The sequence below is a fragment of the Corylus avellana genome, chromosome ca7 (genome assembly GCF_901000735.1).
Source record: "Corylus avellana chromosome ca7, CavTom2PMs-1.0".
Lineage (NCBI taxonomy): Eukaryota > Viridiplantae > Streptophyta > Magnoliopsida > Fagales > Betulaceae > Corylus > Corylus avellana.
The window spans coordinates 24473943-24534463 of record NC_081547.1 but is presented as its reverse complement, the minus strand read 5'-3'; the positions used below and the strand labels follow the sequence as shown (position 1 = coordinate 24534463).

The window sequence follows — 60521 nt, the reverse complement described above, 5'->3', positions numbered from 1 at the left end:
TCTCTCTCCGGCCGGCGATTATTCCGCCGTTACTGTTCCTGTAATAGTGAGTCTCTCTCTGTCTCTGTTTCTCTTTGTCTCTGCTGTCCCTTTTAGTTGTTGATTTGGGATTGTAATAGTCAGATTTTTGATGTATTATGATTTTTAGGAGAATTAGGGATTTTAAATTCAGCAAAGTTTTCTCTGCTTTTAGGAATATTAGACGATTCTAAAGTTTTCTCTGTTTTGTTGGATTTCTGGGTTGTGTAATTGTGTTTAATTACCTGCTTGTTCTATGTTCTCGTTATTGTATTGAAAAGAGTTGGATTAGACGATTCTAAAGTGTTGGGTTGTTTTGTTGGATTACTGGTTTTCTGGGTTGTGTAATTGTGTTTAATTACCCGCTTGTTCTATGTTCTCGTTATTGTATTGAAAAGTGTTGGATCGAATCTACCCTATTTGCTGCTCCCTTCCACAAACTATCTCACTTAGCCTTTTCCTTGCCTTCAATCAAGAATTCATGATTGATCAGTAGGGGGAAAGAGAAGTCGGATTATATTAAGAAAATAAGTAGGTTGGTTGGAAAATAATTGTAACCCTTATCTACCATGCAGTAATTCTCCTTCAACTTTTCTATATATTTTCCTTCCAACTGACCGAAGATAGAAAGAATTCCCACATCGAAAGAGAGCTTTGTAGGATCAAGGAGAGATATGCATATATTAGAAAAACATTATCCAAAAAAGTTGTATTTTAATGTACGTAGAATATTTAATTGAAATTAGAAGTGAATATTTAATTTAATTAGAATATCTATCTTTCTTTTTCGTGAGATCCGGTCCGGTCCCTCTTATGTTATCCCGACTAAAAATCGAGTCTTTAATTTATTATACCTACACTAATCCTTTTTGCTGTAACCAAATAAGTGGCGAAGCAAGTAAGTTTCTGTTTTTGCATCATATTATTTCTTTTTATTGCATGATAGTTTTATTTTGTACCGTCTGATTTGTGGTTGCTGCTTGTCATATGAAGTTTCGACTGATTTGTGGTTTCTGCTTGTCATATGAAGTTTTGATTGATGGAGGAGAAAAGGGTTCGACGTACCGCTAATTGTTCAGAAAGAAAGGTGAACCCCATTCATCCTAATTTGTGTCAAAAAACATATGTGAATCCATCTTTTTCTTAAGACTAGTTTATTTTGTGCCAAAAAAGATGTCTTTTTGATGATGCTATAAATCCTAATTAAGTTAATGATTTCGTAATTCGGCTGACACTTAATTTTGTTGATCAAATTTGGGTTTTGAAGGATTGTATTAGTGAGCTGCCTGATGAAATACTCGTTTGTATACTCTCACGTCTGACGCTAAGGGAAGCCGTGGTTACTAGTGTCCTTTCAAGAAGATGGGAGTATTTGTGGGCATCTATTTATTCGCTCGACTTTGATCATACAAAAACATCAGGCAAGATAACACTAACCCGCTCAATAAAATTAAATAGTCCTGAGTTAACTGAAATTGAAAGGCCGAGATACGTCAACTGGGTGAATCGTGTTTTGGAACAGCATAGAGACCCAACTATAGATGAATTCCGGGTTTGGTCTAATTTGGATAAAGGTTATGCGCGAGATATTAATAGGTGGATTATGTTTGCAATGCAAAAGCGAGTTCAAAGGCTTGAGATTCACTTGTCAGGATTTTGATCATGTAATCCTTGGCCTTCATCATGTTATACTTTTCCATATCAACTACTTTTATATCCTCAATTATGTTTGGATATTCCTTGGCATACATTTGTTGGCTTCAAGTCCCTCAAAGATCTCACTTTGAAGGAGGTTAATATGTCCTGTGAAGTTCTGGAGTATTTTTTGGCCAATTGTCCCAATCTTGAACGATTAGTTGTGCATCAATCAGAACATTTGAAGAAATTAAGAGTTGTTGGCTCATCCCTCCCTTTGAAACACTTGCGGGTATCCTTCTGCATCAGCTTAAAATCCATCAAGATCTGTGACACAAACCTTGTTTCTTTTAAGTATGTGGGACCAACGACAAGGTTGCTTGTTAATAATGCTCCACTGCTTGTTGATGTATCTATTTCCCATGGAATGTATTCTAATTTTATGCTTCGCCAGCTTTCATCATGTTTTTCTCAGCTACAGGTTCTTACATTGAGCAAATGGCATTTGCAGGTTAGTGTGTACAATGATGATGTGTTTGTTCTTTCTTTCCATTTATTATGCTGTCATGCAATTTACCCTCGTTATGGTTTTTTTCAGGATAAAATAAAGCTTCGATTGTTTACTGGTTTAAAGAATCTTAAGAAATTAGTATTAGAAATCGGAGCAAAGGATGATGAAAGTCTCCTCCTTTTCACTTCCTTGATAGAGGCATGCCCTTGCTTGCAAATATTTGTGTTCAAGGTGCGTGTGTTTCTAGTAATAGCTAATTCATATATATATATATAGAGAGAGAGAGAGAGAGAACATGAGATGATTCACGATTAAGTTTGTCTTTTACAACTTATAGATGTACATATTATGTAATGGTAGATTTGAAGTGTTTACTGCAAAATTTGTTTCTTAATTGGAAATCAGAATGGGATGATATTTCAGTTGGTTTGTTATATACTTCATCTATTCCTCATTAAAATAGATTCAGTTAGGAAAAAAAGGTTGTCTTGATATTTGAATCATAATTCCGCATGATTTGTAACACATTGGAAATTGCCCTTCTAGTTGCTTGAGTAGTTGCCTTTCATAAATTCTTTCTTAATTTGCATTAAGCTATGTGGTTCAGGTGGATTTCTTTTTTAGAACGATGGATCAGCATCCTACAGTTGTGCCTATGAATTTGGTTGAACAATCTGTTACAACATTTACATACTAGTGCATTTTGAATTTGGGATTTGAATGAACGTTTTCATTTTAGGCTTGCTGGAAAGAGGGAAAAAAAAAACTTCATCTAATGGAGGAAACAGTGCTAATGTTGCACTTGCTAGCAGAAGTGATAGTAAGTGACGGGGTTTAGAAAACTAATATGGGAACAGAGGCTAATGATTTTGGGTATAATGCAATTCCAGTAGATGGTCCATTTTGTCAAAATTGACCTTGGAGGTTAAAGGGAAGAAAGGAGGAAAGGAAAACGAGATGAGTTGTTATTTGGTTGGTTAAAAAAGAGTTACTATTGGTTAGCTGACCTTGTAGGATCTTGATTGGCATTAGAGTGATGTTTAGGCAACTTTTTGAGTTGAGTTTCTCTTGTTGTCAATTAGTTTGTGGTGATGCTTTTTCCTCCAAAGGCTAAGGCTTTGTGGTGCATGTTCTTTAATATTCTTGTGTTTAGCAAACACAGGATAATCATCACCTTTTTCTTATTATTCTTTTTTAAATCTTTGCAGATAACGTGGACTAGCCCTCCAAACAAGAAGAGAAGAGTGATAAAAGCTGTAAAATGCCCACATTATCATCTCAAAGTGGTGGAAGTAGGTGGATATTATTGTGGTAGTAGTGATTTTGAACTTGCCATGTACTTCATTGATAATGCTACGATACTTGAAAAATCATAATTGATCCGCGATACCAATGTAAGTGGTATTCAATATCAAGGATTGAAACTAAGGAAGAGCAAGAGATGGAACAAACTAGAAGGCGTCGTGCCAGGTGGCAGCTCGAGTCAAAAGTACCTCCAAGAATCAAGTTGGAGATCCTTTAATCTTAATGCACATTGCAATTAAGACGCGAACTATGTATTGATTCTCCCCCTCCCCCTCCCCCTCTTTTGGCCATTATTATATGACGCTCAAAATTACTAAAGGATTATAGATATGACTATTGTATTGGTAATTTGAAATAATTAAAAATTCCAAGGTGTGCTTGCTGAGATTTCGAATGAGCTACTCTTATAATATAATGGAATGCAAATCTTATTTGCAGTGCTAAGTAAAACTTGTTCTACTTATGATTAACATAAATGGGAATTGGGCTATCATTATAATTTCTTATATGCTGTCCATATCTGTAAATCAGGGACGGAGCCAAGAAGTTTTATGGGAGGGGACCAAAGCAATTTTTTTTTTTTGCAGCGTGTAATGAGCTATTACTTTTTTTCTATTTTTTTTCTCCTTTTTCAAATGACTGGTACTTAAATACAATGAGGAATTGAGCTTAGAATTGTGTCATACTCCAATCAAATGTTTAAATTCCAACAAACAATATTCTCAATATTTAATAACTATAATATCCAAATTATAAGACCACTTAGATTAGGAATTGAGCTTAGAGTACTAACCTAAAAAAGTGCGACTTGTGTTGAGTTATTTTGCACCTCATTGATTAACATGATATTTTCATAAGTGACACACAATCCAGGATCAAACTCTAATAAACTTTGTGCATTTTTTCTTTTGAAATAGTCATGTATTGTATTTCACTTTCTCATCATCTACAAATAAATTTACATGATTATTTTGAGTCTTTAGAAAATAAAGAAAAAATATGTGCAGGTTAACAATGAGCAAACTCACATGAATAACATAATCATCACATAGACCCTAAGTTAAACATTACACTTTAACCCTATAATTATTATTCTCTTCCTATTCCATTGATCTAGCAACTTACCCCAAATTTATAATACTCATATTCACATACAATAATCAATATGATTATAATATGACATATTAGAACCTAAATCCCATGGGCATCAATTTCCATTGAACTCATAAAAGTCTTGAGTTAATTAACGCTTTAAATGTAATTAACACATCCAATTAGCAATCCTAGTCTTCACATACTAAAAGCCCTAATTTAATTCACACTATACAAATTAGAGTTTATGTCCATACTATAAACAATAGTGAAATTAAAGCTTTAAACCTATTAATCTAACGACCCGGATCTTAAATCATGCTTAGAAATTCACTACACACAAAAGCCCCTAGTTAATTTTAGGAATTTAGCTTCTTACTAAAATTCTTCCAAATTCAGACCTAATCAAAAATTTCCTAAATCATTATGATTTCAAACTTGAAATTCAATGGGTGGAACAAAAACTCAAAGAGAAACTAGAGATTTCTCAATAGCATTAGTTATAAAAACCCATCAAAATAAAACCCATCAAAAATTCTCATACCGCCATACCAAATCAAGAACCAGAAATCCTCACAGAGAAAAGATCCAAGATTTACATACATACATAAAGAAAATAACAACAACAAAAAACACATAAATTTCCAAGTAGCAACAGGAATTTCCAAGTTTTCAAGCCGACAGCCAATCTATGAAGGAAAAAAAAAAATCAACTTTTCATATTTTTAACCAAATTTTCAAGCCAAACAATAGAAAAATTGATGCAGCGTAGGATTGTGGTGAACAAGAAAACCAGCAAGTAGAAGGGATAAATATTCCTAAGATTGTGAGACTATCACAAGAATCTAAGAAATCTTCTTAAACAATAGAGACTATCTATGCTTTAAGGAAAAACACAAAGAAATTCAACTCTGAGTAATTCTTATTAAATAAACTCAATAATAATCATAAACTGCCCTGTTAAAGGCTATAAGCATATATTTATAGCCCAAGACTCCTAGTCCTAAGATAACAATGAAATAAAGTTAATTTAGAAGTCTACGAAAGACAACTAAACCAAATAAAAGACTAATAAAGAAACCTAATTCAAATAAAGACTGAAAGATAAGATAGAATAAACAACTAACAAAGAAACCTAATAAAATACTAAAAGATAAGATAAGATAAGCCTTGAATTCCAATCTACATCATCCTCCCGAGGTTGGAGAGAATTCGCCCTCGAATTCGGACTATCTTTTCCACGGTCCTTTGCATGCCCTGTCAACTCGTTCCATTCTCTGTTCCTAAAGATCAAGACAAGGCAACACCCCACAATAAGCATGACGCTCTTTATCTTCAAAATATCTTGATGGTTGTTGCGAAGGCCCCACACACCACTTGGCAATTCTTCGGATTTGCCATACTTCTCTCGTTCTTTCTCCCCTTCATGTGCCATGAAGATACTCAAGGAAGGGTCAACCGTTGTTTCCCTTGTGAACATATAATTCTCCTCATCCGCATAGAACTCATCACAATTGTTGTTAGGAGAATTTAAAATATTTTCAACACCAAGAAAATCAATATAACCCTCTTCATCATTATAATTAGGCAATGCACCTGGAAGGTCTTCTTCAACCTCTTCATAATCGGCGATGCCATCCTCTACATAATTGGTGATGACATACGTGGGCCCTTCCTCTTCCAATTGGCCATCTTCTTTTGGATAGAGACCGCCAAACATGGGAAAAACCTTATCTTTTTCGTGCTCCTCCGTGGGTCTTTCTTCTTCCCATGAGCCATCTTCTTCGGGCTCCTCATCATAGGTTGGTGGTGAGTCCCAATCTCCAAATCCTTGCGAAGGATCTTCAACATCTTCATGTTTGAATTCTACATCAATGAACTCGGATTCCTGAAACTCTTCATCCACAGATTCCCTATCCTCCTCCACAGAATATGGATTCGGTTTATGGATTTGTGGTTGGCAAGTAGGGATCCAATTGGCATGTCGTTGACTCTTCACCTCACTCCATGTTTCCCTAAATACTTCTTTTTTGTAGGAATTTTTTATTTTCTTTGTCACAGCCATAGACCATTGTCTCCAATTTTGTGACTTTTGACCCATGGTATAACTATGGGGCAAGAAAGCGATACGCATATATTTCAATAGTTTCTCCAACTATTGATCTTCAATTTGCCTTCCCGCTTCCTAGTTCTCTTCAGTTGTTGCCACCACGCACCAACTCTTCCCTGGAATGTATGTACCACCAAAGAGACTTGTTGTTCATCGGGCACCTCGTTGAATTTAAAAACCTCTTCAACAGCCAACACCCAATCCAGAAATTCGTCGGGTTCTAGATCCTCGTCGAATTTCGGAATTTTGAGTTCGAATCTACTTACCTGCCGATTGGCATGAGCTTGCGCAAGGTGCTGACGTCCGTGCGTTCGGTGCTCCGTAAACGGGCTTCTAGATCCGTTCCCATGTTGACCACACAAGTTGGATAATTGGGTAGTGAGGTCTTCAATTTGATCCCTCATAGCCCTGAATCGATCCTCCGTGTGTTGCCAAGGTTCAGCGATAGATTTGCCTTCCGCCTCCGCGAATCGCGGTCTTGGTTGGCGATGACAATTGTTCGGCCCACCACTCATGTGCCTCAAACGAATCGCTGGTTGCTCCTTACGTGCTGTCTCCGTGCGCACGTACACCTCGTTCATGTCTGCAAAGCAGTTGCTCTTCCCCATTCATGGAAAGTAATTGAGCTCTGATACCAACTGATGCAGCGTAGGATTGTGGTGAACAAGAAAACCAGCAAGTAGAAGGGATAAATATTCCTAAGATTGTGAGACTATCACAAGAATCTAAGAAATCTTCTTAAACAATAGAGACTATCTATGCTTTAAGGAAAAACACAAAGAAACTCAACTCTGAGTAATTCTTATTAAACAAACTCAATAATAATCATAAACTGCCATGTTAAAGGCTATAAGCATATATTTATAGCCTAAGACTCCTAGTCCTAAGATAACAATGAAATAAAGTTAATTTAGAAGTCTACGAAAGACAACTAAACCAAATAAAAGACTAACAAAGAAACCTAATTCAAATAAAGACTGAAAGATAAGATAGATAAATAAGAAACCTTGAATTCCAATCTACATAAAAAATTAACCAAAAGAAAACCTCAGGATTAACCTAAGAAGTAAGAACCAACCGGTGGAGGAGAGTTGGGGGGACTAGAATCTATCAATTTTTTTTTTTTTGGGGTGGGACCAGTATACATTTTTTTTTTAACTCCTTAAAATATCTTTTTTGAGGAAGTGGGGGGGAGGGGGGACCATGGCCCCAACTGGTCCCCCCTCCCTCCGTCTCTGTGTGTACGCAACGTCATTGCAAACGTGTATTAATTATAGAGACTTTTTGGAAGCTAGCTATAACAATTTGAATAATCGGTAATATCTTTTTTGAGGAAGTGGTGGGGGACCATGGCCCCAGCCGGTCCCCCCTCCCTTCGTCTCTGCTGTAAATATATCTCTCTGGTAGTATATATTATGTAATTCTCAGTTTTTCTTCCTTGGTTCTCAATTTGATTTCTGAAGTAAAGAACATTGTTTGCTTAGACTTCTAGTCACTAATTCTATACTCAGATCCACTAAATTCACATACTCTTCTTGCACTACTAACCATCTGTTTTGTATGTTATTCAACTTATGTTTCATATCGACTTTTTGTTCCTCTAATTTTTTGTATTACCGAACAAATTGCCTCCCTCTAATCAGTCAAACATCTCAATACAGGCATACAGCTGCCAAGCCATATTTTCTATTTATGTTAAACTATCCGAATGGGAGTAAGGCGTGGTACATAGGAGAGAGAATATGGGAGGTCTCACAAATTGGGCTTTCTTTTTTTTTTGTTGAATGTGGCACAAATGAAATTTTTTGCTTCACAATCACTAGACGGATTGAAAAGCCTGGGAATGTACAATTATAAGGCCCAATTTTCTACTTCTTTAGCAACAATTGTAACAGTCAAATCGTTAATTTTACCATCAACTTCTCACCTTTCGTGTAAAGCATATAACAATTTTGTTTGTATGGTTGATGATAATCATGAACCTGTAGCAGGATCATATGCATTCGATTACAGAGTCTTTTATGCGATCTTTATATATTTCCTCCTCCCAAGATTCACTGATTCTTTGCCTTGAAAATTTCCAAAAAAGAAAAAGATGCCTTGTTCTCTACGGATTAGGTGCTGTAGTTAAAAACTACAGCATTGTGCTGGTAAAACATCAAACGGCTGAGATTGAACAGAAAAAAAACAAAAACAAAAAAACCAACCGTTGAGATTTAATAAATAAAAATAAAAATAAATAATAAAATAATAATAAATTAACTACAGCATCATTTTTGAAACATGCTACCCAGTCTTAACAGCCTCATTATCACCGGATCTAAGCTTATCCTCTGCATCATCCTTAAGTTTATCACCGGAATTTTCCCCACAGGTGACAGCAAGAACAGATTGTTTTGAAGCTCCTTGTGGATGAAATATCATTTACAATGCAAGTTTTCTTCACCAGGGAGTAGAAAACCCCAATTCTCTTTTGCAACAAAGCCTCACAAGCTCCTCATAGAAGAGTTGAATCCGAAAATCATCACCACAACACATCCATAGCCACAAGCAAACAAAAAATCAAACCAGAAAACGTTCCAAATGTTGCCAGAATTCACCACCCAAACACCAGAAGACCCTAATCACAGAATCCAGGAAACAAAACAAACCAAACCCTATACCTTTACCACAGATATACGAGCAAATTCAATCAACTTCCCCTCAGTGATAGAATCAAAACGGTAGAAAGCCCTCAATTTCAATGTCCAAAGTTGCTGAAATTGAGAAAATAGGCAAGACCCAGAAGACCCAAAGCTGGTGTAGTTAATTTTTTTTTTTTGGGTTAAATCTGAACCGTTGTTTTTTGTTTTTTTATTCAATCTCAGCAGTTTAGTGTTTTAACTACAGCAACTAAGCCAGATAAATAAGTGAATTTCATTAACAAAAACAACGGTTAGAGAAGCTGTTAGGAAGCGTAGAAGCGCTGTGGATATGGATAGAGTTACTGTAATTTAGAGAGAGATTTTATTAGATACTGTTACATTGCCTTCCTTCGGGTTGTGGAAATAGAGGGAAGCAAAGGGGACAGCTGGCATTGCCATTCCGGGCACTTCCATGGGATGCTGAGATGCATGCTGTTTTGTTTGTTCATAGGGTGGCAAGATTGCCCAGGGGGTTGTATTTCTTGGTGAGAAATGAGAATCATTTCGATGAGCTTAAGAAGTCTATGAGTGCTGATTTTGCATGGGTGAAACCAGAGGGTTGCCCTGATAATCTCCCGCTTTATGAACTTAATAGATCTTCTTTTGACATGCTTGCAAAACAGGTCTCATGCCATCATGTATATATATATATATATATATATATATATATATAACTTCCTTTGTGTGAACATGTCCAAAAAAAAAAACGAATATAGAAGTAAGATTGTTATAACATTTCTCAACATTTATGCATAGTCGGATAAGAAAAGCCTAATTGACAATACTCACCAATGAGACGAAAGAAGAATAAGACATGTAAAGTTTTATTTAATTAACATAAACCGTTGTTTAAATTCGCAAATTTTTTTTTTTTGGTGTGTGTTTTTGTGTAAGATAAGATTACATTAACAAAAGAACAAACAAAACAATATAAACGTGACAAAATACACACACACACAAAAAAAAAAAAGAAAAAAAAAAAAGACAATAAAGATAGACCCTATAGATAGCACAAATCTAGCATGAATAGTACCGGTGAAACCCATGGAAATGGGCTAAAGGCCCAGTCTAATAAAACTCTTGACCCGAAGATCAAGACGCATCGGAACAAGCCGCACTGGAACTAACTGGACTTGGGCCATGAAAGGGGGAACCCACATCAATCCGAAGACAAAAATGCGATATTTGTAAAAACTTAAAAAGAGGCAGCAGAAAAAAAAGAAAAGGAAATTACCCTCTTTTTTTAAAAAAAAATGTCCACACAAGGAGGAGAAAAAATTTCACTTACATCTAGGGCTGTAAATAAACCAGTTCGTTCAACAACCCGCTCGATACCTGCTTGGTTTAATTTGACTTGAACTCGAGCTCAATACTGTATAAACCCGCTCGATTAGTAAATGATACATACTCGACTTTCTCGAGAAAACTCGATAGGGGCTCGCGAGCTCAGCTCGTTTAAAGCTCGATCGGTTCGTTTGCCCGACCATTAGCTCGTTCATATATCTTGTATATATATATATATATATATATATATATATATATATATATATATACAATTATATATTAATTTGGCTAATAAAAATTAGTTACATAAATTTAAGTAGGCTGTTAAAATTAAGTAATATATGTAATATAAATGACTCTCTAATATTTATACTATGATAAAATGTCTGTGGTGTCGTTTTAAAATTCGTGCTTAAATTTCGCTTTGATCATAGTTCATTAAATAATTCTTATAGCCTTTAGCTCGTCGGCTGAGCTCGACTCTTCCCTCATGGTGAATACTCTCAATGAACTCCTGAAGCTTGAGCCTCACCTTAAATTTTAAACGAGTCATCTTGAACACAATTCATAGTTTGTCTAATAGTATCTTCGTAAATGAGCTAATTCCTCAAACTCTAAATTGCTCTACTGACATAAAATTTCAAGTATAAGCAAAATGTCATGGACTCAGTCATGGGTTGGCCGTCATAAGAATTTCCATTTTATTATTATTATTATTATTATTTCTTTCTTTCTTTCTAAAAGAACAATTTCAGTTTGTTTTTGTTTTGTTTTGTTTTTTTTTTGTTTTTTTTTTTTTTAAGAAGGGTATTTTTGAGCAATTAAAAAAAAGGGTGAAATATAGCATAAAATCATTGTAAATTTTTTAACTTAAAGATTATATTGCAAAACCGCTTATATTTCGGTGGTGGAAATAAATTTGTGTGCGGATGGTGTGAGCTCAAATTGAATTCTAATAACTTTACTACTAATTGCTTGGGGTGGAAAAAAATGGTACAAAACCTCCAACTTATTTTATTAAGAATGATGTGTTATCTCTTACATATTTTTTTTAATATTCTTAACAATTATTTATTGTCATTCTATTAACCTAGAAACCCAAACATTAATTTTTGAAAAAACCCAAACATGTTAGATGACACTTAGTACTTATTAGAGTATGTTAAAAAAAAAATTAGTACGAACTAGTTTGAAATAAATTTGTGTCAAAAAAATGAGTGAACATACGTACTAATTGGTTTGAACAATCTTTTGTGTTTTGCAAAAGATGAGACACAATTTACCCTTCTGAGATGTGATTTGGCTTACATGCTGTTATTTTTTATTTTTTTATTTTTGACATATCCACACAAGGGAAGGGGGAGGGGGGATTCGAACTAGTGACCTCTGCTTCATGAAGCGTAATTCACAGCCGATTGAACTACCCATTGGGGACCTTACATGCTGTTATTAAAATAACAGTATGTATGTTGTAGTTTAATCAACGGTTAAGATTGAATTTCTTAAAATCTCTTTTTATTTTCTCATTCATATTAAAAGTTTGTAAAAGTAAGTCAATTTTAAGATTCAATCTTGATCGTTAATTAAAATAACAGCATATTTTAATAACAGTACGTAAGCCAGATCCTCTGAGATGTAATCAAATACTCTTCAACCCAACTCCACAAATGTAGAACAATAAAGACGTCTGGCACTTGTTAATATCTTCTACTTTCTCAGCTATTATCTTCAGCAATTTTAACACTTTAATCTATGCGGCCTTTAGTTTTTTTGTTTAACACAATGAATGCTCAATAAATGCAAGTACTCTAAGAAACACTTTCTACGTAGGAAATATGATAGTAACTAGTAAGTCAGTTTTTATTTTTATTTTTTACTAAAAAGTAACTACATAGAATTAATTCTAGATTTTGTTTTTTCACAAATGTTTATCAGATAACAGGATTTTTTTTGGTAAATCATTCTCTTTTTTCCTTTTGTTTTTTATTTTCAAAATGATAATTCTTGTGACTTCCGGTCAAGAATTTCGAATTTTATCATCCTTCGATTTCAAAAGACGGATTTGAAGGGACTTAAAAGCATTACAGCCTTAGTTTTTGAGAAAACTTGTTAGAGCATCTTCAACAGTGTAGCTAAAAGAGAGATATTAGCTACATTTAGCTGTTTTTATCATTTTTTTTGCTCCAACAGAATAGCTTCATATTAGCTATTATACCTTAACTGCTACAGTGAATATCTTCATATTGCTATTCACTGTAGCACACTAGATTGTTGAATATAATATTATTTTCACATTATTTTCTCTCTCCATCAACATTTCTTTCTCTTCTCTCTTCTCTCCATCCCTCAACATTTCTCTCTCTTCTCTGTTCATGAATTTATGATACAAATTTAAGTCGTTTGAATCACTAAAAACTCCTCCAAAAAATTGAATAGCATGCATATAATTGGCAAACTAAAAATGGAAAAAATAAATAAATAAATAACACACAGGTATGCTGCGTGAATCAATTCTATTGCAATTTACAAGATGATGCAAAAGCGGTCGTGGATCAAAAAAAAAAAAGATTAAAAAATAATATTTAATAAAATAAAGAATCTGTTGGAGTTGGTATTAAAAAATGAGTAGCTAAAATAGAAAATTGTGTTTTTTGACTAGGTAGAATAACTTTTACTGCTGGTAAGCTTATCTATTTTTATGGGTTTACATAAGAATCTGCCTTGATATTGTCCCACCTTGCAGGTGGGACATTGTTGTACCTCATCTCCTGCGTAATGGAGAAATAGGCAATAAGTTCATTGTGGTGTGTCTATGCTTTTAAGTTCACATTGGATTATTCCACGATTTGCCTGTTGTAATTGTTGCTAAAGAAGTGGAATATTGGGCATTATAATTGTACATTATAATTGTACATTACAATTGTAATCGTAGTAGATTTACAATTGATAACTATTCTCTAGACATTGAGCCCATTATGAGCTTGAGTTCTCGGAGGATTACGATTCCTATGAGCTTTAACAGGATCAACAAGGGTACGGTTGAGTGAGGAAAGTGACAAAGTTGCCATGGTGGCTGGTTGTGCTCTGGATTTGTAGGTAAGATGTTTGTCAAAATTACTGATCAGCATATAGTATTGTTTTAAAGATTCCATACTTATTTGCCTCTTTTGTTTCCTTGGATTTTCAATTCTCCTGTCTTATGGGCAATAAATGGTGTTATATTGATTCCTAAAGCAAAATTATTAGTGTAATGCTTTTTTTGCAAGAGAGTTTTACTTCGATGTGAGATGACATTGTTGAAATACCTCCGAGTTTCGATGTTTCTATTGATCCCACCCAGAGGCAATTATAATTAATGAGTAGGTCATGATATCTTAACTGGATCACCAATTTAGTTTTAGTAGTTATTTAAGAGCTGCCACTTTATATTTTTTTGCATTATATCTCATATGATAAATATGGAGAGACTACTAAAATTAAGGATTGGGCAGTCCACAAGCCCCGTCAACTATCTATTCAATCATGTTACTCAACATGCATAGATTGCCAACAATCAAGGAGACTAATTTTTAGCGTTAACCATTTATTACACAACCTATAAATCTGAGACGAATCCAATAATTTTTTTTTTAACACAACTTTTGTCTCTCAACAATAGATATCAATGCACACCGACAGCACTGTTTAAGCATTTAGTATTTTTAAATTATAAATTAGATCCCCAAATTAATTAAAGAATTCTCCATTCAAAAACTGTTGGTTGTTGCATCAACCATTCTCTTAAATAATAATAATAATAATAATAATAATAATGCATAAATAATATCTTATTCAATATCTTGAGAGCGAACCGGACAAATGGATAATGGGGAGAGAAGATTAACAAGATATTGATATGACAATACAAGGCTATTTATACAGCCTAAGCAGCCAATTGATATGACATTTTAAATTGCATGGAGTTATATTGATGTGATAAGAAACATATATTGTTTGATAATTCTTTTGCTCTTTAAAAACTCAAAACTGACACTACGGAGATTCGAACCCCTTCCTAGTACATGCGGTTGATTCTTTTGATCTTCCAAAAACCTAAACCAACGCTACAAAGATTCGAACCCCTTTACAGCCACTGCGTCCTCTCCTATATATATGTATATATTTTGGCGAAAATCCAAACAGACAGAAATCCAAACATCCAAACAGCCAAAATAGAATATGAAAGGGGAAGAAAAGGAAGCAACCAGAGGGAGAGGGAAAGGGAAAGGGGAAGGGAAAGAAAATGATGCAACAAGAGGGAGAGGGAGAGGGAGAGGGAAAGGGGAAGGGAAAGAAAGTAATGATGGAGTTGGAGGTACGAAGGATGAGTCAGAGAGCCAGGACGGCTCTCCGAGCGAATGAGAAACTTGATGAAATTGGAAAGGGCGCTGATCCTGAAGTTAACCAAGGGACATAGAGACTGAAGCAGTTCAGTTCTATCGTTTAATGTTTTCAAATCCGCTCAGGCGCGTATCGAAGAAGATTTGGCAAACAGTCGGATCTCCAAGTCTGAGAAGACGAGGAGGATGGCAAACGCTAGGCTACCGGTGATGGGTGCTGCCAAGAGACTCTCCGAATTTCAAACCATTGGTGTTGAATCAACCCTCGAGATGCAAGCCATGGCTGATCTATTGAAGTCCCGAAACGAGATCGGAGACGGTAGCGGTGAACCGAAGCTTGCTGTGGTTGTTTTGACTGAAGATGAGAAGCTGAGATCTCAAATATATGAGATGAGTATGAAGCACAAGATTCCTGTTACCTAATAATTTGAATTTGAGATTGTTATTAACACTCTGATAATTTCTAGCGTTTTATTATATATAGCGTTTTGTTAGGATTGTGTTTGTGTTTGTGTTATATTAATGTAAGCATGTTGAATTGCCTCAAATTAGTTCTTTCAATCACGATTTATCAAAAGGATGAGTGCAGTTTTTGATTGATCCTTTTTGTTCTTTATCGATTCCATATTGATCGACACATTTTAAATTGCTTGGGGTTATATTGATGTGATAAGAAACATATATTGTTTGAAAATTTTTTGCTCTTCAAAAACTCAAAACCGACACTACGGAGATTCGAACTCCTTCCCAGTACATGCGATTAATTCTTTTGCTCTTCCAAAAACCAAAACTGGAGCTATAGAGATTCGAACCCCTTCACAGCCATTGCGTCCTCTCCTATATATATGTATATATTTTGGCGGAAATCCAAACAGGCAGAAATCCAAACATCCAAACAGTCAAAACAGAATATGAAAGGGGAAGAAAAGGAAGAAACCAGAGGGAGAGGGAAAGGGAAATGGGAAGGGAAAGAAAATGATGCAACCAGAGGGAGAGGGAGAGGGAAAGGGGAAGGGAAAGAAAGTAATGATGGAGCCGGAGCCATGAAGGATGAGTCAGAGAGCCAGGACGGCTCTTCGACTGAATGAGAAACTTGCTGAAATTGGAAAGGGTACCGATGCTGAAGTTAACCAAGGGAGATACAGACTGAAGCAGTTCAGTCAAGCATTTAATGTTTTCAAATCCGCTCAGACGCGTATCGAAGAAGATTTGGCAAACAGTTGGATCTCCAAGTCTGAGAAGGCGAGGAGGATGGTGAATGCTAGGCGACCGGTAACAGGCGTTGCCAAGAGACTCTCCGAATTTCAAACCATCGATGTCGAATCAACCGTCGAGATGCAAGCCATTGCTGATCTATTGAAGTCCAGAAACGAGATTGGAGACGGTAGCGGCAAATCGAAGCTTGCTGTGGTAGTTTTGACTGAAGATGAGAAGCTGAGATCTCAGATATATGAGACGAGTATGAAGCACAAGATTCCCGTTACCTAATAATTTGAATTTGTTAGGATTGTGTTTGTGTTATATTAATGGAAGCATGTTGAATTGCCTCAAATTAGTTCTGTGGGAGTCCTGACCATGTAATTGCCTCAAATTAATTCTTTCAATCACGATTTATCAAAAGGATGAGTGCAGTTTTTGATTGATCCTTTTTGTTGCTTATCAATTCCATATTGATTGACACATTTTAAATTGCTTGGGGTTATATTGATGTGATAAGAAACATATATTGTTTGAAAATTTTTTGCTCTTCAAAAACTCAAAACCGACACTACGAAGATTCGAACTCCTTCCCAGTACATGCGGTTAATTCTTTTACTCTTCCAAAAACCAAAACCGGCACGACAGAGATTCGAACCCCTTCACAGCAATTGCGTCCTCTCCTATATATATGTATATATTTTGGCGGAAATCCAAATAGGTAGAAATCCAAACATCCAAACAGCCAAAACAGAATATGAAAGAGGAAGAAAAGGAAGCAACCAGGGGGAGAGGGAAAGGGAAAAGCGAAGGGAAAGAAAATGATGCAACCAGAGGGAGAGGGATAAGGAAAGGGGAAGGGAAAGAAAGTAATGATGGAGCCGGAGGTATGAAAGATGAGTCAAAGAGCCAGGATGGCTCTCTGAGTGAATGAAAAACTTGCTGAAATCGAAAAGGGCGCCGATCCTAAAGTTAACCAAGGGAGATACAAACTGAAGTAGTTCAGTCAAGCGTTTAATGTTTTCAAATCCGCTCGGGTGCGTATCGAAGAAGATTTGGCAAACAGTCAGATCTCTAAGTCTGAGAAGACGAGGAGGATGGCGAACGCTAGGCGACAGGTGACGGGCGCTGCCAAGAGACTCTCCGAATTTCAAACCATCGGTGTCGAATCAACCATTGAGATGCAAGCCGTGACCGATCTATTGAAGTCCCAGAACGAGATCGAAGACGGAAGTGGCAAACCGAAGCTTGCTGTGGTTGTTTTGACTAAAGATGAGAAGCTGAGATCTTAGATATATGAGATGAGTATGAAGCACAAGATTTCCGTTACCTGATAATTTGAACTTGAGATTGGTATTAACACTCTGATAATTTCTAGCGTTTTGTTATATATAGCGTTTTGTTAGGATTGTGTTTGTGTTTCTATTATATTAATGGAAGCATGTAGAATTGTATCAAATTAGTTCTGTGGGAGTCCTGACCATGTAATTGCCTCAAATTAGTTCTTTCAATCACGATTTATCAAAAGGATGAGTGCTGTTTTTGATTGATCCTTTTTATTGCTTATCGATTCCATATTGATCGACACATTTTAAATTACTTGGGGTTATATTGATATGATAAGAAACATACATTGTTTGGAAATTTTTTGCTCTTCAAAAATTCAAAACCGACACTATGGATATTCGAACTCCTTCCCAGTACATACAGTTAATTCTTTTGCTATTCCAAAAACCAAAACCAACGCTAAAGAGATTCAAACCCCTTCATAGCCACTGCTCACAGCCACTGCGTCCTCTCCTATATATATGGAAAAAATCCACTTTATCCCTCTGAAGTTTCAGGAGTTTTTTTAATTTGAACCCCAAAGTTTAAAAATTGGCAATGTACCCCCCTAATGTTCTAAAAATTTTCAATTTAAACCTTCTGTTACTAATTTTCGTCAAATTAGACGGAAATCTTTGAAATTACATAATTAACCTTAGGCTTTTTTTTTTTTAAAAAAAAAAAATTCCATCCAATTTAACGGAAATTAGTAACGAAAGGTTTAAATTTAAAATTTTTGAAACATTAGGGGGTACATTACCAATTTTAAACTTTAGGGTTCAAATTGAAAACTCCTGAAACTTGAGGGGGGTAAAATGGATTTTTCCCATATAATATATAACAGAATATGAAAGGGGAAGAAAAGGAAGCAACCAGAGGGAAAGGGAAAGGGGAAGGGAAAGAAAATGATGTAACCAGAGGGAGAGGGAGAGGGAAAGGGGAAGGGAAAGAAAATGATGCAACCAGAGGGAGAGGGAGAGGGAAAATGGAAGGGAAAGAAAGTAATGATGGAGCCGTAGGCACAAAGGATGAGTCAGAGAGCCAGGATGGCTCTTCGAGTGAATGAGAAATTTGCTAAAATCGGAAAGGGCGCCAATCCTAAAGTTAACCAAGGGAGATACAGACAGAAGCAGTTCAGTCAAGCGTTTAATGTTTCCAAATCCGCTCGGGCGCGTATCGAAGAAGATTTGGCAAAAATTCGGATCTCCAAGTTTGAGAAGATGAGGAGGATGGCGAATGCTAGGCGACCGGTGACGGGCGCTGCCAAGAGACTCTCCGAATTTCGAACCATCGGTGTCGAATTAACCCTCGAGATGCAAGTCGTGGCCGATCTACTGAAGTCCTGGAACGAGATTGGAGATGGTAGCGACAAACCGAAGCTTGCTGTGGTTGTTTTGACTGAAGATGAGAAGCTGAGATCTCAGATATATGAGATGAGTACGAAGCACAAGATTCCCGTTACCTGATATTTTGAATTTTAGATTGGTATTAATACTCTGATAATTTCTAGTGTTTTGTTATATATAGCGTTTTGTTAGGATTGTGTTTATGTTTCTGTTATATTAATGGAAGCATGTTGAATTGCCTCAAATTAGTTCTGTGGGAGTCCTGACCATGTAATTGCCTAAAATTAGTTCTTTCAATCACGATTTATCAAAAGGATGAGTGTTGTTTTTGATTGATCATTTTTGTTGCTTATTAATTCCATATTGATCGACACATTTTAAATTGCTTGGGGTTATATTGATGTGATCAGAAACATATATTGTTTGAAAATTTTTTGCTCTTTAGAAACTCAAAACCAACACTACGGAGATTCGAACTCCTTCCCAGTACATGCGGTTAATTCTTTTGCTCTTCCAAAAACCAAAACCGATGCTACAGAGATTCGAACCCCTTCACAGCCACTGCGTCCTCTCCTAGTTATATGTATATATTTTGGCGGAAATCTAAACATCCAAACAGCCAAAACAGAATATGAAAGGGGAAGAAAAGGAAGAAACCAGAGGGAGAGGGAGAGGGAAAGGGGAAGAGAAAGAAAATGATGCAACCAGAGGGAGAGGGAGAGTGACAGGGGAAGGGAAAGAAAGTAATGATGAAGTTGGAGGCACAAAGGATGAGTCAGAGAGCCATGACGGCTCTCCGAGTGAATTTGAAACTTGCTGAAATCGGCAAGGGCGCTGATCCTGAAGTTAACCAAGGGAGATACGGACTGAAGCAGTTCAGTCAAGCGTTTAATGTTTTCAAATCCGCTCGGGCATGTATCAAAGAAGATTTGGCAAACAATTGGATCTCCAAGTCTGAGAAGACAAGGAGGATGGCGAACGTTAGGCGACTAGTGATGGGCGCTGCCAAGAGACTTTCCGAATTTCAAACCATCGGTGTTGAATCAACCCTCGAGATACAAGCCGTGGCCGATCTACTGAAGTCCAGGAACGAGATCAGAGACGGTAGAGGCAAACCGAAGCTTGCTATGGTTGTTTTGATTGAAGATGAGAAGCTGAGATCTCAGATATATGAGATGAGTATGAAGCACAAGATTCCCGTTACCTGATAATTTGAATTTGAGATTAGTATTAACACTCTTGATAATATATAGCATTTTGTTAGGATTGTATTTGTGTTCATGTTATATTAATGCAAGCAAAAAAAATTGTTAATGATTTTAATTTTGGAAGGTTGACTCAGGGACTTATTATACATTTACCCCTTTTTATATATATATATTAACCAACTAGCTCTCTATATATATAACTAAACCAATTAATTAATTAGTTAACTTAGTTGAATAAACACAATACACTAGTTAACTATAAATAGTTATACACTATATACTACGTTATTAATATTTTAACTATATATATTTAGTATTTATGCTACATACAATATAAGCATAAATACTATTTATAATATATAAACTATTTAATAAGTTATATATATACGAGTCGTACTAATAAGCGAGTCGAGCCCCTATACGAGTATGTTCACAAACTTTAAATGAGTGAGCCGGGTTTTAATTATACGAGTATGTATCGTTTAATAATCGAGTATAGTTTCATGTTTATGAGTGACTCATTTAATAATCGAGTCGGACACAAGCCGAGCTTTATCAAGCCGATCCTAAGCGAGCTCACGGGTAACTTTGTTCGTTTACAACCCTAGGTAGGTGAAGCTTGGTGGTTGGGAAAAGCTGGTGATTTTTTTTTTTTTTTCTTTTTTAAAGCAGGTAGTCAAATTTACCCTCTATAAGATTTCTTTTTAAATTCTCATATATATTATTTCCTATTAGTTCATGAAATGACTTTAAATACTTATAAAAAAAAAAATGACTTTAAATATGTGGGAATATATAAGATAAGAATAGTAGAATATTGCCGGATCTCCTTTTTATCCCATCTAAATTACAATACTCATTACAGTTCAAGAGGAAGAATGTAAATCAAAAAGAATTCACCAGACAGAAAAAAGGAGACTGGGTTTCAATATGATATCTGCATCTTTCGACATATTCAACGTACATATATATTTTTTTGATAAGTAAATATTCAACGTACATATTTCTGGTTCTGGATTTAATTGCCAGCCTCACTTTAGTCTTCAGACCGACGTTTGAGAAGTTGCAATCTTTATGTTGTTTCATTGGGATCTAAAAAAATAACGCAGTGCAGAACTTAGGATATACATTCTGCCAAAAATGACTAGAATGAAGGGAAAATAGTCCTAGAAAAAAACTTACAGAGTATTTGATTGATTTTGCGTCACCCTCTCGAGCAAGCTCCTCTATAGTTGGTCCACCACTCCTTCTCAAATCAAGACCAAGCCATTTCGCTGTCTTGTCATATGCCACACCAATTGCATCATCTATTGTGGTCCCAAGTTGTATGTACTGGCCAAGATCTTGAGCAAGAATAAGTAGATTGTGTCCTCCTAAAAAACAAGGTGCACACAAAAATCATCATATTGCTCAAGGCCATTATAACCAAACGAGATAGAAAAATCAAACATGAATATAGTTCATGTGATGTAGCACAAACACTGTATGAACAGTGCCCTTGGAGAGTATGCATGAACAGTGCCATGAGTCTTTTCTGTTTGTGAATCTTATGAGGGCTGGGTGGTTTAGGTTTTGAAGATTAGGACTTTAGAGAGAAAAAAAAAAAAAAAAAAAAAAAAAAAAAAAAAAAAAAAAAAAAAAAAGATCTAAAAAATAACCTGAAATAAGCAGGGCCATGAAAGGAAATTGGAGCTTTTTTTCCATTAACCTAGAAAGGTGAAGACACATTCAGATCCTATAAAGCACTTACCTTACAATTTTGAGTGCACATATATAAAAGCACACGAACGTCATTTGTTTTCTTTAATTTTTTAAAAGCAAAACCATAGATACAGTTAAGTTGTATTTTAAATTGTGCCATGTGCATGCTACTGTATTTGGAGTGCAATCTATTCTGCGTTTTCTAGATGTTACTCTCCTACCTGGCCACTAGAGCATGAGCTTCCATGTGATGTACGCCAATTATTGGCAGATTAAATCTACCAGCAGTTTCCCGAGCTCTCAGCACACCAACTGCATTGCAATTGCATGAAGAAATAATTCTGAGCAACCAACAAAACTTCCACCCAAATGACTAGGGAAGGCAAAAATCCTCATTCAACTCAATTCCTGACGTAAAATCCACAATTCTGCAGTAATTTCTAAATGTCGTAAAACTCTGCAGAATTATCCCAAAGCACTTACTGTAAAATTCTGTCCAACACAATCGTTTACTTCAAACAGGGACCTACAACCTACCAAATGGTATAAGTCATTAGAAGTTTTTTTTTTTTTTTCTCTTATTATAAATTTTCACTTATCCCACATTGTCTAATTCATTCTACATACTAATCTTATAAATTGATCAAATAAGAAAGGGACAATCCAAACTTTTGTATTGGTCTGATACAGTATATTAGGTATTGAGAGTTTCTAATTGAACCCCAAATGTAGGGCAAGATCGAAGAGAGTTAGAGAAAAATAATTTCCAATACCTGTTACTCAACTTGAATCCCCTGGGAATCACTTTGACTGGACTTAACAGCCCAAGAGCAATCTTCTATACTTAATTTAAGATAGCTCAATAACAGGGACTGACATGTATTTGTTATATAGTTCTTCCCTTTCAATCAAATTCACATTTGTTACACAGACATTGTGCACCACACAACTGGAGGACAGGGCCAATACTCAACTTTTAGCGTAAAATAAGTAAGAGATAATTTTAGGGGGGCCAACACACACACAGAGATATCACTCAAATTACCACGAAGACAAAGGCTTAAACCGGGACCAATTGTAACAGCAACTGCTGATAAACCAGTCTCTCTTACATTAGCTTTATCAAGTGCTTCTTGCACAACCTGCAATTAATAAGCTCAAATTTAGACCCATGTCAGTATTAGACATTAATACTGCTGATAATACTAATAACCTAAGCTCGAAGAATCAGAATATTCTTTACAGCAATACGGTAAGCGTGAGTGACAAGAATGATAACACATTTAAGGTAGCTGACAGCACATGTAGTGCCCGACACAGTGAGTTTCCAAAATAAATATTATGTGTGACACGGACGGCAAGGTATTGGTATCTGGCATGTAAAGAGATGCATACTAGAAGGGAAGTTTGTTATGCAGATCAGACACCTGATCAATCACTTGTGAGTGTGCTTCTTCTGCCATTTTAGGGGCAACACCTCCATATCGAGCAAGAAGATCTGCCTTGATGTAACAAAGACTTAAAATTAGATAATGTGCAGGCACCATAAACAGAACATAAATTTGTCATGCGTGCAAACCAGAAAACATGATACAATTCATAGTGCAAGGAAGCAAATCATTTTAACATAAAACTGTTTCCTGCATGTAGTCTAATGTAAAGCAACACCAAAGAAGCTTTCTAGTTCAGCCTAATTTTTCATGTTAGGATGTTTTAGCAATGTACAGGCTATAAAGTAACTTCTAGACTGCAATGAGAAGGAATTTGGAGTTTTCTTTAACAAGAAAATTTAAAGAGAGATCACAAGGCCACAATAAATCAATCTCCCTTATTAAATTCATCCATCACCACCACTTCTAAATTTTGAAACACAGATCCTTAGGTCCATATTTCTCCAGACCGCTGTATTGACAGCCTTAACGTATGAATTACGAAGATTCCTTTGGTTCATGTACCACATTCCTAATTTTATAAGTAATTCATGGCCTTACTTACATGATATCCCTACTAGAACTGCGTCATTCAGCATACACCATCAGACCTATTGTAGCCTACTCGTCTTATCAATAAGCAATTTGGGCCATAACTCAAAACCAATAATTTGATGTTCCCCAGCAGGCAAAGAAAACAGAAGTAAAAGTGCAACGTTAGAGATAATTGAACATAACATATCTAACCTAGAGACAGAATTTGAGCCATTCTAAGAAGTAACGAAAAAGAAAACTCGACGATACTACTAGCACAGTACTATTTCTGCAAAAACAAAAATATAAAACCAATTCTCTACAACGAACAAAAACAACTCTCATGAACGAAATCCAATAAACATCAAATATTATACCTGAGAAGAGACAACTTGGCTAAGAATCTCACCACTGCTCCTCACCAAACCCCCCAAAAAAAACACCAAACATAAAAACCAACCAAAACCCATTAAGGACACCACAAAATCACAAACGATCAAATATCCATTACAAAGCCACAACAAAAGAATCGGAATTCGGCTGCGACTTACAACGGCGGCAGCAGTGTCGTCGCAGCTGGTTTCGATGCTTAGAAGAACGAAGTCGTTGTCGGGTGCTCCTGGAATTTGGGTGTTGGGTTCTGGGGAACTTTTGGGAGTGGAAAAATGGGCAGAGAAGGTGTTGGAGAAGGAAGTAAGAGGTGCACACATGGGTCGGAATTTTAGAGCTCTGGCGCACACAGAGGGTCTCCTTACAAAGGCCGAGAGCTTAAGGCCGTAAACGCTTGAGAGGCACTTTTTTTTTTAATTGAAAAATGCTAATTAGTAAATTGTTATAAGACCTCGAGCTCATGGTGGCATGTAAAATTTGATTTCGAAGAAAAACGATAGTGCATGGAGGTGAGTTCACTCATCCTAACCAAGTTTATCACGATGCTTGTAATTCTGTTGATGAATTCTGAAGGATCAACGCCAAAGATATGAATGAACGGAACACGGATAATGAAGAAACACCAATACGTTGGCGAACACGACGCTTAGGTTTGTGCAAAGTTAATTGGGATATATGTTGCCGTTGACAAAGATCATGAACGTATTGGAATTGGTATCATTGTACAAGATCATATAGAGAGATCTTTTGACAGCGTAGTACCACGCGAAATTGTTTTTTCGAACATGTTGTGGTAGCTATATACGATGAGGATCCATGCAGGGAGATAAGCTTCTTTTATATAATCTTAAAGGTCGACGCTCTACAAATTGTTACTGCGGTCAAATTGGTGAAAAAGAATTGGAGCAAGATTGGACATTTAATTGATGGGATCAAAGAAGGTTTGTGCCGGTTGAGGTTGTGGAGGATTGAAAATATTAGGAGGAATGTGAATTTTGTCGCCCGTAATCTAGCTAGAGAGGCTATTGTAAATGTCATAGATAAAGTTTAGGTGAAAAAAAGAAATTTCAAATTGTGTCTATGGTATTGTATATAGAGAGCGCTATGCTCCTACTTGATTGATAGTTTATCGACAAAGATTTCAATTTGTTAAAAAAATAAAATAAAATAACTTTTTAAATTAATAAATATATTTTTGGAATAACTTCATTTAGCATTCCTGAATTATTACATGTTTTGAAAAGATCCTCCAAATTTTAAAAATTCTCAATTTCACCCATTGAATTTTCAATTTGATACAATTGATCGCTCCGTCAATGTTTATCATTAAACCCTAATGGAAATTGCTAAAAAGATAAAATTTCCCTTTTTTCAATTTGAAATTAAGGACAAATTTGAAATTTTATAAAATTTTCATGGGGGTATAAAAGGTTATTTTACCACTTTAACGCCCAAAAATTAACAAAAGGATATGTTGCATCAAATTTAAAATTTAAGGGTGAAAGTGAGAGGTTTTGAAATTTGGGAGGATCTTTTCAAATTGCATAGTAGTTCACGAGTTCTTTGTGAAGTTTTTCTTATTTTTTAAAGAATTAGATCATTCTAATTGTATGATAACAGTATAAAAGTTTTTTTTTTTTTTTTTTTACACACACATATATAAAATGCTAAGCTTACAAACAAATTTTACAAAAAAAATTTTTACGACATGATGTATCACAATATAATTAAATTTTTCAAAAGTTAGATTTACCTTATTTCCAATTATATCGTGCCACGTTATCTTATAAAAGATTTTTTTATAAAATTCGTTTGTAAACCTCCTTGTTTTTTAATTAGCTCTTCAGACTTCAGTCCTCACTATTGGAGTCCAAGAGTCTCTCACATTCTTTTTAACCATCTCACTTCTAACGCCTAAAAGGCTACGATTTCTCGGTAGGTTTGTGGATTCTCGCGGTTTTGCTGAATAGCCAACCCAGATTTCACAGAGGTTCGTGTTTGTGTGTATGTTTGCTTCTTTTCTTTTCTTTTTACCTGGTTTTTCTTTACTGTGTCGATTATGGTACTATTGTATCGCCCTCTCTTTGGTTGGTAGGAAAAGAAAAAAAAGAAAAAAAAATCAGAAATTTGAATTGACTTTATTGTATTTGTGTGAAATCCTCGAGGATGAGTTTAACAAAAATGACTTCACCTTTATTTGAAGTTTTTATTACTTTTCTTCGCATGGGATCTCTCTGTCTCTGAATGTAGCTAACATGTTTGATTTGGATGCATTGCTTTTAACCATTATTCTAACACTTGTAATTTGGAAGCATTGCTTTGAAGTTTTTTTTAATTTGAATGTTGGGTATAATGGTTGTTTAGATTTAATGTTGAACAAGATTTGATTCTGCCTGGTATTGTCTTTTCCGATTGAATTCCTGACACAGAGAAAACAGAGCTCTGTAAATCTCTCTGAGTTGATCAGTGGAAACAAGCTACTCTACAGATTATATCTTTCTGTTATCTCCAGGCACCCACAAAATAGCAAGTTTAATGTTTGACAAAAGATGTAACATTGAATCCCAGCCCAATGAAGTAGATTTTCATCCAAGTGGAACAACATTTCTGCTAAAGAATAACTCTGCAAAGACAAAGTAATTACCTATACCTGTCTGATCCTGATAACTCCAATACTAACCCCAACTCTGTAAAACAAGTCATACATTTCTGCATAAGAATATAGTTTATTCATGGCACACTGCAAGCACCTCATAATCATTTGAATCCACAAATTAAATGATCCAAGCTTTTTGATTGCAGGGTGACATAATTGGGCGTTATTCAAATCATCTAATTTATAGAGTGATGGCTAGAGAATCAAATTTAGAGGTACGTGAACTTCTCCATAATAGCAATGAAATGTTACATATTTATAGTGAAAGAGTGGATGACTGGAAGAATATAGCTATAACACTTTCGGTCCTTAGTTAATTTAGTGCCTAGTGGAGAAAAAAAGTCCCTTCGTCCCATAGTTTCCATGATGTTCAAGGGCTGGTTCCCATGACATGAAGGGCTTCAAGTTTCTTCTCTTAGTAAATTCGGCAGTACTAGTATAGTCATTTTCAGTTGTTTCAAAGGTTGACAGCTAGCTTCTGGCACAAGAAGCCTGAGCATGTGTAAAACAAGGAGATCCTCTTCGCTGTGGTGGTTAAATGATAACAAGAACACAAGAGATCAAAGCTCACTGAATTGAGAACATTTCTAATGTAATCAAGTAGGTTTATAGAGGACAAATTGATGGTTTCAATCAAATACATCTTCATAACTTGTATTTATTTATATTTCTATAGCATACTTTCCCAACAAATATTTTGTACTGAATATTGAATGCACTGTTTTCATTGTAGATAGTGGATATTGGTGAAAGATGTGTATTGCACAATGAATCGAATGAACAAGAACCTATTCATGGAAGCCAAAGCAAATCAAACACTCTGAGTACACAGAACATGAGATTTAATGAAATACCAAAAATTGGTATGAAATTTGATTGTGATGATAATGCATATGAATTCTACAAAGCATATGCTCACCGAATAGGCTTTAGTGTAAGGAAACAGTTGGTGAAGCGAGCAAATTCAGGACTTGTGAAAAGGCGAACATTTTGTTGTTCGAAAGAGGGTAAACGAGTTGTTAACAAACGGCAAAAAAAAGTATGTTTTCAGCACGTGGGGGTGTTTAGCACGAATGAATTGTCAACTTAACAAGGATGGCATGTTAGAAGTTGTTTCCTTTCATGAACAGCATAATCATGAGTTTGCACCTTCTCCAATGAAACATATGTTAAGATCAACAAGACAAATTACACTTTCTCAGAAAGATGCAGAGGTTGGTGCTATCAAAGACTATCGTGGCATTGATATTAATGCTAATTCTCAAGAGTTAATCGAAAAGTGTTACTCTCATTTAAGTCAACTTTCATGAAATTTCCACACTTGCAGCAAAGAATGAAATGATGTACAAATATGTTGATAGATATTTTAAAAAATTATTGAAGGATTTGAAGGAAATGAGAAAAATGTGTTATTCTAGTGGTGTGGAGGGTCAACTAGAGGTCCACGGTGAAGCTATTAATAGGTATGAGTCCAATGAGGATGTAGCTTCACAAGTCATACATGAGATTAAAACAAAAACAACAATTGGACGTCCAAAAAGAAGGTTGAAAGGTGCACTAGAACAACAAAAAGATTTTAAATCTCAAACCAAAACAACACCGACTTCTAGTTGTATTAGCGACTTACAACAACATGCTCTTGGTGAAGGACAAGTTCAATCACTTGAATGTTCAAGTAAAGTAAGATATGTTACGTTGCTCTATAATACAAGAAATTATAAGTCCATTAATTTACTTTTGCTTATGTTAATAATTTTTTAATGTTATATACAGGATTCCTCTATTGACATCAATTCTCAGCGTGAGCATGGTAATGTCGGATAAGAATCCCAATTGTTAGATAACTTGACTAAGGTATTATTCTAGTAATTAACTATTTTTTTCTAATTTCTAGTTAATTACTACTATTATGTCAAAGTAAAATTTAAATTTGCTAAAATGTCATGTAGGAATCTTTCATGAGTAGAAATTTGGTTGGAGAATAATCAGAAGACTATATAGTTGGACCTAACTTGTAGGTGAGCAGCCTCCAACAGGGTGAGCATAGAGTGCAGTTGGAATCTTTCTCTGCACAATCTAATGCCTAATGGTCATCTTTGATTCAAAATCGTGGGAAAATGTAGTTAGAATGATCTTGACCTAAAAATTTATTGACGGAGCAATTTTCAGATTGACACAAAGAACATGGTTGTTTTTATATTGATTTAGCTTAATGTTATTAATATTGTTTGTATATTTGAAATATGGATTGTTTTTATATGGAACTGCAATCATCATTCATTCTTTTTCTTATATGTAACTACAGTCATCAGTCATTCATGGGGATTCATCTTATTTGATGCAATGGTATGTATATTTTTTAAAATATTATTTTCTATTTAGAAAAGGAAAAATATTCATTTATTGTTGCAAGGAGTATTGATGAATTGACTTAAAATATCATTTTTTTTTTTAATTCAAAGACTTAGGAGGGGACAACCAGACTAGCTACTCTATCTAAACATGATCATAGAAGTACATGCTTGCTAAGAACCAACAGAAGTACATGCTTGCTAAGAACCAATGACGAGAGAAGTCTAAACGATGGGAAACTACATGTGCTACCTCAAGTTCTATTGAGCCATAGTATAATCTAACCCTATCAAGACATTAGTGTTAACTAAAGTGACTAACACTAATTAAATGTGAGAATTCTCATTTGAACCCACACCCTTGTGCCATACCCACACTAAAATATCATGCAACTACTTGTATTCATGGGTGAATGTGTTGTAAAAAAGAAATATATCAATTCATGTTATGATGAGGCCCTCCAAAAAGGCTCAAGTATTATTAATAAAGAAACTTTTGGCAACTTCAGCCCATGGCTTTGGATTGGGTATTATTAACTGTCCTAGAAATCCAATACTGAATTCACATGCATCGAATAAGCTATACACAGTTCACCAATCTGTCATGTTCAATATAAGAAAAATATGTATAATCTAACATATACAACTCTCTGATGTATTTTAACAAGCACTTGATGTGCAAGAAAAAAAATATGGACTTCAATACCGCATTTAACAATCATCTTCATACAATCAAAATGTACAAGTGAGTTGTTATATTTGTTAACTCCGATTCTTTTCATATTTTCACTACATGATTTATCACTTTCCATATTATCATGGATTAGCCGAATTTTTCACCAAATATATATATATATATAATGGTATTTTGTCAAGCTTGATGCCATGTTTCATTGTCAAGTGTACTTATTACTTGAGACATAATTACATATGGTATTTTGTCAAGCTTGATGCCATGTTTCATTGTCAAGTGTACTTATTACTTGAGACATAATTTCATTTAGTGTACTATTTCAACTTTTATTATAAAGTTATTTATAGACTTACATGACAGTTCATGATTGATAAATAATTGAACAAAACTTTTCACTTAATTAATTAGTGCATTAGTTGTCAATATATACCCTTAATCATTTCACTAATTATAAAATATCACATTAATTTATAAGAAAATTGTAGTAAAAATATTAATACTAAGACATTTTTCCTTTTATCTATAAAACCACTCTTTCGTTAAAGTTGCTGCCTTTTCAAATTTATACTTAAAATGTTATTTTATCAATCCCGAGGCATTATCTATTTTAAATGTTATTTGATAAAGCAAGTAATCCAATATTATAGATTTCAACCCCTAGGCATTATTTATTGGGTTAAATACTAAATTAGTCCTTAGGGTTTCATAACTTTATTTTTTTCTCCCTGGGGTTTCATTTTTATCACAGGAGGTCCCTGTGGTTTTGATAAGTGACCAAATTAGTTCATCCGTTAGTTGACTGTACGGACTGACACGTGGACCAATCAGATGTCGACACGTGGCACATATATTAATTTTTTGTCTTTTCACTTTTTGATAGAATAAAAATACCCCTCAAATACAATTAACCGAATATTATCCAGAAAGAGGATCCTAATTCCTTATTCCTGCTCAAACCATAGGATCCTTATTCCTGCTCAAACCTCATGGTTGTGGAAAAGCAAGCCGCATGCACCAGCTGAACTGCCAATGTTTTACATATCAATATATCTAATAGCTCTAGGAAATTCGACGAGGAGGATCCCAACGAAAAACAATCTAAAACTTCATTGTATAATGTATAGCTATTTTATGTGGCAATAAATATCGAGAGCGGATTGCAGATACAAATTGACATATGTTCCTTAGCATATAAAATGCATATAATTTTTTTAATAGCTTAAAAGACATTACTTTTAAAGGGGGGTTTGTAAAAGTGTTTTTTTTTTTTTTTTTTTTTTTTTGCTTCACAATAACCAGACAGATTGAAAAGCCCGGAAAGACCCAATTTTCCACTTATTTATCAACAATTATAACAGGCTAATCGTTAATTCTACCACCAACTTCTCACCTTTCGTGAAATAATCCAATGTGAACTGTAAAGCATAGAGAAACAACAATGAACTTATTGCTTATTTCTCCTTTTTGCAGGAGATGAGGTACAACAATGTCCCACCTGCAAGGCAAGTTGTTACGTAAACCCAGAAAAATAGACAAGCTTAAAAAGTTTTCTCAGCAACTAAACTACAGTAGTAATGTTTTTAAGTCCCTTCAAATCCTTCTTTTGAAATCGAAGGATGATCTAATCTGCAGAGTGCTGGTGGCGCTGAAATTGCAGGTGCATCAAGGAATGATAATATTTGAAATTCTTGATCGGAAGTCACAGGAATTATCATTTTGATATCTTAGCAGACAGTTCTCTCACCAACTTGGCAGCTACCATTGCAGTCATACCATCAACAGTGTCACGCTGTGGGTTGAATTCAACCACATCCCCAGCAACAACATTACCTTGCAGATTGTGGATGATGTTGAGAGCATCACGGAAAGAGAGACCCCCTGGCTCAATGTGAGACACTCCAGGAGCAAATGCAGGATCAAGACTATCCAAATCTATAGAGATGTATACACCCTTGACACCATCTCCTAGTTTCTGTCAAAGGACATATTAGAGAATTAAAATGAAGAATATATTCCATTTTGTTTAAGACCAAAATTACTATCCTATATTCCAATAGTCAGTAAGTATCTCCAACAGAATCAAAACGGATCCATGTATAATACAATTCAAGGCTTTAACAGGATTCAAGTAACGGTTAAGATTTTGTTGAGTTAATAGGATTTAACTGAACCTCGAGGTATAGCTCAATCGGTTGGAAACCACACCTCATGAAGTAGAAGTTACTAATTCGAATTTCCCATTCTCCCTCTCCTTGGGGCCAATTACTAATCCAAAAACAAAAGGATTTAACTGGCTCACTTTGACCCACAATTAGCTATATATTAGTTATTGTCTCTGTTCGCACTCTTTATTCCATAAGTAACAGTAAATTTATTGGTCACATGCACTGCAAATGACACTTACTTTAGCATTAATCTATTATATACAACAAAGTTTCCTGATTTTCTGTAAAGCACATTTTACATTTTCACATCATAGATTTTTATGTATTTCACAAAATAACATATCTATATATCTATGCACAAGTATAGTGACTTGGATATACACAGTCAAGTGCAGAGACAAAAGGGAGAAAAAAAACAGAGAGAGAGAGATACCAGGTTTTCCAGAAACTGTCGATCTCTTGAAAAGGTTCGCATTTCAAATTGTTCCACTCCAAATCTTTTGCCTTGCTCACGCCCTTCAGCATTTATCGATCTAATGCCGACCTGAGAAGTCAACATTCAAGTACATTACTTACAATGAGGACTCAGGTTCATTACTCACAATTAAAAACTTTTCATAGGGCACCAATCAAAAGATTTAAAGCATGTCTGGTTCAAAAGATTTACAATGAGGACTCAGGTTCATTATTCTAAATCTATAGCTAAGAACACTGAAATGATAATGTCAAAGTGCCAATAAAAAGGTATTAATGTTTCAGCAGATTGAAATAAAAATGTCGAAATGCCAACCCATCTTTAAAAAAATTCACAAGTCATATCTCTTTAGCTGATTATCAGATGCCAGTACTTGTGACTTAGCCAACAGCTAATCATTAGTATGTGCAGATAAGAAAATCAGGAAAGCCGTTTTGAGGTTTTCCTTGGGCCATTTGCATCATATAATTGCTTTTCATTTTTTACATAGCCACAAACTATCAATAAATATGGGGATGTCATTGCTTGGATTTCCATATGATGTCTTATTGATCAGATTTGATTTTTATCGTCAAGTGAGGTAAAGGGACTAGCTACACCAGTCTTATTGATCAGTTCTTGCTTTTGGTTTGAATAACCTCTACTTTCAGCTGTCAGATGCCAATACTTATGACTACGTCAATATCTGATCTATAGTATGCTCGAGCAGGACATTAGGCATCTCAGATATTTGTGATATTTGAGTTCATTGGCTGGTTTTGAAATAAGATTGTTATGAATTTTATGGCTTATCTATACACTTGACTTGATTGTTATGGTCTAAAGGAGGTACATGGGATAGTTTTGACAGTATGTATTCTTATTGATCATTTCTTGTGTTTGGATTAATCAACTTCAACTCTAACATACGTGGTTAAGGACTCAACTACAGGTACTTTCAGCATCTGGAACAAGCCAAAAAGATGAGTGACTACTATGGTGAAAAGCTAAATCAAGTATGCAAGACAGCTACTATACTGCCAAACTTTGTATAACAAAACCACAAATAGCTGTATCAATCAACCTAAAATTCTTACAGGGAAAAGTTTAGATGCCACAAGAGAACTGCAGACTTGGCTTAATTATATGCATTAAGGAACATATTTAAATTCATGCATCCATTTGTGTGGTGCAAGCAAGCTATGACCTTCGAAGGTAAGGATGTTGAATTAGCCACTTGAATGATTATTTGGGTCAATATAAATCAACAGAGAATACAAGGCTGCATCTATGTCATAATGAATGTAAGTGTTTACCTGCAAAAGCCGCCTAGCATAACCACCCTCCATAATTCGGGCAAAAGAAGAAGCATGTGAATACTTGTTTCCTTCAAAGGCATCATAGATATCTGGATGGGCATCGAGATGAAGAATATCTACAGGACCCCCGAGCTTCTCACAGACAGCTCTGATAACAGGAAAAGATATTGAGTGATCACCACCTAAAACTAATGGCCGTAGTGGATCCTGAAAGAGCATGGGCATCGTTAGGTTTCAAGCTCACCAATTCAAACCAAAAGGTAGCTGACAACATATAACTATTCGACAGTAAAATTTAGGCCAAATGCAAAATAGAACAACTTTGACCTCACCCTTTATGTGGGGATAAGATGCCATCTGGTCCAATACCATTGTAAAAGAAGCTAGAATTCTTGACACAACAATATCCTTACTATATCTAAGATATTTGACTGATACATTTTTGCTTTGACTTCAAGAAGTTTGATCTAACTAGCAATTGCTTAGGCTATAAAGGATTTTTTCTTTCTTTAAAAAAAAAAAAACAAAAAACAAAAACAAAAACAAAAACAAAAGGCAATCTAGACAGGAATAAAGTGAAGGACGAGTATTGTGCATAACATCAAGCAAGTAAATATATATAACCCTAAGGATGGCTTTTATTGTTTAAGAACATAAATTTGCAGATGGGTTTAAAACAAGAAAGAATATCCAATATAAAAAATATAAAAGCAAGAAGCAAAAAAGGAACAAAAGAGATTTAATCAAACATGACCAAAACATGTGTATGCTGCATGGTCTAATTTAAACATCTTATCAGAGGAAATCACTTGGGTGTTAGTCTAGAATTTATAGCAAATAGTGGCCATAATTCTTTGAAGTGGAAGCCTGCTTACCTCTTCCATAACTAGCTTGACAGACTCACTTACGACATTCATCAATCTGTCATCATCCACTCCACAATCTCGAATTTCTTGAACAGGGACATCACCAACATCAGTTAGCACACGTGGGTCATTCAAGTCTTTCCCTGCATTTCCCAGCATCAATGTCACAGTGAATACACGTACACTCAAGTGAAATTACAAAAGAAACAGGAAAACATTCAGAAACATTAACTTGCAAAGATTTCAACCAGATCTATGGCAATTAGAAAGAGTACATACACAGATCATGATTTTAGGGTCTGCTTTGGTTTTACTAATTGCATATGCAGCTAAATGTAACTGAATGAACAGATATAATTCAATCATATCTTGCAAGAAATGTTCAGAACTCAAATGTTATATGAGAAGTTAAGATCTCCATTCCATCCGGTGATGTAGAGATTCCATGAGATCATGAATGCAAGTCAAAACACTATAAAGAGCATCATTAACATCCATCAGTGTCAATTCATATATACACCATGCAGAAACAACTTATCTTAGGCTAGTTAAATGCTCAAGTAAGATTTCCATAGTCCAGAGTCAAACTACTGTAGATACCTTCTTCAGTTGTTGAGTTTGTGCTAACACACCAGATGGCCTCTCTTATGCGAGGAGGAGCAAATGCAGGCCCTTGAAGAAATGATGAGTTATGTCCTAGAGGTACTCCGAGAAGAGATGCTGATGCAACCGAACCTCCTAAAGCACGAACAAGCTCTCCCTAAGGAAAACCAATGTTAAGCTTAATAATGCTGTGCCTTTCTGAAAAGCCCATAGTCCGATCCTCTCATATGCAATTATTAGCATATAGAATTTCGAGAGAGACAAAATTAATAATGTCCGCAACAAAAAGATAAAAGTTTCCTTAACGAAAATCAACATATACCTTAAGCTTTGCCCTCTCACGAATAAGTGTAAGAGAAGCATCAATAACACGATTTTGGCCTTTCTCTAGCGAAGCAGCACTTAGTTTCTGCATGTAATGAATTCCTCTCCGCCCTAAGGTTGACATGTCTGTTGTAAAAAAAAAAAAAAAAAAAAAAAAAAATTTAGAAGAAAACACTTATTTAGCTACTACTGGCAATGGAGTTGTTAAACTGACAACAATTTGATTAACCTAAACATAGTGCGAAGATGGCACGGCATGTCAAATTATACCAACTTTCTTGATAAAGAAAAAGACTTGCACAACAAGCAAAACAACGTCAACCACGAATACAAAGAACAATCTAGGTGGGACAAAATTTCTTTCACAATTTGTCATGGTACTCTCTGACCTACCATTACTAAGATTTCAGCACCCCCAACACTTGCAAGTTATTTGGGTAGGAATACCGCATTCGAACGAAAAACAAATCATAGATAACAAAAGATGTAGTTCATTTCTATATATCTTTTTTCAGAGCCAGTAGCAAGCACATAGATGAGAACAATTGTATTCTGACAAAACAATTCTAACCATCATTGTAATCGTCACTATTATTAACAAGCACCATTTCACATAGTAGAACCCTAAAAATACATTATTTACAAGTCATGATGACAATTTACAAAGCATGCTAACTGGGTATCTTCCAACTAACTAGATTCAACACAAACCGGTAATGTCCCAAATTAATTGTAAACCTATAATTTATTTAAACCCCCACCTAAGCTGTTAATCTCCTAGTACATGTGTAGTCATTTTTCAACTCTACAGTGGGAAAACATGGTAAATCACAAAGCAAATGCCTCAAATTCACTTTTTTTTTTTCTTCCCAAAAATGGGTTACACAGTTCGCATAGAACACAAACTCCGTCCACATTAAATCGTGTAATCAAAAGAACTATTGCATTTTGAAATATCATCTATAACTCCAACTCCCAAACGGAATTCAAGAAAGTAGATTTCTCTGGGCATTTCTAAGCATCCAAACATAATTCTTAATCTACAAATAGATTATGAAGAGAAATCAAAAAAAAGTTGTACCTTGGGAGCTTGGGAGGTAGAGCGAGAGCGAGTCAGTGGCTTAGACGAAACGAAGATGAGTTGGGAAAGTGTTGAGGAGCATTTGGGTATTGGAGGTTGATTTAAAGAAGTAGCAGCAGCCATGCAGCAGATGATGGGCTCTGCGCTGGAGCCTGAAAAGACGAACGTGTCCCTACCCTAATGGAGAAAATCATGATTATCCACTCCTTTTGGTCCACCAAAAGAGAGAACTTTCTTAATGTGATAACTTTCTTAAAGAATTTATGAAATACCTATATTCATTAAAAATAAAAAAATATATGTTCTGATTTCGTACACATGGACATGGTTACTGATTTTATCAACGAAGAGCCATTGAATATATAAATGAGAAGCGTTAGGGTTTAGACAAATGAACTTAAAAAAAATTTTAAATTAACGTTGTAAGAATTTTAAATTTAAAAAAAAAAAAACATTAAAACTTTGGGGCGTTGGTTTTAAAATTAAGAAAAAAAAATGTAGGATTAATTTTTGTGATTATATTAAGTTGCAAATAGCTCCTTAAGATTAAAAAAGTGATCAAAAACTTTATATGGTAAGCAAAAAACACAAATAGAGTGGCTCGGCTTGGAAATCACCCCTGATGGCGATAGGGCGGTCAAGTCACTCCCTCCATTTTTTTTTTATGTGGCATAATATAATTTGTGCTTATTTTGCATAACAATATATATTGTATTTTTTGCTTACCACATAGAGTTTTCAAACGCTTTTTAAATTCCAAAGAAATATTTGTAACTCAATAAAATCACGTGAACTGATTTTACAATTTTTCTCTTAAAATTAAGGTCAAATTTTATAGTTGATTATACAATTAATTATAAGAATTAAACTATAGAAGAATTGAGCAATAGTGAGCAACCACATTTTCTAAGATGAAAATAAACCTTAAAAAAATTTACATTTTCAATTATTTTACTAAATTGAAAAAAAAAAAAAAAAAACCATAATTTAAATTTGATCTGTAAATATGTTGATGTCCGCATGCAATTTGCTACAATCTTCATCGTTTTAACCCAATCTTCATTGTTTTTACAGCGTTGGGTTAAAAAGAATGTTCATTGTTTTTAACCCAAGCTTCATTGTTTTAACGGCGTTGGGCTCGAAAGAATCTTCATTGTTTTAACCCAACCTTCATGATATTTTTAGTTTTTAGTTTCTGTATCAGTATGGGCTCTCTCTCTCTCTCTCTGTCTCTCTGTCTTGTTGTCCGTTTCTCTAGCATTATTACTCTTTTGTAATTAATTAACCTTAAGAGGGAGGGTAGTTCTGTCCATCTGACAACCTGGGAGGAAACCCGAGGAGAATGGTGGTAATGTCGATGTCCGCGTGCGATTTGCTGAGTCACTGAGCAAATCGCGACGAACCGACAACTCCCAAAAAAGTGTACGGAAACTCACGTGCTCACACCATTCAATGAAGGACTCTTTTGGGCCCTACATTTTATTTGGGCTTTACTTTTTTTTTTTTTTATAAAAAGTTTTTTGCTTGTCAATGGGTTTAGGACTTCGGCCTAAAATTGGGAAAAAATCTGTACTATAGAAGCCCAATGGGAATGAGGCCTTCGGGCTTTGAAAATTGAAATGGAGAACTTTAGGAAAACTCTTTCTAAATTTATTCTGTAACTTATCCTATCAATTTACCACACAATCTACGAGGTTTCCTTTTGTTAGAATGTTATTTCACGCAAATGAAAAAAATACTATGCAACTTTTTCTCCAAAATAAATTTTTACAAATTTTGTGATTACGTCATGTGTTCCGTATACTTTTTTTTTTACATGTTCATGTAATAGAAGGAAGATGATTCGAATTAATGTCCACTACTTTATGAGACATGATTTTCAGTCAATTAAGTTATTTCTTGAAGACGTGTGTTCCATAAACTTTCTATGATGGCATAAAGAAATTGCAAATTACATGGCAAGGGATAAGTGTAATTTACCATACTCTAACTTCACTTCATTGTGAGCTGCACTTCTGAGTCATGATGGTGGTGTTTAGTAAATGGGTTGGCCTAGACATTATAGTTGATGTAGATTGATGTGAAAAAAAAAAAAAAGTAAGAATGTTTAATATAAAAAAAAAATGAAAAAGTGGTATGGAAAAATAAAAAAATTTTGTTTTGTAGTAATTTTTTTATTTGAATAATAATAAAAAGTGAATGATTTAATATAAAAAAGTGAAAAAAGTTAGAATGCTTTGATGTTGATGTGATATAAAAAGTAAAAAAATTAAAATGTTTTGATGTTAACTTTTTTAGGAAATAATGATAAATAGTAATAATGGAACCTAACTCTTTTACCAAACAAAGCCATCGATATGACATAACATGTTTTTTAAGGATTCAACCTCCAAACATCGAAGTCTTAAATACGAGAAAGTGTTTATAAAATTTATCTTCTAATAAAAAGTGGGTTACCCGTAAAGAATAAGTTTTATATAAACTCTCTTATATTTGATGTTTAATTTGAATAAAATTTTCTAAATATTTATCTTCCTTTTTTTTTTTTTTTTTTTTTTCTCTTTTTTTTAACCTTTGGAACTTCATTTTGAAGCAAAATGGTGAGCCAATATCGTGTGGAATTTGTTGTTTGGAGTCTTCTGCGTTAAATAAAAATTCCCCCCAAGTTGTTGGAACCTGGAAGGCTGGAACACTTTTGCCATAGTCTTTAGAATCCCACAAAACCAACCTCCAACCGAACCACAGAAAAAGAACACAAACTTTATGAAGCATAACGCAAACTCTAGAATCTTCATAGGTTTAAAAAACCCCAGAACAAGAAAGGAAGTCAAAACATGCCACTGCTTCATTCTAGCGCCAGGCTCCCTGCTCCTCTTAGCCCCCACCGCCTTCATTTCCTTCCTTCAACCTCCATTCTCGTCAACCTCGCCACAACAAGCACAACTTTTATCACCACCATGGCCTTTTCCTCTTCTTCTTCTTCTTCTTCATCGAAAGCACTAGCAGACCAAGAGAACCTCTTGCAGGTCCTCAAATACCACCAGCAGACCAAGCACGCGTACGACAAGTACGCCCGAGGCCCCCACGGCCTCGACTGGGCCAACCAGCCGAACCCTTTTCGTCGCTACGTCTCCGCCCCTCTCCTCCCTCTTCTTCACTTCCCCACCAACACCGAAACCGAAAACCCATCTCCATCTGACGCCCCTCTCTACTCCTCTGTTTTCGTCTCACTCCCTCCTGCCAAACCCATTTCCCATTCCACCATTTCCCAGTTCTTCTACGACTCTCTCGCTCTCTCCGCTTGGAAATCCACTGGCTACTCCAAATGGTCTCTCCGTGTCAACCCCAGTAGCGGAAATTTGCACCCCACCGAGGCTTACATCATCGCCCCACCGATCGATTCCGTTTCTACTTCACCTTTCGTCGCGCATTACGCTCCCAAAGAGCATTCTTTCGAACTCAGAGCCGAAATCACATCTGGGTTCTTCCCAAAATTCTTTCCCCAGAACTCGTTTCTCGTCGGGCTCTCCTCCGTTTTCTGGCGCGAGGCCTGGAAGTACGGCGAGCGCGCCTTTCGGTACTGCAATCACGACATCGGCCACGCTATCGCCGCGGTGGCAATGGCCGCAGCGGGCCTTGGCTGGGATGTGAAGCTTCTGGATGGGCTTGGAAACGAGGAGCTGAAGAAGCTCATGGGGCTTCAATGTTTTCCAGAATTCAAATTCCCTTCTAGGCCCGTTAGAGGTAAGTTCCCCGATATTGAATTTGAGCACCCGGATTGCGTGCTTCTAGTTTTTCCTAGTGGAATTGGTCGATTTGACGTGAATTATAAGGAATTGAGTTCTGGGATTTCGGAGTTTTCTAAATTGGAGTGGAAGGGGAAGCCGAATTCGCTTAGTAAAGAGCATGTGTGTTGGGATATAATTTATCGAACCGCTGAGGCGGTGAAAAAGCCATTTACAGTGGGAGATAGGTTTGCTAGTGATCCATTTCAAAGTAGTGGAGTTTGTAGTGAAGGTTCTTATAAAGATTTTACGGTTAGGGAAGTTGTTAGGAAGCGTAGAAGCGCTGTGGATATGGATAGAGTTACTGTAATTCAGAGGGAGACATTTTATCAGATACTGTTACATTGCCTTCCTTCTGGTTGTGGAAATAGAGGGAAGCAAAGGGGACAGCTGGCATTGCCATTCCGGGCGCTTCCATGGGATGCCGAGGTGCATGCTGTTTTGTTTGTTCATAGGGTGGCAAGGTTGCCCAAGGGGTTGTATTTCTTGGTGAGGAATGAGGATCATTTCGATGAGCTTAAGAAGTCTATGAGTGCTGATTTTGCATGGGTGAAACCAGAGGGGTGCCCTGATAATCTCCCTCTTTATGAACTTGATAGATCTTCTTATGACATGCTTGCGAAACAGGTCTCATGCCATCAGGTATGTCACCTTGTAAATGTTTCATCATTTTGAATGTTTCATATATTGGTAGAGTTGTTCAGAGATTGGAGCATCTATGCATTAAAGGGATATAGATGTTTAATAATATATGCAGATGTTGAGTATGAAGTTTGAAAGAACAACTATGAACTGTGCATCTTAGAGATGGACGTGAAATTGGATGTGAATTTTTACTCTTTTTTTTTTGTTATTTTCCGTTAAGTGAATATGGAGGTAGATGATTTTGGATTGTGTATTTTTAATGTGCCGTACAAATGGGCAAGATTTAGAGTAGAAGTATGTTGAAATTTTTGACTGATTGTTTTCGAGGTATACCATGAATTATTGCTTAAATATTATCTGAATTTAATGGATCATGGGGGTAATATAATTTCTGAGTTTCTCCCTTAACTAACAATTATTTGGCATGTAAGCTTGTTTCTTAATGGAAGTTCTGTTGATGATGAGGTTTACCTTTTAGCATGTCCGCCAATAACGAAAAAATGTTGCACCTATGTGCAGGACATTGCTAGTGATGGCTGCTTTAGCCTTGGTATGGTGGCTCGTTTCAAGACTGCTTTGCACGAGAAGAATGCATGGATGTATCCTCGATTGTTTTGGGAAACTGGAGTTCTCGGGCAGGTATTATACCTTGAAGCACACGCGGTTGGCATCTCTGCAACTGGAATTGGTTGTTACTTTGATGATCCTGGTACAATTCTTTTTCCTTACTGTTATTTTGGCTGAGGATTCTCAATCTGCTTGCAACTGTTCATAGTAATCTAGAATTCACATTGAGAGTTCATGCAGAAAATAGATAAATGTTACACATCTAGACTGAGTTATACTTTTTTTTATAAGAAAAAAGAAAAGGAAAAAAGAAAAGAAAAGAAAAGAAGAAGTCTAAATTCTGTTGGGAACTGAGCCTGGTGCTTTTCCACCTTGATTGACAAGATGATGAGGAAACAGGTCTTTGTGTTAAACTTTTGCATGGAAGCCAATTTTAAGTGATTTGTAGAATATCTCTTTGTAGTATCTTAAAACCCAGAATCTGGTTTTGTGGTGAGGACTAATATTATAAATTGTAGAAAATTTTAAGACAATAAAAGATTGCGCCAGAAAATATCATAATTTTCTGGTTCCACTTAAAACCCACCCTAGGTGATGTCCATGAATAAAGATGCGATGTTCTAATTTCATATGATTGGTACAATGACAACTTGGGTTTTATGAATCCTGCGACAATGTGGTTGGATCTGGAAGCATGCTATGGAATAGGGATTTTTTGTAGCAACCTTATGTCTTAAGGCAGCCTACCTTTGTATATTTTACTCTCAAGTTATAGACAATCTACCTCCTATCTAAGTTACTCCCAGGTGTGCTAGACATGGCTTTCACAAGAACCATGCTGCCAAATTTCTCCCAACTATTTGGTGCTTGCTTCAACGAGAGTCGATTAGAAAACTCATCTGATACTTGTATAGGAGCAACTGACATTGTTTATTCAAGAGACATGATAATCTGAAAAACCCACATTTCTCAACATTTTTTATGATCCTATTTGAAATATTATGCGACATTAAATTTCTAAAACATGAACAATATGATGACCAGTAAGTCTGTCACATATCAGCTGGATGGCTGTCAATTTTTTTGTGAATGGTCAGCCAGATGACCTAAACTGTGTTGACTGCCTATTACACAAAGCAAAATTGGTTTTACTCAAAAGTTGGTAAAACCATGTGCATTTAAGAGGAGTAGCACGTTCCATTCTAGAACCTTACTCCCCATAATAACTCTATGGAATTCCAAATAGGAACTTGAGACAAATTTTCCATACATTAACAGGTGCCACTTAATCAAATGCCTCGTAGAAGTGAAAGGCTTTGGCTTGTCTTCATTTAATGTTATAATTTCAGTAGAGGGTAGTTAACCTGAAGTTGAAGAAAGAATGATAGTGGATATAGTTCAACATGCCAAAGGCTTAAATTTGTTGCAGTCAATAAATTTTAACAGAGAAATAAAGATAATGTTCAAGGTATATGGAAATGATGGGGTAATTATCAAGGTTGGTAAGAATTTAGAGATTTAGTCATTATTTTGAAAAGGAATGGCAGCATGAGCTGTGGAAAAACCTCCAAACGAAATTGAGAACCTGAACTAATCAATCATAATTGGATTGCCCTTGCAATAAGTTAAAATTAATATTAAACAGAAACTTATTCAGAACTCAAAAGATTTGAAAGAAGTTCCAATATTGACTTACCCTGTCATGCTAGTCTAGACAAATTATGTTTAAAACCAAAATAACCCAAATCTATAAAAAAAAATTCATGTTATTGTATGTCATGTGACCTTCATCGAATGATCGTTCTGAAAGTGTAACGTTACAATCTTCTTTTTGTATTGATTTGCAGTGCATAAAATCCTTGGGTTGAAAGAACCAAACTTTCAGAGTCTATATCATTTCACTGTAGGAGGCCCTGTCCTGGACAAGCGGATTATGAGCCTACCAGCATATCCAGGCCCAAGTATTGATGCATGATTGCAGGATATATATACGCTTCGATAACATTCAAGACTTTTGCCAGACTCGCTCTTTTCTTATACTTGATAGGTATTACAAAATGTCAGCTAAAGAGTTTTTACTTTGATAGATAACTCCCATTTGTCTTAGGTTTTTGTATGAGGCCTTGCCTGTGGTTAAGCATCTTAAGAGTACTGTAAATTGTGTATATTCTTTCAATGGCTTTAGCCGCATTACATGGTATTTGATGTAAAGCTGAACCCGGATATATCCTCATTCTTGTTCAGTTCAAAACTTAATAATAATATTTATAATACATTGCATTATGTTGCCATTTTACTTTTTCTTTTGATGACAATTTGAAACACTATTCTGGCCATTTGTGAATTCTAGATGCGGAATTTGCAGCAAATGCTTGGGGTAGATATTAAAGGCGAAGTAAAATTGGCAAAAGGACTAAGCCATCAGAGAGATTGGGAAATTTGAACATGAAGCGTACAAGATCATACTTGAGATACACTTGACATTTTCATGTTGTTTCTAAGCAGTCTCCAAAACGAAGCTCTCATAGAAAATAAATTTCTCAATGTTCTGACCCAAAAAAGAGAAACTTCCAAGAATAAAAACAATAGATGGTTTCATACATTTGTCAAAGGGAGTTAAAGCCTTGTGGATGTTGGAAGACATGCAATATCAAGTGGCTAAGGATCCTCAAACTTGGTTTGCTTTTCACTCTTCTTGTTAAAGAGTTCCATCTCTCCATTGTTCTGTCCTCTTGTTGCACACACAGGAGAGAGAGAGAGAGAGAAAGAGAGAGAGAGAGAGAGAGAAACAGAGAGAGAGAAATGTAGAGGAAAAATTGCATTTTAAATAAACAGTGGTCCTCAACAGCTCAAACCATGTCATGGGGCCTAATAGAATCAATACAACGAAATTACATTACTAAATCAAAAAACAAGCTTTTGACAAGTTTATTTGTAAAAATGGACAATAGCCATTTAAAGAGGAAGAATTATAAAAGACATCAATTCTAAGATTTCTGGGAGGCGGCCTTGATTCTTGACTTTTGTCCTAGATGTCACCAATGGCAAAGAAGGCTCCAATCTCTACTGGGCTCATCTTAGCAAACAAGATCTGCTCTTTTTATGAACAAAAACGCCTTGGAACTATGGGCAAGTGTAGCAACCAAGGGCAAGTACCCTGCAAACAAAACCAGGAAAACTGAATACACTGCCGACTTAGCTCTTGGCACTTCCAATCAATGGCGGATATTGTCAATCTTGAGCTTGACATAGTTAACTGGGCAGGCATAGCTCGATCTATTTTAGAAACTTACTATTTTTTCAGAAAACCGATCAATTGATCTCGTGAAAGATGAATCATGTTTAAACAAAGCAATGTGAGAATCATCTCATTTTCTGGGCCCAATGCCCCTGCAGAATGGATACATGTAGCTGATAGCATTCCACTGATGGCAAGCAAAGTAGCTTACTTTCAGGAAACAATGCGACATAACTGAACATAAAAGGCTAACAAAGAGAGCAGACTTAGCATAAACTAAAGCTTGTTCCGTCTATCACAGATTGGTTGCATGATCTTTATTCCCCCATTACAGCTATCCAAGGCCATATCTATGGTCACATTTCAATGTCATCAGGCCAAACCTTACTGCCTCAACCTATGAGCAATATGATCCTCATTTTTCTATTTAAGGTGCAGCCTCAACCTAACTTGTGATGTTACTCCCACAGGTGCAGCCGTGTCCTGACTCGTGCTTTCGAATCACTTCACCAGGCTTGGCTAGAAAATACAACAGTCAACAGCATTTGAAGAGCCATGTGTTAGAAGATTATGTGGAACAAATCTATTTCAAAAGTGAAGGGGTCACTTGATCCAAAAATGTCATCAATCCCATATTTAAAAGAATCCAAGAAGAGACCGAGTGAAAGCCCAGCCTTCCAATAGTTAAACATGGTGATCAGGCTCCTAATCTTGCTCACTAAAGGAAGAGAAGCTCTATACATGAGAGCCCCAATGCCCTCAACAACAACCACAGCCAAGGCGGCAGATAGAATGTCCCAGTCACCTGTTTGCCCAATAACAGTAGCAAAGGCAGTTGCACAGTAAAACCCTACCAAGAAAAACAATAATTTCACTGGAAGATCTTTCCTTATCTCCTGAATTCTTGTATCTACCTTAGTTTGAACAGCTCGTATGGCCCTTATTAAACGGGTTCTGCCATTGGGGCTATTTGTGGAAGAAGGATCAAATCCGCGCCTATCCACATTGCTCCTAATAGACCAAGTCATCCTCCTGAACAATTCAAACAGAACTCTAATGTTATGTGCAGAGACAGTTTAATTAATTTGCAATCTCTGCCATAAATGGAAAAAAGTTTCTCCCCATCAGAAACATGAATATGCCATCTTTTGAAGAACAAACAAGATTCTGATGCAAACAGAGCAATGGCCAATTATGCACACAACATTCAACTAATTTTTAAGTATATAATAACATCACGTCACACTCTTTCTATGATTAAACCATGTGTCTAGGTATCCATGAAATAATTTCACCAAATCCTATCAGCACAAACTACTGAAAGCATCAAATTTGAACATCAATTTCCATAGAGACTTACTTGAAATTGTTGACCAAAGATGGTTGGCCCACATGAAAGAAACTGTACTTGGAGTGGAGTTTCTGTCCCAATGCAGTAGTTGGATGAAAGCATGATGCAAGGCACACAATTGCAACTCTCGATCTGACAGCTTGCTTTGGAGATAGAAGCATAGCATTTCTTTGATAGTTATGCTTATGCAACTTGAACGTAATTGCCATTTACATGAAAAAACCTGCAGGTAACTATTTACTGTAATTATAGAAGACAAACAGAAAGGAAATATAACTGCAGGCCCCTGATCAACATCATTAATACACCAAAAAAAAAAAAAAAAGAGACCCTAAGGCCTGGTTTTGAATAAGCTTAATACAATCTTCAGTGTAATTATTGGATACTGTAGGGTTATTGTGTGTTAACATAATCTCCACTTTAATTCGTTACTCCCTTCAAAAAACATACAACCTCCAATTAAATTCTTGGGTTCTATATGGTTATTTCATTGCTAAAACTTCCTCTCTTTTGCATCATCACAAATAACGGATTAGCTACAATGTGGGATGTCTTATGTGTTCACATATCCCCACTCCAAAAGCAATTCAAATCACACACACCCATAAAATTTTGACATAAATAAACTGGTTTTCAGTAATGATTTTTCTTTTTTCACCTGTAAATTTCTTGGGGTTTTGAGTTCTGGGAGATTTACACAGCTATTCCTTTCTGGGTTTTGCTCACTAAGCTGTAAAAATCACACATAACAACCATAAAATTCAAAAATAGAAACAAAAGCAATAACCCCAAAGAGAGAAGGAAAAATGAGAGAAAGAGTGAACTCAATCATAACAAATAGCAAATGGGTTTTTGGCGAATCATTCTGATAATAAATGTCAATTAAGGTTTGGTAACTGGGGAAGACTCCTTTTTTAAGAACAATGGGTATACTAACGCAAATTCTATTGGCAAATACCAGAGGGGAAAAAAAAAAAACACATTCTTACGCCACGAAGCTCAGATTTATGCGGTGAAGAGCTTCCGCTTTGCGTTTCTTCTTCTTTCTTCTCCTATGGTTTTTGTTTCTCTGTTCTTCTTTCTTGGCTTTGGGAAGGGTCCCACGGTGGATAGGAAATGTCCGTTCTGCTTTCGGCTAGACAACGGCAGACCGTTGAATCATTCTCGTATACTTCCCATAAACGTCATCGTTTGATTATGATTATCACCCACCTTCAAACTTTCTTGATTAGAAATCATGCGATATCTTAATAATAATTATAAAATCTAAGTTTATAGATTGCCCATCTGATTAGACTGATTTCCTCCTCCCTTTTTCTCATTAGAAATCATACTTATGAATGCAATTTGTAATGTCCTCTTAAAATATTAGAAAATTATAATGTATTTTGTGAAGACTTACCGCCGCTCTTGTGAGTCTGATGTCTACAACAACCATCGTTGATCTTGTGTGAAGACTCACGACAACTGTCATGGGTCACCAATTATTTTATGAATTTTTTATTAAATATATTTTTGTTATTTATTATTTTTTAGTAATTTAAATGGGACATTGCTTTGATAGTTTGAAATCACATTATAAGTTGCATAATAATTCGATGGATTGTGTGTACTTTTTACTTTTATTTCTAATTTGGATTGTAAGTTGGTGTATGTAATGATGAACAATTATGATATAATGGTATTGTCATACTCATGAAAGGGCAAAGTTTTTCTCCAAACTGAATTGAAAGAATTTCATTCAACCTAGTCTATAAAAGTGACATGTGTCTATTAACATATGAGATGCACATATTTTTTTTTTAATAACAAGGACAAAGTTGAAATAAATTTTATTAAAAATTCATGTGCATCTCATATGTTATTAAAAAAATGGACACATGTCACTTATATAGACTAAGTTAAAAAAAATTTCTCTAACTCAGCTTGAAGGAAAACTTTTTTGGTCATGAAAATGCTAGACGATTATGAGTAATTATGGATATGGCAATTCATAATTCTTGCTTCCTCCAAAATTAATCTGGTCCCTTCCATTGGCATGCATTGAAATTTGAGAATAACATATGATATATCATCATTTTATTTTCTTAAAATTGACATGAGTTTTCAAATTACCATTGAATCCAACGAGTACTGTATATTCATATAAATTTGTGTTTTCTAAGAACATTATCTTTTATCATTTTTGTTAAGCATTAAAGAAAATGAAATATTTGAATGAAGCCTGTAAGAATAAATTTTAAACTCATCACAAAACGAGAATCTTAATTCCAAGGACACATTCTTATTTTATATACTTTTTATTTGATTGGTAAACTTATAATTTTACAATAAGCTTAATCATCAGCCATACCACATGTTAATAAGTGATTAGTTTGCGATGCGAATTCACGTGTGCATCTAACGATTTAACGAGACCATTTTTAACAAATGACTTATCCCAAAATCTGTTTAGTACTTTAAAATAGCCAAGAGATAATTTTGTTCTTTTGGATGCTCTGAGAATCAATATGTTACAACTGTAAAATTCAAATACTATTATTTACATTCATTTTATTTCGGCGAATTATTTGGCATGTTTTAAGTAACTTTCCATATTAACTATATAAAACACATAAAATAAATAAACGTGGAAAATAAGTGATATTTTTTTTTGTAGGCAAAAGGGGAGTGAAAAAAATAAAAATAAAAATAAAAACAAAAAAGAAAGAAAGAGTCGAAAAAGTGACAAACAATAAAGCTAACGGGTAACCTCAAGGAGTTGGTCCAAGTGGTGGAGGCTTTGGTTTTAAGGTTTGCTTCCTTAAAGGTCCAAGGTTCAACACCTCATGAGTGTAAATAATATCTTGAGGCCACAAGTTATGTGTAGGGAACCTTCAAGGGTGCGGTGCACGGGACCGGAGTTTACTCTACAAAGATGAATTTGAAGGACCCTGCCTTAGAAAGGTTTCTCGACATAAAAAAAAAAAATAATAATAAAATAAAATAAAACAAAGCCGACAGTATTCTTATTCTTTCTGAATTTACATGTGAAAGAATAGTTTTGATTCTAAATAAATGTAATAATAAGAAAGAAATAGAAAAAGAAAAAAAGTAGAAAAAATCTAGAAGAAGAAAAAAGTAGAAAAACATCAACAGACATTTCCCCTTTTTAGTTTTAGGGTTTACATTTTTCAGGGATAAGCTAAACCTTGACCGAGCTTCGACTATTCAAGGTTGCTTCTGTCTTACGCCTTCGGAGAGATCTCCGACCAAGGTAACTCTCCGCTTTATATACCTGTTTGTTTCCTGGGAAAAACAGGGAAAGTATTCTTCAAGCGAGTTTCTTTTTGCCTAAAGTATTGAAGTGGGCTCGGTTGAAATGCAAAAGTCTTCGTGAATGAGGAGCCTTTTGATGTAAATTTCTAGCCTTGGAGTTTCTCTTCTCCTTTTCTTACATTTTCTCGGAAAACAAACGGAGTGTTTATCGTTTTACTTTTATTCTTTCATCTGTTTCTGTTCCGAGTGGTACCGGGTCACTTAATCGACTGAGTACTTGAAATTGACGATGATAAAATTGAAAGTTATTCTATACAAGAAAATGTATGTATATTCTGCGAGAGATAAAGCTATATATTTTATTTATTTTTTTGGCTAAATTTTAGGTTAAAGGGTATTATGGTAGCTGGAGAAATTCTGTGCCTGATTTGCGGTATTTATAGGTAGGCAGCTCATGCCCATTCTTTTCCTTTTTTACCATATAATTTGTCAATTTATTGGTTTTTCTTTTCTTACTTGTGAAAAAGTGATGCATAATCTAGAGTTATTGGTATATTGGGTGTTTACATAACATAAGCTGTTACTTGTGATTTCCTTTCTAAGATTTTATCTTTTACCTTCCATTGGTGTTCATTTGTATCTAAAAAAGCTTTGTGGTTCTATTTTAAAGTTTTCTACAACATTTCTTCAACTCCTTTGACAGCATTTATAGCCACTCTAAGTATCTTTGTGGAATTTATATTTAGGGATTGAAGTCAATAGTTTTATCAGTTTTCCCTTCTTGCCACTTAACGCTGTCAATGGTTTCACTAGATGAAACGGAATGTAGTGTATCTGAAGTGGTGTCAAGTTCATAGTGTATGTGAATTCTAGTGTGGATCTGGCCAAGATTGCTCTTAATGACACAAAAATCAATCTCCTCTCCATGTACTTGTGATTTATACCCTTCATTGTGTAGATCAGTTGTCATATTAACCTCAATTAGACTTCTGCATTGCAATTGTGCTTTTATTTGCCCCGCATTGTGTTTTAGCTGCATTGTTAGCATCTTCTTCAGATGTGGTCATTACAAACCCTACTCTGAGCAGTGTTCAGGGCATCCAGATACTTGTTAAGTGATTTAACATCTGGCTTCAAAAGCAGTCTACCTTATTTTAAGTTAATTGGTATATTATAGCATATGAAAGGCTCTCGCTGACTAGCCCCTTCCATTATGAACTTGCTATTTGTGATTTGGGATTTAAGTTACGAATTGAGGAGACCATGTACCTGAATCAGCTATAAAAGGATTTTTTGGCTACATATAAACCATCTAAAGATTTATTTTTTTATTTTTTTTGTAGCGGGGAAAAAGGTCCATTGGTTGACTTCTTTATTCCTTCTTTTGGGTGGATGGTGTGGATGGTGTGGATGGGGGGAGGGGGCATGCTCTGTAATGACAGGTAGATCTGTTCTCTTGCAGCCTTGGTTCCTAGGCCATTCAGGGGTTCATTTAAAGTTGCTTCCAAGGTTCTGAAGAATAGGATATTGGTTAGTTTCATAGTGGTTTACTAGATTGGAACTGCTTGAAGGAGCCACAAATTTTGTCTGAAGTTTTGGCAAGTAGATTTCATTATTAGAGCTGGTTGGTTTTGAGTTCAAATCAATGTGGTGGGACGGAAAACAATGAATGGGAGACATGTTGAGGGGTGTAAAATTTTGACGGACTTCTTAGATTCTGTTTAAACTAGATTGTAATTCCTTTCTTTCTGCATATTTTCCAAACTCACTAACATGTGTCAAACTAAAGAGCATTGGGTACCTTAGTTTTAGCACTTAGACATCTTTTGATATATTCTTTGCACAAAAAGTAGTGGGAACGTGAAGAAATTGTTTATCTTGGTGAATTCATGATATTCAAATACTGCCTCTAAGATACACTTAAAATATGGCGGTGCAGTGTCACAAGGAAAAGAGAGGTGGAGAGACTGTGATGATTATTACTTGGGCATTTTTTAATGAATTTTTTATTACTTATCTAAAAGCTTACTAAATGGATGGTTGCAGTAGAGGTGTCTCCTACCTTTGTAGCTGGGACACACATTGTCTCACAGCACCAAGTGAGGGTTATTTTCTTTTATTTCAGATTTGGTATTGTAGCTCAAGCATTTCCCCTAAGCAGGGTATTGGTAGATACCGAACTGTTTGACTGCGTTGGTGAGTATGTGTTAAAGAGGAGTAATGAGTTTTCATGGTATTGAACCTCTCTTGTGGCTCTTATAAATGAGGTTTTGAACAGGAATCTCAGATTTGCATCAAGAGTCTCACTGGTTTTTGTGTCAAATGCAAAGATTTTTCAACCACTGGGTATGTTAGAATTGAGCTTTTGCTGAATTTCCCCCTATTTTCCTTATAGCTCTGATTTTTGGGAACCATTAGAGAATCTCTATTTCAGTTTTAACTTTTACATGAGATTTATGACTAGGAAGATCAGTTTCAAAGTGTCCTTTGGAAGAAATTTAGGTGATGATGAGAGGAAATAGATTTGAAATCCATATGGCCTTAGATTTGGCCTGGAGTTCCCAAAACCTTGGCTGGTAGTTCTGGGCATTGGGAACTTTCTGTTCATGTTGGAAATCAGCATCCTACGTTGTCACTATACTACTTTAGAACAAGTTCAATTATTTTTTTAAAGTAGAACAAGTTTAACATGTGAAATGTTTCAAACCTTCAAGTGACCAGCATTCTAGAATAGAACTGCATTTTTGGGAAATACAAATGCACTAGGGTTGTGCCCCTTAGGACTTTCTAATAAGATCGATTTACTTAGCAAAATAAAAAGTCAAGTATTTATGTTGCCTGTCTGTGATCCTTTTTCTCTGATTGAAATTGCTTGCTCATGCTCACCTTTCTTCTATCAAGTTGATTAGGTCTAGTCAGTATTGTGTACAGATATAAACAAGGAATTTTTTTTTTTTTTGGTGTTTGGAGTGCCAAGGTATTAGTAGTTACTATGATTATGCTGCTGTGTATTTTAAACGTAGAAATTATAGACTTTGTGAATGGTGGTGCTTGGACAGTGGGTCATCCAAAATGACTAGTCTCAATCAAGGTAAACTCCCAGCATTCCTAGTTCTGGCAATTTCTGTAAAATATTGGAATAATTAAGTGGGAGCACCTTGGATTCACTCATGGTTTTATGTGAGCAAATATTGTAGGGATGTTCCCACCCTGCAAGTTGAGCAGTAGCAGGGCATATTCTTAAGAACATGTAAATTTAATCCTGGATTCTGTTTTTACTGTCTTTCCTACTTTGGGCTTTGCAGAGAGTGATTCCTACTGAAGGCTGTTTTCTGTTAAGACTGGTTCTTTGGTATCAATTTACAAACATGAGATGTTGTCAGGGACTCGAATGAGAGAACTATTGGAAACTACTTTGGACATTCTTGTCACTTATTGGAAAAAGGGACTTTTGGTACATTAGGATCAAAGTTGTGTGACCATAACATTTTTGTGAGCTTTGTTTAAATTGAAGTCTTTCTACATGAACCAGGCGACAAGAATCCTTCTTGAGCCATATTTAAAGTAAAGCATTGTTGTATGTAAACGTCTATGAGCTGATTTTTATGTATCTGCTGTTATCTGGAAGCAGTCCTATCATATTTCCAAAGAATTTCTTTGATTTTGTTTTATAACCACGTTGATTTTCAACAGATGCCAATAACACTTCTGTGGAAATTTGCAGGTTTTTTGACATTAGTGTTTTCTCTGAAGGAAGCGTATTCAACTACTCCCTTCATTGGAAATAGATATGCTACCAACTGGAGCAAAAGATTCCCAACTCCGTGAGAGCAACAGCCAGAAGGTCCACCCACAACCCATGGAAGAGGCCATGAATCAGAATCCTGAAGCTGTGGAAGCCCTGATATCCAAGCTTTTTACAAACATCTCCTCCCTGAAATCTGCTTACATCCAGCTTCAAGCAGCACATACTCCCTATGACCCTGATAAAATCCAAGCTGCTGATAAACTTGTAATTGCTGAGCTGAAGAACCTATCTGAACTCAAGCACTTTTACAGGGAGAAAAACCCCAAACCAGTATGTGTTTCTCCACAGGACTCTCGCTTAGCTGAAGAGATCCAAGAACAACAGAGTCTGCTGAAGACCTACGAAGTTATGGTGAAGAAATTTCAGTCTGAAATTCAAAATAAAGATTCTGAGGTTTATCAGTTGCAGCAGCAGATTGAGGAGGCGAACCAGCGGCGGGCAAAACTGGAAAAGAATCTTAAGCTTAGGGGCTTGTCAACAAAAGAATCAGAAAGTTCCACAGATGAAAATGGATTTTTCCCTGTAGATCTAACCCCTGATCTATTTACATCTGCTGTAGAAGCTTCTTTCAAAGCCATTCATGATTTTTCTAAGCCATTGATCAACATGATGAAAGCAGCTGGTTGGGATCTTGATGCTGCAGCGGGATCGATTGAACCTAATGTCCTTTATGCAAAAAGAGCTCATAAAAAATATGCATTTGAGTCCCATATATGCCAAAGAATGTTCAGTGGGTTTCAGCAGGAAAACTTCTCCGTCAAATCAGACAATCTTAAGGTCTCTAAAGAGAGCTTCTTCCACCAATTTCTTGCTCTGAGGGAGATGGATCCATTGGACATGCTAGGCCAAAATCCAGATTCAATTTTTGGGAAATTTTGCAGGAGCAAGTACCTAGTTGTGGTTCATCCAAAGATGGAAGCTTCGTTCTTTGGAAATTTAGACCAACGAAATCATATAATGGGGGGTGGGCATCCAAGGACCCCTTTTTACCAGGCTTTTCTAAAACTGGCCAAGTCAATCTGGCTTTTGCATAGGCTGGCTTATTCTTTCGAACCCAATGTGAATATCTTTCAGGTTAAGAGAGGGACCGAGTTCTCCGAGGTTTATATGGATAGTGTGGTGAAGAATTTGATGGTGGATGAAAGTGATCAAAAGCCCAAGGTTGGACTAATGGTTATGCCTGGTTTTTCTTTTGGGGGCAGTGTGATTCAAAGTCGAGTTTATCTCTCCGGCATGAAGGCTGCTGAATGACTCCCCATGTCTATGTATGTGGTGTGTTTGGTATGGTTCTTTGCTTTTCCTATATTATATTGTGTTTCTGTATCTTATGTAGTTGTAATAACTGCTTGGTAGGATGAAAAATCTGTTTAATTTCCTGTCCAAGGTCTCTGTGTGTGTGCGGGTGTTGGTGTGTCGGGTTTGGGTTGGGTGGGGGATGCGTGTCTTAATAAACGGTGAAGATGGGGATGATTGGAAGAGAACTCCAGTTATTCTTTTACCGGAGGCAAGCCAAACTCGTTCTACTATATTTACGCCCCAATCCACATTTGAAAAGAAAACTGTGTTGATGTAGATCATGGTTGTATTGCACATAATAGCTCTCATGTATGTCTTTCATTGTTATGTATAGCAGACTGCTTCTGTAAAACTTTATGGTTTGGCCTAGTTGATCACTAAGGTCCAAAAGATGCAATAGTTAAGGATGAAGTACTTCAACTTGCAGAAGTAGATTTTTCAAAACTTGATTTGATCAAAATAATCAGCTTTTTTATTGGTCCCACAAAACGATATATTTATAACACGATAATATTAATAATTTGCCTTTCTTTCAATGGTAGGTCATATGCCAACTCATCCTTGCTTATTCAAGCTGATTAACAGATATGATAAGGATTTGAGATGGCTAGATTATTTTTCAAATTATACTCCAATTAAATTCTCATTTTCTTACATCTCCATTACTCCTAATTTTGTTTTAAAGTTATTGTTTTGAAAAGCTTTTTGTACTACTTTTTGGTTATTGTTTTCAAAAACTGAGCAAACATGGCATTGGCTTTTTAGTATCTTGAGGTAATTGGGTATGACATTTTAGGATAAATTTTTTCTTCAAACTCGGTGGGAAGAATGCATATTATTTTCATGTGCATTTTTAATATACCATGTAATAAAAATACCATGTAATTCTTATATGTATTTTGGACATATCTCAATTCAATAGGCTTTGTCTAATATGTTAAGTTATAAAGTATATTTTGAAACAATTAAGAAATACAATATAAATTCACAAATCAAAGGGAGATGAAATTTTTCTTTGAATAATTGAAAAAACTGCACCAACATGAAAAGTGGACTTTGATTGAGTTCATAGGTGTTTTATGCTGGAAGATGCCACGTGATCGATGGGGTGTCTCCACTTGCAAAACAACTTAAAGAATGCATGAATATTGTTGAATTTTGAATTCATATCTCCAAACTCTCTTCAAATTAACTCTAAAAACCACGTTGACCAAACAACGTCTATCTCTATTACTTTCAGCCGACAAGTGCCGTAGCCATCGCAGGCATTTTCAGCTGGATATTTCCAGCAACATTTCAGGAGGTCCTTCTTCTAGTGGTTCGGTAAAATTGCGGTTTAACTTTTATAATCGGAAGTTCTTGAAATAGTACATTATTGTCTGTAGTTTGAAAATATAAATTTTTTCACATTTTTAAACCGTCAGTGTTTCTTTCTGCGATTTTGTTTAAAAACAAGCGTTTAGCATGCAAAATTGTAGCAAATGCAGTTTTATTATGTTCACAATCGATTATCATATCAAGTGAGAAAGTCGGACAACAAGACGTAAAAGACAAACATTGACTAGTATTTCCCACGTGCTTTGTCCAAGGAAATGCTATGAAGGATGGGTATGATCAAATTAACCGATTTGTTTAACTTCTTTGTTAGGGTTTCTAAGAAACTAAGCAATATATACTTTCTTGATGCTCATCCATTTAATTAGTTGACCGACCAGTTGCACACATATATAATAATAATAATAATAATAATAATAATAATAATACTATTTTATTGGATTTGCCATTACCCCCGATACACCATTATTTGTGCTTAATGCACGTAAAGTGCACGTTAAATGAAGGTGGGAGCATGTTTCAATCTCTATATAACCTCCCCACCTCCATGCCATGTTCTCAACTAATATCCTCTGTTGTTGACATCTTTTTCATCATATCAATGGCTCAACTTAGCCGTTCTCTGCTGCTCATCACCCATTTCTCTCTCTTCTTCATCTCGTGCATGGTCGAACCGGCCTTTACTCGACCCTCTCGATCAAGGGCGTACATCGAGGCGTCGTGTCGTGCCACCCGTTATCCGGCTCTTTGTGTCCAATACCTCTCCAGCTACGCCAACGCCAACGACACCATACAGAGCCCGAAACAATTGGCTCAAATAGCCTTGTCCGTCAGCCTCTACCGTGCCTGGCACACAAGGGCATACATGTTGGAAGTGGAGAAGGAGCTTGAGGCAAGCAAGGACGTGGATTACCAAGCTGTGAAAGATTGCTTGGCACAAATCAGTGACAGTGTAAACCAGCTCAGCCAGTCTATCCGAGAGCTCCATCACCTCGGCCACGAACCCGTGGGAGACGACTTCTTCTGGCATATTAGTAACGTTGAGACATGGGTTAGTGCTGCCCTAACGGACGCCAGCTTCTGTCTCGATGAGTTACCGGGGCGCAACATCGGAAAGTTGAAGGCCACGATTAAGGGAAAGGTCTTGAATGTGGCGCAGGCCACTTGCAATGCCTTGGCCTTGTTTCACCGATATGCTGCAAAGTACTATAAAGCAGCCAGTGTCACCAAGAAGCCCTAAGGATTTCTGATATGCTAGGAATATAATCATGTTTCAATTTATGTTGGGTTTACTTTGTTGTTGTAATATAGGCGTGTGAATATATATGAATTATATGTGTACTCATGAATATATGGCCTGCCAAAACTTTAGAGATGTAATTAATAAACCCTCACCGATCAAGTTTTGTTTTGTAATAAAGTTGTTTTCTTCTGCATGTATTTATTTATGAGATCACATGATCGGAGATCCCTTGCTAAAGGCCAAAAGACAGGTGATCCCGTGAGAGAGGTGAAAGAGAAGGTGAATTATTGACATTAATATATATATATAGGACCAACAGTTCAAAGCGGCTAATGTATTTAATTGTATAAATATGATAATGTAGCATTATGTAAACTGTAAAATGCATTAACTTTTAATCATAATCATAAAATAAATATTATCCATTTTAAATAAAATGGAGAAGAAACTTGAGCATTCCCAATGGAAGAGCCATATTTTTATGTAAAATGGCTCTTCAAAACTCACTTTTATCTAGTTTAGCTAAGCTATTTTTAAGTGTTTACACATCCGATTAGCTATATTTCTAAAAAATAGGTGGGAAAAGATTTGGGAAAAAGATAAAGCAGGAGAGAGAAACACTAAAAAATAAAATGGCTCCCTTAAAAAGTGCTGCTACATTTAACTTTTTTTTTAGCTCTTCTAATCAAATATCTATTTTACATATATTTTTGGCTCATCCAATGTGGGAGGTTTTTTGAGCATTTGAAGAGCTATTCTAGATAAAAGTAACATTTGGCTCTTCCATTGGGAATGCTCTTAAGTTAGCCGCTTAAATGAAGGCTTTTTTAGTGCCAAGTTTTGCTTCTTCTTTGCACATGCGAAGTCAATTTTAAAACCAATTTAACAAAGCAAAGCAATGGTGTAGACTTTAGACAAACTGCCATCAAGTTAGCATTCCTGTAACCGGGCTTGGAAACAATAGTTCAATAATGATGGATAATTCAAATTGAAAACCTGCATCAAAGATCATAACATGTCTAATTTCTCCTCTTTTTTTTTTTTTAGATATGACAAGAGGCGGACGTAAATTCGAACTAGTGAACTCTGCTTTTTAAGGTGTGATCTCCAACCTATTGAGCTACTTCTCGAAGACAAACCATGTCTAGTCTTGTCGCATGTTTCGTGCTTTAAATATTAATAAACTTTTAGTTTATACCCAAGGTTTGTTAAAATCTCATATTAGAGCTAAGTTCTATGTCACCGGTTAGAATCACAAAGGGGGTGACTATAGTGAAATTCAATAATAAAATCACTTTTAAAATAGGAGAAAATTAATTGAATAACAAAATATCTAAAATTAGTAATTCAAAGGAAAAACTATGAATTTGGGCCTGAAATCATCGCTTGTCAACCATAGGTACGACGTGTGTGCTAAAAAGAGCTTTTTGAAGTGGGGTCATAAGCGCAATTCCAATACTTAGTAGTAAAAATTATGATCAAAAAGAACTTTTCGAAAAATTTTGTAAGAAAAAATTAAGGTTGAGCCAATCACTACTTAATATGGAGGTCGGTTCGAGACCTTTGCCGAGTTTGAACCAAGCTCAAACATGGCAAGGGTTTTCATGAGCTGAGTTTGAATAAGGCTTCAAAACTCGACTTAAGTTTGAGCCTATATATGATGCAGCTGAGCCGAGTTCAAACATGTAATATTCGACTCAACTACAAGTCTACAAGCCAACAACCCAATGTGGGTCAGGATCATAAAAGTCAAAACAATCAAGGAGGCGCAACCAAAATATATAATATCCCAGGGGGCAAGCTGCAAAATATAGTAAGAAAACAACAAAAGGGTACAAAAAGGCAATGATTTTGGAGAATATCTGGAAAGGAGATCCATTCAACCAACGCCTATATATAAAGGACCCACAGTGAAAACATATCAATTCGGAAAAAATCTAAAACTAACACTGAGAAAATATCGATTCGAAAGAGATTTTCTTGCATTCCTCTCGGATCGGAAATGAACTGTCTTCAGATTCTTCCAAGGTCCGCTTAAACCTTTGTATACCACTATCTGATTCTTTGCCTTGTTAAGATATCTGTGACATTCTTTTTCCAATTTCAGATCCTCTGCGTTGCCCTTGCAAAGCTTCAAATGCTATCAGAGGACGCCATCCTGCTCTGTCGGTACACTGGTACACTCATCTTCTACTATCTATGTGTTTTATGTACAAACATGTGTGTGTTTAATGTAATTTGACGAGATTTTTGGATTTAATGCAGGGAGTGCCGAGTAGTGCTGGTCCACAACGAAGTATGGCGGTGAAGGTAACTTCAGAAACCGTAGCTTCGGGATATATTTTCTGGGTTTTGGTTTTGTAATCAGTAGTTAGGTTCCTTTTTAGTTATTTTCGATTTTTTGTTGGTTTGAGATATAGCTGATGTTGTTCAACGAATCAACGTGGTATTCGTGTGTTTTCTTGTTTGAAATATTTGTGAATATGTTTTCACACGATGTACTGTGTTCTACAATTTATTGTCTTTTTTATTTTATTTTATTTTATTTTTTATATAAAGATAAAGAGTAATTATGTAATACAGTATCTTTGTGTCTCATTGTCCATTAGAGTTAGCCAATTTTAAGTTCCGATGGAGCCAAATTTTGACATTTCCAAAGAGTGAAATACTTTGTTGTTGGTTGATACTCATTCATCATATATAGTGAATCTCCAAAGGCGTGCAGCCTTCATAGCATGGTTGGTTTTACGGTGCAAGACATGGGCAAGCCATTAAAACCCATGTTTACTTTGAGTCTGCCACCCTATGAAGGGTGGGACTAGAAGTCTAGAAATGCCATCGGACATTCTTTTGCCCTATGTAACTTGGGAGATGGATCTCTGTGGTACATGGAGCAGGAAATGGGGCAGGCTTGTTTACAGCTTATTTCTTAGTTAGAAGGTAGGATGTGATAGTGTGTTCTTTAGATGGAATTTAGTTAGAAGTTAGAATGCGATAACGTGTTTCTTTAGAAGAAATTTCTACAGTGGTAGTCAACTTTCTGTACAAAAATTCATCATCTATAAGTTTCCATTTTACTTTCTATCTGATATAGATCATGTATCAGAACAGCTATCCGCATTGCAATTTTCCAGGATCATTGTGACTTATGCAAGAAAAAGTACTAAAAGGTCGTGAGAAACAGACATGAGTTAATGGTGCTGTGTTTCAATTGTACCAGCTAGTTGTTATGAGCATGTATATGTGGTTGTTAAGGCCATGATTTGCTTTTCAGTGAGTAGTATTGATTTCAAGATTTCAGTCACCATGCTGCTTGCTTGCATTCAAGCTTT

The 60521-nt window shown here is 35.7% G+C and overlaps 8 protein-coding genes and 1 long non-coding RNA gene across 16 annotated transcripts in view; 6 read left to right on the top strand and 3 right to left on the bottom strand.

Moving 5' to 3' along the window:
• Positions 1–3854, top strand: LOC132187658 (putative F-box/FBD/LRR-repeat protein At4g13965). The gene is made up of 5 exons (XM_059602047.1): positions 1–46; positions 1049–1105; positions 1286–2164; positions 2252–2395; positions 3373–3854. The coding sequence occupies exons 3-5, from the start codon at positions 1817–1819 to the stop codon at positions 3538–3540; spliced, it is 660 nt and encodes a 219-aa protein (XP_059458030.1). The 5' UTR covers positions 1–46; positions 1049–1105; positions 1286–1816; the 3' UTR covers positions 3541–3854.
• Positions 3855–20816: 16962 nt separating this feature from the next.
• LOC132188046 (probable tRNA N6-adenosine threonylcarbamoyltransferase, mitochondrial) lies at positions 20817–24470 on the bottom strand. Its single transcript, XM_059602460.1, has 9 exons — positions 24314–24470; positions 24138–24184; positions 23224–23298; positions 22842–22938; positions 22018–22108; positions 21754–21803; positions 21278–21468; positions 21096–21187; positions 20817–20823 (listed from the first exon to the last, which is right to left on the bottom strand). Exons 1-9 carry the CDS (start codon positions 24468–24470, stop codon positions 20817–20819), a joined length of 807 nt encoding a protein of 268 aa, XP_059458443.1.
• A 1566-nt stretch (positions 24471–26036) lies between these two features.
• On the top strand, positions 26037–27831 carry LOC132188840 (uncharacterized). 2 transcript variants are annotated; one of them, XR_009440923.1, is made up of 3 exons: positions 26037–26140; positions 26953–27021; positions 27540–27831. It is a non-coding gene; the product is annotated as an uncharacterized LOC132188840 (long non-coding RNA). The 2 variants fall into 2 exon arrangements; XR_009440924.1 differs by lacking the exon at positions 26037–26140 and adding an exon at positions 26580–26786.
• Positions 27832–31280: 3449 nt separating this feature from the next.
• Positions 31281–36780, bottom strand: LOC132188427 (arginase 1, mitochondrial). The gene is made up of 7 exons (XM_059602872.1): positions 36664–36780; positions 35581–35708; positions 35256–35415; positions 34665–34798; positions 33787–33996; positions 32450–32560; positions 31281–31823 (listed from the first exon to the last, which is right to left on the bottom strand). The coding sequence occupies exons 2-7, from the start codon at positions 35704–35706 to the stop codon at positions 31563–31565; spliced, it is 1002 nt and encodes a 333-aa protein (XP_059458855.1). The 5' UTR covers positions 35707–35708; positions 36664–36780; the 3' UTR covers positions 31281–31562.
• Positions 36781–39423: 2643 nt separating this feature from the next.
• LOC132187090 (uncharacterized) lies at positions 39424–43933 on the top strand. The gene is made up of 3 exons (XM_059601263.1): positions 39424–41090; positions 41613–41802; positions 43508–43933. Exons 1-3 carry the CDS (start codon positions 39498–39500, stop codon positions 43633–43635), a joined length of 1911 nt encoding a protein of 636 aa, XP_059457246.1. The 5' UTR covers positions 39424–39497; the 3' UTR covers positions 43636–43933.
• A 530-nt stretch (positions 43934–44463) lies between these two features.
• Positions 44464–47379, bottom strand: LOC132187072 (ycf20-like protein). 4 transcript variants are annotated; one of them, XM_059601231.1, is made up of 4 exons: positions 47239–47379; positions 46908–46979; positions 46259–46482; positions 44464–45930 (listed from the first exon to the last, which is right to left on the bottom strand). In XM_059601231.1, the coding sequence occupies exons 3-4, from the start codon at positions 46456–46458 to the stop codon at positions 45459–45461; spliced, it is 672 nt and encodes a 223-aa protein (XP_059457214.1). In that variant the 5' UTR covers positions 46459–46482; positions 46908–46979; positions 47239–47379; the 3' UTR covers positions 44464–45458. The 4 variants fall into 4 exon arrangements, with proteins under 4 accessions (XP_059457214.1, XP_059457212.1, XP_059457215.1 ...); XM_059601229.1 differs by having other exon boundaries at positions 46259–46472; XM_059601232.1 differs by lacking the exon at positions 46908–46979 and having other exon boundaries at positions 46259–46472.
• A 1977-nt stretch (positions 47380–49356) lies between these two features.
• Positions 49357–54887, top strand: LOC132187418 (protein GRAVITROPIC IN THE LIGHT 1). Of its 4 annotated transcripts, XM_059601721.1 has the most exons (4): positions 49357–49505; positions 49589–49645; positions 49894–49950; positions 53232–54887. In XM_059601721.1, the coding sequence occupies exon 4, from the start codon at positions 53298–53300 to the stop codon at positions 54564–54566; it is 1269 nt and encodes a 422-aa protein (XP_059457704.1). In that variant the 5' UTR covers positions 49357–49505; positions 49589–49645; positions 49894–49950; positions 53232–53297; the 3' UTR covers positions 54567–54887. The 4 variants fall into 4 exon arrangements, with proteins under 4 accessions (XP_059457704.1, XP_059457703.1, XP_059457705.1 ...); XM_059601720.1 differs by lacking the exon at positions 49589–49645; XM_059601722.1 differs by lacking the exons at positions 49589–49645; positions 49894–49950.
• A 1560-nt stretch (positions 54888–56447) lies between these two features.
• Positions 56448–57186, top strand: LOC132186061 (pectinesterase inhibitor 9-like). Its single transcript, XM_059599837.1, has one exon. It carries the CDS (start codon positions 56461–56463, stop codon positions 57184–57186), a length of 726 nt encoding a protein of 241 aa, XP_059455820.1. The 5' UTR covers positions 56448–56460.
• Positions 57187–59106: 1920 nt separating this feature from the next.
• Positions 59107–60521, top strand: part of LOC132188045 (phosphoglucan phosphatase DSP4, amyloplastic) — a 13616-nt gene continuing 12201 nt past the window's right edge. The window contains exons 1-3 of the mRNA XM_059602459.1: positions 59107–59217; positions 59297–59366; positions 59455–59549. Of these exons, the coding sequence (XP_059458442.1) occupies positions 59192–59217; positions 59297–59366; positions 59455–59549 (191 nt within the window). The 5' untranslated portion in view covers positions 59107–59191. The remainder of the gene's footprint in view (positions 59218–59296; positions 59367–59454; positions 59550–60521) is intronic.

Bases quoted from the DNA above. Each gene is read 5' to 3' on its own strand.
- LOC132187658 (XM_059602047.1), top strand. From the start codon at position 1,817: ATGTCCTGTGAAGTTCTGGAGTATTTTTTGGCCAATTGTCCCAATCTT. The intron at 2,165-2,251 runs GTTAGTGTGTAC...GGTTTTTTTCAG, and splicing joins TGAGCAAATGGCATTTGCAG to GATAAAATAAAGCTTCGATT. The intron at 2,396-3,372 runs GTGCGTGTGTTT...AAATCTTTGCAG, and splicing joins TGCAAATATTTGTGTTCAAG to ATAACGTGGACTAGCCCTCC.
- LOC132188046 (XM_059602460.1), bottom strand. From the start codon at position 24,470: ATGTGTGCACCTCTTACTTCCTTCTCCAACACCTTCTCTGCCCATTTT. The intron at 21,804-22,017 runs GTAGGAGAGTAA...TCACCTTTCTAG, and splicing joins GCTCATGCTCTAGTGGCCAG to GTTAATGGAAAAAAAGCTCC. The intron at 21,188-21,277 runs GTAAGTTTTTTT...TTATTTTTTTAG, and splicing joins CAAAATCAATCAAATACTCT to ATCCCAATGAAACAACATAA.
- LOC132188427 (XM_059602872.1), bottom strand. From the start codon at position 35,706: ATGTCAACCTTAGGGCGGAGAGGAATTCATTACATGCAGAAACTAAGT. The intron at 34,799-35,255 runs GTATCTACAGTA...TGGGAAATGCAG, and splicing joins AAACTCAACAACTGAAGAAG to GGAAAGACTTGAATGACCCA. The intron at 33,997-34,664 runs GTAAGCAGGCTT...ATGCTCTTTCAG, and splicing joins TCAAGCTAGTTATGGAAGAG to GATCCACTACGGCCATTAGT.
- LOC132187090 (XM_059601263.1), top strand. From the start codon at position 39,498: ATGCCACTGCTTCATTCTAGCGCCAGGCTCCCTGCTCCTCTTAGCCCC. The intron at 41,091-41,612 runs GTATGTCACCTT...ACCTATGTGCAG, and splicing joins AACAGGTCTCATGCCATCAG to GACATTGCTAGTGATGGCTG. The intron at 41,803-43,507 runs GTACAATTCTTT...ATTGATTTGCAG, and splicing joins TTGTTACTTTGATGATCCTG to TGCATAAAATCCTTGGGTTG.
- LOC132187072 (XM_059601231.1), bottom strand. From the start codon at position 46,458: ATGGCAATTACGTTCAAGTTGCATAAGCATAACTATCAAAGAAATGCT. The intron at 45,931-46,258 runs GTAAGTCTCTAT...TGAATTGTTCAG, and splicing joins TCTTTGGTCAACAATTTCAA to GAGGATGACTTGGTCTATTA.
- LOC132187418 (XM_059601722.1), top strand. From the start codon at position 53,298: ATGCTACCAACTGGAGCAAAAGATTCCCAACTCCGTGAGAGCAACAGC.
- LOC132186061 (XM_059599837.1), top strand. From the start codon at position 56,461: ATGTTTCAATCTCTATATAACCTCCCCACCTCCATGCCATGTTCTCAA.